We start from the raw sequence: 68,211 nt of genomic DNA, 5'->3' as shown, positions 1-68,211 counted from the left end.
AGGTAAGGGAATTACCTGTTATGAAGAGTAGTCCAGGTGCCAAGTTCGCGGACTGAAGTAGCCTGGCCTGTTCAAGGAACCTCAAGGCCACTGTGGCTGAAGTGGCGTGCGCCAAGGGGAGAGGAAGGGACGAGGTCAGAAAGACCACTGTGAAATCTGACCACATACATCTTTGCAGGCAACTGTAATAACTTTGACTTTTATTCTGAATAAAATGGAAGACCCTGGAGATTTCCTGGGAGGAGTGACCTGACCAACATTTTTAACAGAATCACTCTGGCTTCTGTGGAGAGAGAAATCAGTTAGGAGATTGTTGCAAATATCCAGGTGAGAGATGGTGATTTGGAACAGGGGAAATAGCGGTTGGGGATGGGGGCTGGGGGCTCATGGAAAGTGGTTGGATTCTGGATATATTTTGAAAATAGAGGTAAAAGAATGTGAGAGAAAGAAGAGAGTTGTGGTACATGGTTTTTTTATATGCTGCTAGATTCTATTTGCTAACATTTTATTTTAGGATTTTTGCAAATATACTAATGAGTTTGGGCTAAATTTTCTTTTTTCTCATGCTGGCATCCCAGATTGGTTTGGCATCAGTTAACAGGTCCACAGTATGCAAATTCCAAAACCAAAAAGTTCTGAAAACTAGCAGTAGCATTTTACTTTGGAGGGTGGGGTGGAGAGGTATGTTTTCAGCAAACTCATTTGGCAGCAAACCCTGATTGGAATCTATCTGAGTCTATTTATAATTTTCATTTAACCTACTCATGTTTTGCTGAAGAAATATTAATATATTTGATTGTGGAAGCTGGTCCAGTCTTTGCTGGGGAGTGTTACATACAACTTACACACTGCATTATCTTTCTAAATTACCAAACCCCAAAAAGTTTAAGATAAAGCACTGTGGACCTGGTCTAGCCTAAGAAAATGAACTGGTCAGCTTTCCCCCTCTCCTGGCCCCTCCCACTTTTTTATTTGAAGTAGTTTGTGCAAGAAAGGGGATAATTTGTTTCTTTGAAGTGTGGGAAACTTGTTTGTAAAGCTATCTGGGCTTCACACCTGGTGTGTGTGTGTGTGTGTGTGTGTGTGTGTGTGTGTGTGTCTGTGTTTAGGGATGGGGGTGCTGGTGGGGGTGGGGGTTGTCAATTCTCTGGTGCCATTCTGCCCCATCATACCCAAGGGCCAAGCCTTCCTGGCTCCCTCTGAGGAAGCCTGATTTTGCAGTTCAAAGAAAGCACACCAAAGACCAGTGGTTACTGGGCCATTTGATTTGCAGACACTACTGGCTTTTTGGCTGGAGTTGGGGAATAAAAGGCTTTTAGAATTATATTTAACAGTTACAGGGTCTGAATTTTAATTTTACCTCTAGGGGGCACTCATGGATCATAAATTACTATGCTGTTTTTTAAAATTACCTAGATTAATGACTAGATAAAACTGAGCGCCCTTTCAGTTAAGTTTTGTTTTCCCCACTTCATAGATGCGTAAACTGAGCCTTAGAAAAGCTAAGTAACTTGCTTGATTTGTAGAAGTTGTAAACTGCAGAAGGCAGATCTGGGATATTAACCTAGATCCATTTACAACTAAAGTCTATGCTCTTAACAGTATATTCTCAGTGCCTCTCTCTTTCCCGTAGACGTAGTATAGCAAAGTGGTTAAATGTGCCAACTCTGAGGTCAGTCTGCTTGACCAGGATGAGTACCACATAAGAACCTGCAGGGCAGAATGGCATCAGGAATTTGATTACCATGAAAAGTCAAGTTACCTATTATACTTACTTACCATCACTGACCAACTGTGTGGCTAAGGTTACCTAATTACTCTGTGGCTCAGGTTCCCTATCATAAAAATGTGACGTAAAAATGTAAAGGAAATTTTTTGTTGAGCCTTGAACATATGCAGATGGACTTATCTGCTCCATGACTCTGAGCCATGGCGCTAATAATAAATTAGCCATTTATTGCTAATAACGCGTAAGAAAGCAATCAGTCAGGGCCTCAAGAGAAGGAACCAAAGCAAAGGCTTCTTGGAGAAATAACCAGAACCAGTAAAAAGAAAAGCCCGATGATGAACTTGTTATATTTGTGATCTGTGCTTCAATTGTACTATTCGGATTCAACCTAATGGGATTGTTGGGTAAAGTTAAAAAAAACCCACAAATGAAATGGGGCCTCAGCTCCATTAAAACCAAACATCCTGTGTTGACAACCTAAAGACTTATTTAAACCAACCAGTCACCTCTCCTGCTGAAACTGTGGCTTCTGCCGTTAGAAACTCACCCTTGCCTTTGGACTGGGAGTCAGTCTTCATAGAGCCTGTTCATAATCGCTTTAATATTGCTAACCTAAAAGTAAACCTTCCATGCTTTAGTTAATCATCCCTAGTTGTTCGTTAACATTTAATTTATAGAGCCAATCCCACATGGTCTCACTTCTGATCAAGTTGCCAGCTAGCAAGGCAGAAATATGGGCCTCAAAGTCCCAGCTCCGGCCTCCCAAAGCAGGGAATAGAAGGGAGGGTTCCAAGCAGAGAGATGACAGCCTGAGCACGGGCCAGTGTCCCTGTCAGGTAAGGTCCTTTTATTAAGGAGCTTCTACTCCATAATGAAATGAACTGTGACAGTAGGAGACTGTGGATTTGAGACACGCCTCACTGGAGACCACCATACCAGCAGCAGAGGGGACCAGGAGTGCTAGGGCTTCCAGGAAGCTGTCATCCAGCAAGACCCGCAGGAGGTGAGGGAGCAGGCTTCTGGGTATCTAGGAGCCTGTGGCCCTGGGAGTTAAGCATTTGGGTAGAGAGAAGAGTAAGGGTAGAGGCCCTGACAGGGGACGTGCCTGCCCTCAAGGAATGGTACAGAGGCCATGAGATGCTAACTTTACATGCCGACTGGTCTGGGTCATGGTGCCCTGTTCTTTGTTCAGATACCTGTCTAGCTGTTGCTGTGAGGGTACTTTTTGGATGTGATCAATATTTAAATCAGTAGATTTGAGTAAAGCCCATTACCCTCTCTAATGCGGGTAGACCTCATCCAATCGGCTGAAGACCTGAGGAGCAGACTGAGCTCCCCTGAGGAAGCAGGAACTCCGCCCCAAGACGGCAGCATAGAAATTCTGCTGGAGTTTCCAGCCTGCAGACCAAGGCTACAATGTCTACTGTTGCTGAATTTCCAGCTTGCTGGTCTCCCCTGTAGATTTTGGATTTGCCCCCACAATTCTGTGAGCTAATTTCTTAAAATAAATCCCTCTCTCTCCATATATATAATATGCTTCCTATCGGTCTGTTTCTCTGAAATATTCTGACTAATACAGGCCAGGGCAGCAGAAGGGAATTGGCGGTGGGGCACATTCTGTGAAATGGGGCTGGAGGTGAGGCTTGTGGGTGGGAGCTGAGGGTGCAGGGCCTTGTAGCCCACGGGAGGGCTCTGGCCTTTCTGTGGGCTGGGGAGTCACTGGAAAGGGTGACGTCATCTGACTTCTGTGTTCACAGCTCCCTGTGGCTGCTGTGAGGAGAAGGGACTGTGGGGGCAAGGGCGGAGGCAGGGAGCCCAGTGAGGAGGCCACCGCAGGGAAGGACACATGCTGAAGGCTTCGGGGTGGAGGTCTACAGGAGTGGGGAGGTGGTGGGTTACAGTGCAGATGGTGAAAAGTGGACAGATGCCTCTTAAACATGTGACTGTTGGGCCTCCAAATCTGGACTTTGGGGCCTGAGCTGGAGATGTAAATTTGGCAGCTTTGAGCCGGCCTCATCCAGGGCCACACAGGGAGGCTGACAGAGCCCCGCCCAGGACTCAGGCCTGAGTTCTCTCCCCTCAGCTCCTCCCCACAGTGTGCTAGGGAGCCTGTTGCAGCCCCTGCACCTCCCCATTTGGGGTCCCTCAATAGGAGTGCCAACCTCTGTCTGGAGGCAGGGTGGGTACCGTTCACTGCACTGGGTCATCACCCCACAGGCTGCAGTTATTCACAAAAAACAGGAACGAGCCTAGAAGATGCCAAACCTGGTTACCCACTAACCCAGTCTTGAGTGAGGGGCAGGCAGACAGGCCTCATTTTCTCACCAGAGCTGGTTATGGTTAGTCCAGAGAACACAGCTGGGTTTCATCTCTTGTGCTAACCTTGATTAGTTAAGTTTGGCTCTGAGTGTAGGCGTTTTAATAAAGTGGAAGGGGAGCAGTAATCTCTCAGTAATGTCTCCGATAAGGATAGGGAAAAGGAGAAGCTTTAACTGCCTTGATGTGGGCCTAACATTTAGCTCTGTCCTTCTCTCAAAGCAGCCCAGGTAGGGCACTTGAGGCTTGGCAAGGGGGTGTTAGAGACAGCTGAAGCATTAGTGCCAGGAGCTTGGGTGGAGTCCACTCATTTATTCAGCAAATACTTTTCCTGCAGCTACTATGTGCCGATAGCTATGCTAACTGCAAGGGGTAAAAAAGTGCTAACCAGCGACTCTGTAAACCTGCTGTCTCAGTCGAGTCGGGTTACCATGACAAAAACGCCACAAACTGGGTGGCCTGAACAATAGAAATGCATTTCCTCACAGTTCTGGAGGCTGGGAATTCCAAGATCAAGGTGCCAGCCAGTTCAGCTCCTGGTGAGGCCCCTCTTCCTGACTCACCGAGGCCATGTCCTCACTGTGCCCTTACATGGCCTTTCTTCTGTGTGCTCCTTTTCAGGGAAAGGGGGAGATTGAGAGGAAGAAAACAAGATCCCTCTCTTCCTCTTCTAAGACCACCAGTCCTATTGGATTTGGGTCCCACCCTTATGACTTCATTTAATTTTTTAAATTGAAGTATAGTTGACGTATATAATTTCATTTAATCCTAATTACCTCCTACAGACCCTATCTCCAAATAAATTGCGGGTTAGGGCTTCAGCTTATAAATTTTGGGGGAGGGCCACAATTCACCCCCGAGCGCCCACCCTCATGGAGATCATAGTCTCACGAAGACTGACAGGTCAACAGTATAAACAAGTCAATAAAAATATAATCACAAGTCTTGTTGAAAAATAAACAGAGCACAGCAGAGAGGGAGAACCTCATCTACACAGGTGCAAGCTAACAAGTGCTCTCTGAGGACGTGACACTGAGATTTGGACCTGAAGGATAAGAAATAGCCATTCAGTGAACAGGGAAGAGGATGGTCCAGGGAAAGGGCCCCACGAGCACAAAGGCCCTGAGGTAGGGAAGAGCTTAGCATGTTTGCAGAACTGAAAGGACAGTTTTTGCTTTTGAAAAGATTACTCTGGTTTCTGTGTGGAGAAAAGATGATACAGGAACCAGAGTGGAGGAAAGCAAACGAATTCCACGCTGTTGCCATCATCAGGGCAAAAGACACTCGGTGGTCAGAACTAGAGTCGTAAAAGCAGAGATGGAGAGAGGTGGATTGATCTCAATACATATCATTTGAAGCTAGACATGACAGGATTTATTGATTGATGAGGGTTTGGGAGTATGAAAGGGAGCTGAAAAGAGTGGCTCCTAGGTGACTGGCCTGGCCGCCGGGTGGCTAGTGATGCTGAGGATTGATGTGTGGATGCCTGTGGGAGGCCTAGATTTGTAGGGGTCAATTAGAAGTTCTGGCTGGACTTGCTTGATTTGACTTACCTATTAGATATCTACCTGAAGAGCCTGTAAACGGGACCCAGAGGAAGCCAGTGAGTTACAGGAAAGGTGTGGCATAGAAGTCAAATGAAGAAAGTGTTTCAAGGAGGAGTTTGTTCACCTGCATTGATGGCTGTTGAGGGGATTAAGAGCAACAGAATATACAATTGCTATTGGATTTGGTAAAGGGGAGGACATGCCTTTAGATAGGAGATGGACACTTTTCCATTTTCATGGGGGCAGAAGAGACGGATCCAGAAATGAGTGGTTTGTAAACTTGGTGATAGAAAAGACAATGGAGTTCCTTTTTTCCCTAACAAAATGCCAAAAAGTGACCTTGTGAGTTGTGGCCATTAATCCAAAAAAGGCATATGAGATCATTAAAATTCCACCAAACACATTTTAGGTAATATGAGCTATAAGACCAACCTTTGACATAGTGACTATAAAAAGGGCTAATATTATAGTTGTAATATGAGAAGAATCACCATGGATGTTTGCAACTCACCAGGTCTCACTAGGCGAAGATCTCTGGTCATGACCAGAGAAGGTTATTAATTAGAGATAAGTCATCTCCAGCTACGCCTTGAACAAATACAATTGCATGAGTTCTAATCCCTTAATAAATTCCTTTTTCTACATTATTCATCATTCTGCTTATCTGTTCCAACCCTGCCTGATACAAACCATTTTGAACCTAATTGAGCCACATTGCCATTCTGAATGGTACAAGTGCCACACAAGTTCACTTTCAACTTTTAAGAAACACTGGGGACTTCTTTGATCCCACATTTACTTTAATTTTAATATCTTAACATTTTTTCTCCCTCAGATTCAGAAGGTTTTTATTTTTGCTATTTAAAAGAAACATTTAGCCATACACCATTGTCTCTTGATCCTGGGTGTTCATCTTTAAAATTTTTCTGTAAATTCTGGATATCAAGGAGAACAAAACCCTGCCACTCACTACTTAGACAAGTATCAAAATGCACCAACAATAAAACCGAAGTGGAGGGTAAACTATTTGGAGGTGAGTAATTCAAGGATAAAGATAAACTGATGATTCTTCCAAAGCAGGAAGAATGAGCAATGCCGTGCGCGCTGTCTGCAGAGACGTGGGCAAAGTAGCAGATAGAGCCGCCGGTGTTTCTCAGAAGAGGCTATTTTAGGAGGCCCATTTATCAATGTTCATGACGGTATCCACCGCACTAATGAGTTTATATTGTAACTTATATTTATAAAAAATTAATTTTGCTGTTTATCACAGTTACTATATGCCATTTGGCAACTAGCATAGCATGATAGTACTTTGCTATGTCATCAACTCTCCAATCCTAACAGGGCATACCTGTTTAGCAGCTCTCTTAGCGCAGAGCCTGCCATGGAACCTGGGTAGAGGGTGGGGCAGGACTGAGTTACTTGCTTAGAGGTCTCTCCCCGCCTGAAAATTCTTTCAGAATTCAAATTATAGAAATATTGTGTTTGCTCTTATTAAACAGATAAAAGCATTTCCCTTATGCTGTCAAACCCCATGTCCTCACCCTTTGCACATCTGGTTTATTCTAGGGACCCTTTCTCTCCCATTCAATGCTTCTCACCCAAGCACACCCACTGCCTTGCTTTTACTTCTCCTCGTTTGGCTTCTGTCTTCCCTGAACTTAAATGATGGACAAGTTGGTAGTTCTCAAACATCAATGTACACAAAATGCAGATTCCGAGGAGTCACACCAGAGTTTCCAATTCTGAGACGGTAGGGTATTGTCCAGGTTATTTTAAGCCCTGCACTCTGTGGATCCAGGCTACTTCTCCACCTTCCAGCCCCACTCAGTAGGCCTGGATGCCCCAAAGTAACCGGGCTCTGGCTGTAAATCAGGAGTGCGGGTGAGGCTGCAGACCCACCAGATCACATGGCCCCAGATGGCCCTCTAGTCTTGGCCAGAACCCAGAACTTTCTTTAGGCACTGGGAAACAGCTTCCTTCTGTTGAGCCCCTACTATGTGCCCAATGCTGAGCTATGTATATTTTCATGCATTACCTCAGTTCCTGACAACAAATTCTATGAGCCCAAGATCACCATTAGTTCTTCAGAGAGGTGGACACCAAGTATCAGTGAGTTCCACCAGGGAGCATAGAGCAGAATTGGGATTCTAATCAGGCCTGCTCTTTCCATTCCTACATGCTTGCCCAAGAGCAGGAGATAGAATTTGGATGCAGAATTAAGCCCCAAACTCAGTCTAGCTACCTGTTGTCTATCAGGAACAGGGGAATGAGCTTAGCACTTCCCTGTGTATGGGCTGGCTACTGCCTAGGGTTCACCTCCCCAATGCCCTAATGCATAGGAACCTTCCCACCCAGCACCCATATGGCCCCAGTACCAGAATGTGGCATCAGGCTCCCAGTCACCTTCCATGTTACGGGTGGAGGAGGCTTTAGGAGCAGGTCTGCAGACTCTCCTGCCAATGACTTTTACCAGCTCACCCCTCTTGTCGGCTGCCAGCACTCTAGTCCAGACTCCATCCCCTCAAGCACTCCAGCTCTCCTACCTCCATGTGTAGCCCCCTCCAGCCCACTCTCTTCCTGGAAGCCTGAGGAACACTTAGACATGTGATTCAGGCTTTCCCATTACCCACCCCCAGCTGCAAAACAGTTTGAAGGCATTTAGGATAAAATCCAACCCCTGGCCAGTCATCTCTCAGCAAATTCACTTCCCTCCAGCCACAAAGGTCATCTTTGAGCTTCTGTGATGAGCCCTCTTGCTCACCTCCGGACCTCTGCCCAGGTGGCCCCTTCGCCTAGAACACTCTTCCTCTTCTTTCACTTGCTGGCCACTGCCAGTCCTTTAGATGAAATTTTCTTGGAGGCACTCCCCACACCCCCAATCTGACATCGAATTCAGTGCCTCCTTATTTGGTCACAGCACCCTGTTCATTTCTCTCTCAGCATATTGTGACAATGATACATACATTACATACTCTAGGTTTACTTTTTGGGTCCCTTGCTCCTATTTGACTGTAAACTGTATGAGAAGAGCTGCCAAGTTTTTCTTTACGGTGGTTACTTTCTTGTGTCAAGTTGGGGTGCCCTGAGCAATATTCTGGGTGTGTCCATGAGGGTGTTTCTGGATGAGACTGACATTCAATTAGTGGGCTCATTGAAGCAGATTACCAGTGTGAGTGGGCCTCATCCAATCTGCGAAGGCCTAAATAGAACAAAAAGCTGAGGGAGAACTCATTCCTTCTGCCTGCCTGTCTCCGAGTGACCACATTGGTCTCCTGCCTTTGGACTTGGACTAAGACTGGAAGTTACACCATCAACTCTTCTGGGTCCTCAGCTTGCTGACTGCAGATATTGGGACTTCTCAGCCTCCATGATTGTGTGAGCGATTCCTGATAATAAATCTATCTATCTATCTATCATCTATCTATCATCTATCTAATCTCTTTTTGGTTCTGTTTCTCTCAAGAACCCAGACAAATACAGTCTCATTCACACTTGCATTCCCAGAGCTTAGTACTTAATATGCATCCAATAAATAAGTATTAAATGGATGAATAATGAAAGTTAAAAGAAGGCAGATGCAGGACTCACAGGAAAAAGGACACCCAGGGTTGTGAAGGTGGAGAGAGCTGAGCTTTCCCCATGGAGCCCCTCAATGAGTAGATGCCTGCTTCACAAAGACTAGAGGCCTATGTAAGAGGAGGAAGCATCCTGACTTCTTTGTCTGCCCCCAGTTATTCCTGTGTTTGCCCTAATTTCCTTTCCTATCACCTCAAAGGAGAAGGTGCCCCATTTCCCTTTTCCAGACTGTTCCACCAACCTTTGCCTTCAGAATCTTCCTTCCACCCTTTCCCCTCATCTCATCTGCACCAAGGGCCCCCTGATAATATCCCTGTTCTCTGGAAGCATCTGAACTCTGTCACCACTGTCCAGTGCCTCTTTTGTTTTCTGTCATTTTCTGACTCTATTTCTGGCTCTTTGATTATGTGCTCAGTGCTGAAATGTACTAACAGTTTATGTACCAGACAACATTCTAAACACTTAAGAAGCATTGTTGCATTTAATCCTCACAACAGCCTGTAAAGTAAGTTCTAGTCTCATCCTAGTTTTACAAATGAGGAAACCAGAGAGGTTAGGTGGCTTGTCTAAGATCACACAGGGAGTGAAGTGAATGATGTAGCTCTGATTGAAACAAAGGGCCTGACTTTCCATTTCATTCTCTCCTTGCATGTCCTCCCTGTCCTTGCCAGAATACTACAAGGAAAAGCCTTCTTCCCGCTGCCTGGTTCCTCCACTCATTTTCCCCTCAAAGGCCTCCAGAACCTTTGGGGACACTTAACGGCCCCTTCAAAGTGAGCCCACAGCGCTCTCTGCTGGCACCTGCCTCTCACGGCACCTCCTGTCTGACCTTAAATGGCCTTTATTAGTTGAGCCGTTTGGCTAACAGCCGCAGAAACCGCCTCTGGCTTACCTAAGGAAAAAAAGGGTGGGGAGTGGGAGGAGCAGGGGATAAACATTAGAAGGGTCATGGGGTGGCTCATGGATTCCAGGACAGGGCTGAACAGCCAAGACATTGAATAGGAGACCACAGGACTTTCTTCCTAGAGCTCTGCCATCCATGTGCTTCCCCTCCAGTGACACTGAGGTTTCTGCCTCACCGTTCAAAATTCCAAGTTCCCAGAAGACAACATCTGATCTGCTCAACTTGAGCCACGTAATTTCCACAAGTATATGTAGAGAGTGTGGGGCCTCCCAAGGTGGCCCACTTCCTCTAATGGCCAGGCTGGCCCCTACATGCTTTGATCTGCGCCTGTATTTCCAAAGGCCCTTGGAAGTCTTAGGAGCTCAGCCAGGCATGCAGGGTGTGTACGCATGTGTATGTGGCCAAAGGACAGGGCATGCCCTGGGCTCAGTGGCTGAGCATCCCAGGGCTAGGGAAAGGTGGAGCTGTGCCAGGGATTGGCAATGGCAGACAGAGGGGAGGAGGTGAGTACCTGGATCAAGGGAGTTGATTCCTTTCACCCTCTCCCCCACGCTGAATATTCCCAATCCTAAACCCATCATTTCAATCACTTTTTTTAATTAAGGTATTATTGATATACAATCTAATGAAGGTTTCACATGAGTAACATTGTGGTTACTACATTCACCCATATTACCGAGTCCCCCCCCAAAACCCCACCACAATCACTGTCCATCAGCGTAGTAAGATGCTATAGGGTCACTACTTGTCTTCTCTGTCTATACTGTCTTCCCCATGACCCCCCTACATCATGTGTGCTAAAAATAATGCCCTTTAATCCCCTTCTCCCTCCCTCCTTACCTGCCCTCCCCACCCTTTTCCCTCTGGTCACCACTAGTCCCTTCTTGGAGTCTGTGAGTCTGCTGCTGTTTTGTTCCTTCAGTTTTTGCTTTGTTCTTATATTCCACAGGTGAGTGAAATCATTGGTACTTGCCTCTCTCTGCCTGGCTTATTTCACTGAGCATAATACCCTCTAGCTCCATCCATGTTGTTGCAAATGGTAGGATTTGTTTTCTTCTTATGGCTGAATAATATTCCATTGTGTGTATGTACCACATCTTCTTTATCCATTCATCTACTGATGGACACTTAGGTTGCTTCCATTTCTTGGCTATTGTAAATAGTGCTGTGATAAACATATGGGTGCATGTATCTTTTTGAATCTGGGATCTTGTTTTCTTTGGGTAGATTTTCAGGAGTGGAATTCCTGGGTCAAATGGTATTTCTATTTTTAGTTTTTTGAGGAACCTACATATTGCTTTCCACAATGGTTGAACTAATTTACATTCCCACCAACAATGTAGGAAGGTTCCCCTTTTTCCGCATCCTTGCCAGCATTTGTTGTTACTTATCTTTTGGATGTTGGACATCCTAATTGGTGTGAGGTGATATCTTATTGTGGTTTTAATTTGCATTTCTCTGATAATTAGTGATGTGGGGCATCTTTTCATGTGCCTGTTGGCTATGTGAATTTCTTCTTTGAAGAAGTGTCTGTTTAGATTCTCTGCTGATTTTTTTTTTTTAGATAATTATTTTTTATTGAAGGGTAGTTGACGCACAGTATTACATTACATTAGTTTCAAGTGTACAACACAGTGATAAAACATTTATATACATAATTCTAGGTTCCAGCTATCACCCTACCAAGCTGTTACAATATCTTGACTATATTCCTTATGCTATACATTACATCCCGGTTACTTATTTATTTTACCATTGGAAGTCTGTCCTTTTTTTTTTTTTTTTTTTGTGAGGGCATCTCTCATATTTATTGATCAACTGGTTGTTAACAACAATAAAATTCTGTATAGGGGAGTCAATGCTCAATGCACAATCATTAATCCACCCCAAGCCTAATTTTCGTCAGTCTCCAATCTTCTGAGGCATAACAAACAAGTTCTTACATGGAGAACAAATTCTTACATAATGAATAAGTTACATAGTGAACAGTACAAGGGCAGTCATCACAGAAACTTTCGGTTTTGCTCATGCATTATGAACTATAAACAGTCAGTTCAAATATGAATTCTCATTTGGTTTTTATACTTGATTTATATGTGGATACCACATTTCTCTCTTTATTATTATTATTATTTTTAATAAAATGCTGAAGTGGTAGGTAGATATGAGATAAAGGTAGAAAACATAGTTTAGTGTTGTAAGAGAGCAAATGTAGATGATCAGGTGTGTGCCTGTAGACTATGTGTTAATCCAAGCTAGACAAGGGCAATAAAACATCCACGTATGCAGAAGATTTCTCTCAGAACAGGGGGGGTGAGGTTCTAAGCCTCACCTCTGTTGATCCCCAATTTCTCACCTGATGGCCCCCTGCGACTGTGCCTGTCTTAGGTTGTTCCTCCCTTGAGGAATCTTACCCGTCTCTGGCTAACCAGTCATCTTCCGGGGCCATACAGGGAAATGTAAAGTTGGTAAGTGAGAGAGAAGCCTTATTGTTTGAAAAGGTTAGCTTTTTATTTCTTTGCATATTTATGCCCTGTAGCTTCTATGCCCAGCATTTGTCTTGAGGTATCTTTACCACTTGGAAGAATTATGATACTCGGTAAATTTGATATGAGGCACGAATTCTATTTAAGGGTTGTAATTAGGAAGGAAGAAGAAAAGCTATAGAAGTAGCAGGCGGAAGAAAACATGGGAAGATTGATTATTTCTTTGACATATCTTCTTGTAGAGTAACTTCAGCATGTATAGGTTTTAAGCTACTACTTAAATTGCGCACACACATTAACATAATAGGAGTATAGTTACATAACCAAAGCATATCTGTAATTACCAGCCATCTCCAGTGAAACCAAGAAAACCAGTTAGGCACCTTAGGCATTTGTGAAAACTTATCTATGATATGGTGGATATTGTCCAACTGAACCTGAACAGTCTGAGAGAAATCAGACAAATTAAAACAACCCATTCCTGGGGAATGTTCACATCCCTTATGTTCTTTTAACAGTAAATAGTCTGTAGTTGTAAGATTTTGGAGCGCTACAATTTGCACTTCTCCTAATTCTTGGTTGAGTTCCAACAGTACAGATCCAGTCAAATTTGTTGTTTTACTGTATGCACAGGCCAGCTTAGATATCTCCTTCATTCCCATGGCAAGTCCAGGAGCTGGTGGGATGAGTGCATCTACAGCTGTAGCAGTGCGTGGATCTTTGTTGGGGTTTTTTGATGATCATCTTCTGGCATGAGTCTTCCAGAGAGTGCTGATGTTGGAAGTTCTCTTTCATATCGTATCTTAGTTCATTTTCGGGGTAGCCCAATTAGGCTTTGATCTTCTGTATAAATGCAAACCAACCCTTTGCCTACACTTTTATATGCCCTTTATACCCTTGTGTAGAACTCATTGGAGGTTACCACACAGGAACTACCCTTTTTTTTTGTTTTGTTTTGTTTTGTTTTGTTTTTGGTATCACTAATCTACACTTACATGACGAATATTATGTTTACTAGGCTCTCCCCTATACCAGGTCTCCCCTGTAAACCCCTTTATAGTCACTGTCCATCAGCATAGCAAAATGTTGTAGAATCACTTCTTGCCTTCTCTGTGTTGTACAGCCCTCCCTTTTCTCCTAACCCCCCATGCATGTTAATCTTAATACCCCCCTACTTCTCCACCCCCCTTATCCCTCCCTACCCTCCCATCCTCCCCAGTCCCTTTCCCTTTGGTACCTGTTAGTCCATTCTTGAGTTCTGTGATTCTGCTGCTGTTTTGTTCCTTCAGTTTTTCCTTTGTTCTTATATTCCACAGATAAGTGAAATCATTTGGTATTTCTCTTTCTCCACTTGGCTTGTTTCACTGAGCATAATACCCTCCAGCTCCATCCATGTTGCTGCAAATGATTGGATTTGCCCTTTTCTTATGGCTGAGTAGTATTCCATTGTGTATATGTACCACATCTTCTTTATCCATTCATCTATCGATGGACATTTAGGTTGCTTCCAATTCTTGGCTATTGTAAATAGTGCTGTGATAAACATAGGGGTGCACTGATCTTTCTCATACTTGATTGCTGCATTCTTAGGGTAAATTCCTAGGAGTGCAATTCCTGGGTCAAATGGTAAGTCTGTTTTGAGCATTTTGATGTACCTCCATACTGCTTTCCACAATGGTTGAACTAACTTACATTCCCACCAGCAGTGTAGGAGGGTTCCCCTTTCTCCACAGCCTTGCCAACATTTGTTGTTGTTTGTCTTTTGGATGGCAGCCATCCTTACTGGTGTGAGGTGATACCTCATTGTAGTTTTAATTTGCATTTCTCTGATAATTAGCGATGTGGAGCATCTTTTCATGTGTCTGTTGGCCATCTGTATTTCTTTTTTGGAGAACTGTCTGTTCAGTTCCTCTGCCCATTTTTTAATTGGATTATTTGTTTTTTGTTTGTTGAGGCGTGTGAGCTCTTTATATATTCTGGACGTCAAGCCTTTATCGGATGTGTCATTTTCAAATATATTCTCCCATACTGTAGGGATCCTTTTTGTTCTATTGATGGTGTCTTTTGCTGTACAGAAGCTTTTCAGCTTAATATAGTCCCACTTACTCATTTTTGCTGTTGTTTTCCTTGCCCAGGGAGATATGTTCAAGAAGAGGTCACTCATGTTTATGTCTAAGAGGTTTTTGCCTATGTTTTCTTCCAAGAGTTTAATGGTTTCATGACTTACATTCAGGTCTTTGATCCATTTTGAGTTTACTTTTGTATATGGGGTTAGACAATGGTCCAGTTTCATTCTCCTACATGTAGCTGTCCAGTTTTGCCAGCACCACCTGTTGAAGAGACTGTCATTTCGCCATTGTATGTCCATGGCTCCTTTATCAAATATTAATTGACCATATATGTCTGGGTTAATGTCTGGATTCTCTAGTCTGTTCCATTGGTCTGTGGCGCTGCTCTTGTGCCAGTACCAAATTGTCTTGATTACTATGGCTTTATAGTAGAGCTTGAAGTTGGGGAGTGAGATCCCCCCTACTTTATTCTTCTTTCTCAGGATTGCTTTGGCTATTCGGGGTCTTTGGTGTTTCCATATGAATTTTTGAATTATTTGTTCCAGTTCATTGAAGAATGTTGCTGGTAGTTTCATAGGGATTGCATCAAATCTGTATATTTCTTTGGGCAGGATGGCCATTTTGACGATATTAATTCTTCCTAGCCATGAGCATGAGATGCGTTTCCATCTGTTAGTGTCCCCTTTAATTTCTTTTAAGAGTGACTTGTAGTTTTCAGAGTATAAGTCTTTCACTTCTTTGGTTAGGTTTATTCCTAGGTATTTTATTTTTTTTGATGCAATTGTGAATGGAGTTGTTTTCCTGATTTCTCTTTCTGTTGGTTCATTGTTAGTATATAGGAAAGCCACAGATTTCTGTGTGTTGATTTTGTATCCTGCAACTTTGCTGTATTCCGATATCAGTTCTAGTAGTTTTGGGGTGGAGTCTTTAGGGTTTTTTATGTACAGTATCATGTCATCTGCAAATAGTGACAGTTTAACTTCTTCTTTACCAATCCGGATTCCTTGTATTTCTTTGTTTTGTCTGATTGCCGTGGCTAGGACCTCCAGTACTATGTTAAATAACAGTGGAGAGAGTGGGCATCCCTGTCTAGTTCCCGATCTCAGAGGAAATGCTTTCAGCTTCTCGCTGTTCAATATAATGTTGGCTGTGGGTTTATCATAGATGGCCTTTATTATGTTGAGGTACTTGCCCTCTATTCCCATTTTGCTGAGAGTTTTTATCATGAATGGATGTTGAACTTTGTCAAATGCTTTTTCAGCATCTATGGAGATGATCATGTGGTTTTTGTCTTTCTTTTTGTTGATGTGGTGGATGATGTTGATGTCTCTGCTGATTTTTTAATCAGGTTTTTTGCTTTATGATTGTTGAGGCATGTGAGCTTGTTTCAATCACTTTTAATTCTTGAAGTTCAATTGAAGTTTCAGTTTCACATTTGACCTAAGCTCTTTCCCAGCCCACACCGCATGAAGGGCTGGCTCTAGGCTCCAGGGGCTGGGGGCAGACAGAGAGCTCTCACGCACTCACCTCTTCCTTGTGATTGCTTCACTGGTGTGGGCTTAGGGAGGAGGGAGAAAGGAAAAAACAGGTTTCTTGTATGACTACCCATGGTGAGCTGGGGCAGGCCTCTTTCTGCGGACATAACCTCTGTTCCCCTGCTCGCATAGCCCCTTATCTGTTGCTGGGCTTTCAGTGTCCAGCTCTAGGGTGATGATCCAAATGGCTGGCAACCATACAGACACCAGCCCATCAGAACAGTTGCCAGCCAAGCCCTGGAGCAGGGCTCTGAAAGCCCTCTGCTGTACCAGGCCAGAGGTGGGGGGCAGTAGCACTTACACTTGGAGGTTCAAAAGCTCAGGGAATCCCAGAGATGAGGGCAGGGGTCTGGGTGGCATTCGGGGAAGTGACTGTTTGCTAACTGATACAGAAATGTTTCCATATTTTAACAATTGCCATGGTTGTTCTGGTTGAATTTCAGCCTTGCCACCACTATTCGGTTCATTGTCTGTAGACTAGAGGCAGCAGTGAGATCCCAAAAGGCTCTACTGGTGCCAGACTTAATCCCAAGCCATTCTCTTGGCTATCAGTGACTTCTGAAAACACAACTACACTTTTTTTGCGACCCCCAGTTCCTTTGCAGTGGTCCCAGCACACCTGCGGCTCCCAGTCTTATCCAGCCTCATTACCCTCAGTTTCAGGGCATCTAACTGTGCTGTCCAGTCTAATAAGCACAACTACATGTGATTTAAAAAAATAAAATTCATTAAAATTAAATTTTAAAAAATTCAGTTCCTCTCTCACACTAGCCACATTTCAAGGGCTCAATAGCCACAAGACTGGTAGCTACCTAGATATAGAACATTTCCATCATCACATAAAGTTCTATTGGTTGGCAATCTATTGGTCTATAGGATCTATCTTCTATAACGCAGGAACTGACCCCTCAAGGACACAAACTGTACCCTCTCTCTCACTGACATTGCCACCACGTCTCTCCCATGGCTTTTTCCTACCTTGTCCTACCCCTACCCCTGCAGCACCCAGCAGACTGATGTACCTTATGGGCCAGCTGAGATGGAACTGAGAAACAAGAGCCAGACTCCCCTTCCTGAAGACACCCCAAAACTTCATGAGCTAATTCTTTGGGATCCCCCTCCTGGAGCTTTGGGGAAGGGAACCATTTGATTACACCCACAAGGAATGGAGAGGATAGTGTATCTCCCTTTACAATCATAGTATTTCTCCTGCCTCAGTCCTCTTTCTAGAGATCTAGTGGAAGGGCAGAGAGATTCTTGGGCTACTTCTGAAGTTGCGTCTCTCTCGGCAACACGGCAGGGAGGTGGTTGAAGCTACACTCGTCAGTACTCTGAACTTATAGTACACTTTCTGCTTGCTCTCACCTCTGTCTTCACCCTACTATGCTCTCTCTCCTGTATAGCCAGGGGCTGGAAGCCTGTCAACTGCATTTCTCAGATTTTTTTATTGACTGGCTTCCCTCTAGGTTTTACCAATGAGAGTCACTGACAGGAGTTTGGAAGTCAGAGGAGAGAAGCCTTTTCCCCTTTTCCTAGCATGGTAGGAGCAGCATCTGCCAGAGCAGCAGAAACTGGGTGGGCACAGCCTCCTGGGTTCCTGCTCAAGCAGTACTCTTGCAGAGGAGGTGGTGGTGATGGCAGCATGGTGCCTGTGACCTCTAGCTCTGGCAGTGACAACACTAGCAGCAAGTGACCTCAGACTTCCCCACAGCAGCATAAGCGAGAGTGTGAGCTCCTGGCTTCCTGCGGGGCAGCAGGGTTGGCAGGTCTAAGGGGAGCAGCAGGGGCTCCAGCCCACCTAACCTGCAGTGGGTGGCATCGTTCTCCCTTCCGCCCCTCCAGCCTGGGGTTGGCAGTAGCGTCCTTCGATTACAAATGTCTGGGTAACCTCAACATCTGTGCTTTGTCCCTCCAGCCCTTCTAACATGTTTGTGTCCAATCTCTTGTATTAAATTCTTTCTTTGACCTACTAGAATGGTTTTTATAAGAGGAAGTGATGTGGGTCCCTCTGGAGCAAAGCCCCCAGAAGCAGGCATGCTTCCCCCACTCTCACTTTCCCTTTTTGCTGGCTGGAGGCTCTGAGCGATGGTAGAACCACAAGGTAGACAGAGCCTCAGTCCCAAATCCCTGTGAGAAGGAGAGCCACCCATCAACCTGACACCGACCCTAGACTGTATGTAAACAGGAAATAAACTTCTATGTGTTTGAGTCATTGTATGTTTGGGTCTGTTTGTTGTAGCAGCTTAGCCTTTGCACCAATTAATATGACAGCCATGATTTACATATTTATGCTAATACACTGCTTCCTCGTGCCAGGCACTCTGCAAAGCACCTTGTCTTCACTGAGTTCCCACACAGTGAGTAGCTCTTTTTTTTATTCCCATTTACATTCTAGGAAATGAATTGCAGAGAGGGTAAGTAACGTGTCCAAGGGCTGTCTTACTTGAAAACCTATGCATTTGGACAGACATAAATAATTTAAATACATATATACATAGTGTGTGTGTGTAAGTAGATAGCTACCTCTACCCTCTGTGTATGGCCCCAGGACTTTGATGTAGGAATTGTATCAACTGGGTTTCTTCGCCCTCTAGCTTCCAGTTGGTTTGGCCAATGGGACATAACAGTAGGAGAACGGAACATGGGAGTAGGAGGAGGTCCACCCACCCTCCATCTCTGTCTGCAAGCCACATGTTGGCAGTGGCTATGTTCCCTTACCAAAGGCCACATCTCCCAATGGAAGACTGTCTCCTACAACAGCTCTGCTGTCTTCCTTTGCCCCTTGAGGCCTGGAGGTGGTAATGGCTCTCCACTGGTGGTAGCCCAAGGGTGCTTGACAGCACCTCGGTGATTTTTCTCAACTCCACCCACGTGTGTGTAAAGAGTTCCTATACTGACCTGTCTTCATTAGTTACCATTCTAAGTGCCATCTGTGTCCTGTCAGTACCCTGAAGAGCATAGCTTATGTGTGTTTTTATAATTTAGGAACTTCTATTGTCTTTGGTAAGAACACCCTCCTTTCCTACTCTGGGAACACCTGCTTTGGGAGGAGTTGACCTTATCTAGGGGTAGGCAACTGACTCAGCCCTGGCCAAGCAGAGTACTGCATCCCTCTGTGTCCAGCTACTGATTCTGAGCTTAGCATGGATCCCAAAACCAGGCCAAGGAGAACCAGCCCAGGATGTTGACTGGCTCTAGTGGGGGAAGAGAAGCTCTGTTTTTCTGTGGGACTCCCACCTGAGACTATGTCAGCCTAGAGATGCTGGCAGGTGTGGATCCCTTTATGTGGATCCCAAGAATGAAGTCAACACCAGAGAGCCAAACCCCGAAAGTCCTCTGTACTGGGGTTTTCCCTTACTGGAGCTACTACCTTCTCTTTTTGCCTTACCCATTGTGTGCTGGATTTTCTGACACTGGTAACCGAGAATCACAACTGATAAAGAAATATGCCCAACTTGTATGTGTCTTCTGCAACAGAAATTACCTCTAGATAACTTAAGTAAACAAAACCAAAATCCAAAACAAAAGAAAATACACTGGAGGAGAGGGATGTGCTGTGAGCACAGAACCAAAGGAAGAGCAGAAGTAGGTCTTGGAGAGGCTGTGAACCAGAGTCATCGCTGGGGATTCAGAGAGCAGGAATGAAGACAACAGCGTCAGAAATCTGCCTGGAACAAACCAGTGCTGTCTACTACCCCTAAACCACAACTCAAGAGTCAAATTAGCCTGGGGAGAGAGAGAGAGAGTCCATTTAGCCTTACTTGAATCTCATGCCTGACCCTTGCCCACAGGAAGGCACCTGGGGTGATGACAGTCCCACCGAGATGCTACATAAACAGGGCTGGGTAATGACATAAACAGGGCTGGGTAACGTGACTCAAAGCAAAATCTTTTCTAAGCACTTTGCATAAGCACAGTTTTGATTAAGCTCATTTTGATCCTCAGAGTAGCCCTTCAAAATAGGTACTGTTATTAGTCCTATTATACAGATGAGGAAATTGAGATGCTGAGCGCTAAAGTAACTTGCCTGTGGTCACACAGCTGGTAGGTGATAGAGCTGGGGTGCAGACCCAGGCCTCTGGCTCCAGAGTGTGTGCATGCAACCCACGACACTGCAGGGCTTCTCCAGCAGAAGGGGAAATGAAGGCAGGGCAGGCAAGAAACACAAAGTCCCTTGAAGAATGCAGAGAATTTCCACTCTATCATTTTTAAAACCACTATGTACTAACAAGAAAAAAAAGATAATAAGAGAGATTTATAGTTTGGAAATTAGAAAGAAAAATTCCTATTTAGCTGATAGGGGAAAGAGGAGTCCAGAGCTGGTGACCTGACTCTCTCCCAGCCACAAAGACGACTATGAAATATCTAGGACACAAGGGAATTCCAGCTGTCACCAGGCTGTGCCAGCCGAGGCTGAGGAAACCCAGGGAGTGGGGAAGGCATTATCCATCATAAAGGCACTGTCTGGGACCAGCCAGGGGAGGAATGCTAGCACTTTGGCGAAGCAAACTGGAGTGGCTACTGCCTGCAGGCCTCTGCCCTCACCGAAATGCTGTTGGGGTTTCCCTCTGTGCCTTTCGCACAAACACACTGTTCTTTTCCCATGCAGCCTGCTCTGCCCTCCTCATTCTGCAGGGCCTGCTCCTTCAACGGTGCAGAACAGGCGTCACCAAGGCTCCAAGCTTGGGAACAGCAAGGCCACAACAAAGCCCCAGAATTTAAACCACATTTCTCTGGCTCAGCCTTTAGCCGCAGAACCCCAAGTACCCCTTCCCAAGAATACAGGTCAGTCAGTGGTTATGGAGTGCAGGCTCTGGTAAAGTCATGTAGCTTTTCTGTGTTTTGATTTCTTGATCTGTAACATGACATTAACACTGTAAAATAATTTAAATTTTTTCTTAAGTATAATAAAATTTGTTAGCCAAAAAAAAGAGTGTGGGCTCTGGAGTCATACCGGGGTTAGAATGCCAATTCTGTGGCTAATGAGCTGTGTTACAATGGGCAAGTTATGTAACTTCTCTGGGCCTCCATCCACTGTCATGAAATAATGATACCAGAGCTGAAAGTCAGTCCTCACACACAGTATAGCTGAACTGGTTTTTAAAATATCAAAATATTTCCAAATGGACTGGTTAACAGATAGCCATAGCCCTTGGGTTCTCATTCCTCTAGCTGCTCTTGCCTGCTCCCTGTGATCCAGTAACTAAAGTGTTAACTCTTGGTAAAACAGAGATCTGCTAAGGCCTTGATTTAGTGCTAAGGCCAGTGTCCGTTCTGACTAGTAATGCTCATGCCTGAACAGGTTGTTAGATAGTTTTAATATCACCCCTAGCAGTGCTCATATGTGGGATTAATTGAGATGATGCAGATAAAGGACTTGGCAGAGTCCGGTACATAATAAAACCACTCAGTCAATGTCAGCTGTTACTGCTTTAAACAGCAAACCTACAGGGCAGAGGCAGGATCAAGATGAGGGCTGCAAGTATTACAAACAGGTAAAGATGGGTTATGACTGCAGTTCAGGAACAGTCACAGGAGGCAGGATGATGCATGGTCAAGACTGTAGGGGTGGTCCTGCCTGGTTTAAAGAGCCAGAGCAAGATTAATATATCCCCACTGACCAAATGCCCCTTGCCTTCCTTCCTGTGCCACCTGGGATTCCTCAATCCTATCCTCGATGCTAGGACCAGGGATGGGGAAACCAGGAGAAGCCACACACTGGCCTTTTTGCAATCCAGGACTGCTTCTTGTTTTTACTACTCCCAGTTCTACTGACATTATTAGAATCCCATGTCTTGTTGGCCTCAGAGACAGACAAGCTGCTCCCAGGAGTCTGGGCTTTGCATTTTTAGTGTCTTGGGAAGCAGAAAAAAATATTCCAATTCCTCCCTTTAAGGACTTGAAGGGTCATAAAGAGAGGCAGTATTGTGTACTGTCTAGGGGTGTGGGCTCTGGAGCCAAACCACTTGGGTTTAGAGCCCACCTCTGCAGCTGTACCAGCTATGTGAAGTTGGGCTAGTCACCTAACTGCTCTGGGCCTCAATTTTCTCATGTGTTCAGTAGTGCCTGCCTCATAGAGTTCTTACAGGAAACAAATGAGGTAACATATCAAGGGTTGGGCCTGGCACAAAGTAAGCTCTCAGTATATGTCAGTTTTTGTTAAGGAGCTTACAAGTGTAGTGCAGCAGTTAGATTCGTGCCTGGGAGGTCCAAACCATGACGGATCTTGCCCAGGGTGGCATGTGGCACCATCAGCAAAGGTGGGACCCCATTTTAGAGTTTCAGATACACCCCCAGCACCCCACGCTTCCTCTCCCATGTCCTCGTGTCTGGGATTATGGTTACCTGTAAGCAGGGATGGATTCTTGCCCTTCTCTCCCGCAGGCCCAGAGCAAAGTTCCCAGGAGGTGTCAGGGCTTTCAAACCTGTCCCTTGTGAATCACCAACCAGAGGGGCTATGGATGTGCCCGATAACTGGGTCCCCAGGTAGTGCTCTCATGCTGCTAAGGCCCCAGAGAGAAGCCCGCAGGCAGCCTGGAGAATAGGACAGCAAAACAGATACAAGGGGGAATGGGACAGTTCCCCAAAAAGAGAGAGAGACGTCCACTGGTTCGTCCCCAGCGAGCCTGTCTGTCCAGGTAGTTTCTGGGACCAGGCGGAGAAGCAGTGCTTCCACTCTCCGCTAGAGGGTCCTGGTCCTCTACCGCCCCGCCCACCTCCACAGCTGCTCCTCCGGCAGAAGCCCCGCCTCTTCCCTCCGCGGCTCTACGGCATCCCGCTCCATTTGACCAATTGCCAGACACCCTGTCCCACTTTTGACAGATGCCCAGAAGTCCCTCCCCGCCACGTGGCCCACCCCGAGAGTATCTGCCCTCCTTTCTCCCACAGTATGCAGTTGAAGGGCCACTTCCCACTGCCTTGGGTCGGGAGCTCTCAGTTGCCAGTGCAGATGGGGAGGCCCAGCCGGGCTTTGGGGAGACTCCCAAATGCGGGGAGGAGATGTTGCCGGGGCCTGAAACCTTCCAGACCCTCTCAGTGTAAACCGCCTCAGGTTTGTATCAACATCCGAGGCCGGAGACTGGCGGCGGCTGGGACGGGTTCTGTCTAGGAGACGGGAAGACCGGAGGGTGGGGAATGGAAGTACGGATAGGCAGAGGGACCCTTCTGGGGGAGATCCCAAGGGGATCTTGGGGGTCCGTTGGAAATGAGGAAGGCCTGTTTGGGGAGAGATCTGACTTTGGGACTGTAGGAAGCCCACGGCTAGCATGGGGCTAGTAAATATTGGGTACCTCCCCACGCTTACTGTGCTCGCCACGTTCCCCCAACCTGCCTTTGGATTCCACGACGTGAGAGGAGCGGGTGTGCTGGGGGTGTGTGTGATGCGAAGGCGTGGGCTGCTGACCAACCCGTCGCTTCCCTCCCCCGTTAGCTACTCAGCAGCTCCTCCTCGCCCTTTTCCAATTAGGGGTGGAATACGGAGGGGGTTCACATCGTGTGACTCATCGCCTCCCCCAGTCCCACCCCCGCCCCCACCCCCTCTGGGGCCCAGGAAGGAAGGCTTAGAGGCTCCGCTGTGGCTCTCCTGTTTCCATAGCAACCGCGGGGTTGTTTTTGCGAATCCACTTCCATCTTCACTTTTCTCCCCAGACTGCGGCCCGGTGTCTGAGCCTCAGGGCCGGGTACGAATGGGGTACAGCTTCCCCCCTTTGCACAACTGCGGGAAGGTCAGCGCGAGCGGGCGGGGCGCGCTCCTGCAGCCGGGCCTCCCAGACCACCGGGTCCCACCTGAAACCCCGCCCGCCACTCCAGTGGAGCCAATCAACGCCCAATTTGCCCGGGATGAGGAGGGGCTTATGCAAATCGGATCGCCTCCGAGAGATACAGAGAGATACAAGAGCTGGGAGGTGGCTTCGGTGCGGACCTTGGAGAACCTGGCCGCCAGCCCGCGAGCCAGTCTCGGTCCCCGCGGCCCGCCGAGGCTCGGAGCCATCCTGCGACCCGGCGAGCGGCCTCAGGTAAAGCGGGTGGGGCCGGGCAGCGGCCTTGCCCCCTCCCGCTCCACTCTTCATTCCCATCCTCGTCGTCTGCTGTCTCCGGTTCATCTCTCTGAGCCCTGATACCTTCTTAGGCGGCAGCATCTGAGGGTCCGTCCTGGGCAGGGGCCCCTCGCCCCAGTCCAAGCCCACGGGTCCCAGGGAAGGAGGCAACGCGGCCTCCTTACGCCCAGCTCAGGTAAGAACAACCACTGCTCTGGCCCCCAACACACACAAACGCATCTGGGGGCGTGGTGTTGCTGGCGCCATCGGAGGAACCGAGCAACCTCCCTCCTTGGAGATGGGTAGTCTGCTCAGCCCCGTGGCCCCCCTCCACCCCTGCAGGTAGTCCTCACCCACACCAGCCAGCCCCACCAGCAGCTTCCTGTACTTCACAAGGTCCCTGCCCTGAAAGACAGTCTCTAACCTTCACAGAGCCCACTCCCACTTCACACTGCCCCCTCAACTGTCCCCATCTCCCACCCTTCCTGCTGACAGAGCTTACAGCATGCCTGGGGGAGGGAAGAAGCTCCCCTGGTCCCCAGTTCTCCTCACAAACATTGTCTCAACAGCCCCTCTCCCTGTGGGCCCTGTGGGCCCAGTGCTCGGCAGAGGCCCCATGTTTGATCTCTTGCATCCTGGCTGGAGGATGAACTTGGACACCACTCCCCAGCAGACCACCCACACCTGTCAGTCATTGCCGCCAAGGTCTCAGTCTCCTCCCTTCCGCTTGCCCCTTTCAGCCAAAACACCAAGTCCTCTCAGTGTACCTCTCAAATGTGTTTCTAATTCCTATCCTCTCTGGCCTTCTTGCACCCAGCCACTCCCTCCCTGCTATCTTCCTGCTGCTCCACAAAGACTGTGCCAAAGCTCCATGTGGACTGTGTCATTCCTTTCCCTAAGGTGTCCTGAATCTGGAGGGCAGAAGAACTGGGTTCAAATCTTACCTTTGCCTCAGTTGCTGTTTGACTTTGGCCAGGTTACTTCCCTCTCTGATTCTTTGTGAAATGAGGATAGGGGGCAGGACCGAGGGTGGACTGAATGGGATGATCTTGAACAGCCTTCCAATACTGACACGCTCTGGTTCTATGGCTGATTATGAGAAAACAGGAGCCTTTTACTCTTCCCCTAGACCATTAGGACATTTCAGAGAGGAGGCCTAAGGGGCTTTAGTTATCACTGAGAAGACGTTGCTTCTTACCCAGGCCACCCCCTCCCACACACTCTCCAGGCTCAGGCCCCTTCGCGGCTGTTAGGAGTCCCTCCTAGATCACCAGCACACGTGGCATGGACAGCTCCAAGATGGAGGTGGCCAATGGGGCCCACTCTGTGTTTATCATCCCTGCCTCTCATTAAGAAGGAGAGGGAGAAGACCTGGCTGCCGCTGCTTGGAGAAGAGAAAAAGGAGGAGAGGAAAGAGAAAAATCTCCTGACCAGGGAGCTGTTGTCACCATGGCAACCGTCTCAGCACCAGCTCTTCTGAAGCTGGGTGAGGGTGTGGGATTATTGCCTCCCTCAGTTCCTCCCGCCCTCACTGCCACCTCCCTATTTGAGGCCCACACCCCTGGGCTTGCCCTCTGGAAGAAACCTTTGAGCACAGAGGGGCAGTGCATGGGGCAGCGCCAGCTCCTTCACAGCTGGAGAGCAGCCCTTACTTTATTCAAGAGGGAAGCAGAGGAGCCTGCCTATGTTCAGAGGGGCCACAGCTCCAACAGAACATGCCCCCACCCCCAGTGGGTTCTGACCTTTGCCTTGTGGCTGATGGCCTCTAGCTGACCTTGGGTGAACCCTTCCTTTCCCCAGGTCTGGGTTCTGTTGGCTTGGAAGTGGGTGCAATGTCAGGAGAATGCAGATAAACAAAACAGCCTGATGCTGACTCAAGGAGGAACAAGGGGGTTCTGGCCCCACTCATGTATTCCTCCAAGGTACATTCATTGAACATCTTTGTCTTCCAGCATGGTGTTTAGGTTTTTGCAAGGTGGTTCTATTCAGCCACAGAGGGGGCAGCAGGAACCTGGGGAACAAGGTTTGCCCTACAAGAGGGCAAACTTAGAAATAATGGGATGGCACTTTTCTCGTCTGAGTGCTCCAAAGCCAAACAGGTGACATTGGGTGGGGATGAGCTCTTTGGCCTTAAGCAAAAGGTGTGGAGAACTTTTTGTGGCACAGGCCAGGTTTTAATAAAAAGTCCTCTCCCAAATCAAGCCCCATTTGGAATTCTAGAGCACCAGTGAGTGCCAGAGAGCTCTGGAGTCTACACACTCATGGGGCTCATCTCTGTGGCCCCAAAGTGCTGAGTCTGGGCTGCTGAGTGTCCACGATTCAAGCTAAGAGAGGCTGATCATCAGGGAGTGGGCTTCAGCTGGGCCCAAAGGCTGATAATAGCTGTGTCAGTTCCGAAGGGAAGAAAGGATGTTGGGAAGAGGAAAACAGGTAGGCGACAGGGGTGGGAGGTTTTGGCTGTGAGAAGACTAACTTGAAGTATGTCATTGTAAGGGGAGCAATGGGAGGTGAGCCTAGACAGGTGGGCACCTTCACACCAGATTCTAGAGGATTCTGGAGTTTGGGGGCCCAGGAGCCTGGCTACCTCTAGCCTATATCATACTTCTGGCAAAAACCAGAAACAATATCCCCTCAGAACAGAGGAATCAGAAGAGAGGTACTTCCTCTGAGGCAGCTGGGCCCACGGGCATGGCTTGGCAAGCAGGGCCCCAGCTAGATTTCAGCTCCCTCGGCTGTGCCGCTGGTCCTGACTCTGGGGAGAGAAGGACATAGTGAAGGCTCCAGGTGCATTTCAAAAGGAGGAACAATAAGACTTGGTGGCGAGTCGGACCTAGGGAAAAGGGGAGAGGAGATAAAAGGTAACTAAGATGGCATTTCCCCCATGGGATGAGGGAGGGAACGGGCCATGGAGAGAGGAGGGCCACCACAGGTTAAGGGTGAGCCTGGTTGTAGATGTACTGAGGCTGAGGTGCTGGTGGGCTGCCCAAGGTGTGGATATATCCTGGGTGTCAGACACTGTGGCCTGGAGCTCACTGAGGTCAAGAGGGAGATCAGAGATGTGGTTTTCCCAGAAGGCAGGTAGGAGTGGGAAGGTCTGTACTGGACAAGAGTAGCCATGATTTGGAGAGTGTGGTCCAGGCAGGCGGCATGGATTCAGCCTGGATGCTCATCTGGACCCTTCCACTGACCTGCTGTGTAACTCTGAGCCAGTTTTCTCCTCTCTCTGGGTTCCAGATTTCACTAAAATAAGGGAATGATCTTAAAGGGCACCACCAGCTTTGATCTGCTGATCTAAGAGCAGTAGAGGAATGAAGAGAAATGAAGGAGATGGTGTAGTCCTCAGTGGGTCTGGAACCAGTTTGGGGCCAGGAACAAGTATGGCCCCAGGAGACACAGAATTATGGGAAGGCAGCAAAGGGCAGGGAGGTGAAAAGGGGCAGAAGGTGAGAGGCACAAAGACACCATGACACACACACACAGATGTGTGTGCTCTGACAGACTGGCAGTCTCATACATTGACACGCTCCCACCTACACCCAGCCCCTTACGCAGACACGGGCACAGCCCACAGGAGACAGCAGGAGAGGCTCTGCCCTCATCAGACACCTTCCCCTTAGCAGTCTCTGACTTCCTCGACGGTACCCTGCGCCTTCAGTGTGCTTCGGACTTGGAGAGGAGGAAGCTGCGGATGGAGCCGCCTCCTGCCCATGGGTGTTCCAGAGGCATCCTTGACTGTGGGCCTGGTGCAGCTGTTTTGGACCCCACAGTTCAGGCTCCTGAGGATGGCATGCCGCCTCCATTCCTGGCTTCTCCTGGGAGCATATAGGCTTCCCCACCCTCTGGGGGTGGTAGGTGGGGGAGGATGTTGCTACCCCAGCTTCTCTTTGATTTCCCTCCTGGCCCAGTGGAGGAATCTGAACCCGAGATGTCCTGTAACTCACCTGAGGTCACACAGTCAAGTGAGGGGCATGGAAGAGACCAGTCTCACATATGGTTATGTAGGACACTCCTAGCAGTAAGGATGCATGCAGGGGACTGTGGAAGTGGAATTGTTTCTGCTAGCCTGAGGGCTTTCTTTTCTAGAGTATCTTCAGGATGGGCCACCCTGAGGTTGGAGTCTGGCGCCCTTCTGACGAGCCTCCAGGCAGGTCAAAGTTACCTCCCGGGCCATGTCCTGGGAAACGCAGGCTCTGGAGATACATTCCTTCCATGGAGGTCAGACCAGAATATCCACCCAGCCTTCAGGGCCTGGGGCCTTGGTCTGGCCAGGTTTCCTGGGAAGGACCTATACCTCCCTCTGCAAAAGCTTCCTTTGGCACATGCTACTCGAGGGGCTCCTATTCCAGCAGGGGACTGACTCTTCATCCTCCCCAAACTTGCTTCTCAGCACCACCACCCATCCATTCAGCATACACATCTGAGCATACACCTCAGCTCCCTCTGCTCGTCTCATCACCACATCCAGTCAGTCACCATATCCTGCCAGTGCCGCCTCCTAACATCTCTCAGTCCATCCACATTCTCCACACCCACTACCCTGGTGTCATCATCTCTCACCTGAACTATGCAGCAGGCACCTCTCTGTTCCCCCACCGTCTCCCCACCCAGGGCATCTTGTACACTGTAGACAAAAGAAAAATTCTGAAATTCTAAACAGATTCCTTCTCTCTGGGTCCTCTGCACCCAGTTCAAGACCTACCATATTGTAAGCATTCTGTAAGTGTTTGTGGACTCAATGTTATCTTCTTAGCCCTGACTGTAAAACCCCAGGAGCTTCTGTCCCTACAGGTAAAGGCTAAACTCCTTGGCATGGATTGAAGCCCTTTACAATCAGCCATCTACCTCTCTGTCCCAATTATGAGTCATTGATGGTTTGCGTCTACTTTATCCCCATCACTGGCACAGGGCCTTGCACACAGTCAGCCTCAATATATGCTCAGAGAATGAATGATTAATGAAAAGCAGGATGTAATCAGGGCCGTCAGTGCTGCCAGCGAGGACTTCTATTTGTACAGAGGAAGGGGGAAGAGAAGCTTCCCGCTGGGGTGGCCTGGAAGGCCTTAAGGAAGAACTTAGAAGATGGTGTCAGGTGGACAAATGAGGAACCAGCCTTGGATCCCTGGTAAGAGAGGAGCCGGAAGAGGCAGATAGGGGCTGAGTGTGAAAAGCTCTGAATAGCAAGGAGAGGATTACGACCCTATTCTATGAGTGGGGGAGCTATGGAAGGTGTAAGCAGGAAGGAGCAGTGTGGCATGCGGCACTGCTCGGTGAACAGAGACCTGGAAGGCTAGAGATCTTGGGTGCCGGGAGAGAATTCCTGCTGTGAGGAGAAGGGGAGAGACCTGCTGACAGAGGAGGCCTTGTTACATGGAGTGTAAGGACAGGAAGAGACATCCTTGTATGTGTGTGTGAAGAGAGGTAGGTACTCCTGTGCACAGGAAGCAGTGTGGTGGTGGAGGATCGAGCCCAGCTGTAGGAGGTGAGTGGGTCTTGCTGAGGTTGGTGCTGAGAATCGGGGACCCAGCCTGCTGTGGAAGGAGGGATTCTGGCTGTAGGAACGTGGGGTTTGTTATGGGAGATGGCTGTTGTGGAGAAAGGGAACCCTGTCCTACGGGGACTTGGGGGACCAGTGCCCAGGTGAGGGCCTGGCTCTGGACCAAGGTGAGGAAGCCCCTTGTCCCCCAGGCCCTGCCATGGGGAAAACCAACAGCAAGCTGGCCCCAGAGGTGCTGGAGGACCTGGTTCAGAACACCGAGTTCAGCGAGCAGGAGCTGAAGCAGTGGTACAAGGGCTTTCTGAAGGACTGTCCCAGCGGCATCCTCAACCTGGAGGAGTTCCAGCAGCTCTACATAAAGGTGGGCGGGCGGGCCGGACGGAAGGGGGAGGGGCCAGGAGGAGGGCCAGCTGGGTGGGGCGGGCGGGAAGGACAAGGCCGCTGCTGCACCCCAACCCCCCGCGTCCCCGCCTCAGTTCTTCCCCTACGGCGATGCCTCCAAGTTTGCGCAGCACGCTTTCCGCACCTTCGACAAGAACGGCGACGGCACCATCGATTTCCGGGAGTTCATCTGTGCCCTTTCGGTCACTTCCCGCGGCAGCTTTGAGCAGAAACTCAACTGGGCCTTTGAGATGTACGATCTGGATGGGGACGGGCGCATCACACGCCTCGAGATGCTGGAGATCATCGAGGTGCGCTGGGGGTACGGGCCCCTGTCTTCGCTGTCGGGCCCTTCTCTGGCACTGCCTTCTCCAGCCACCCTCTCAGGCCTCAGCACCCGCTTTGCTGCTCCCACCCAGGATCCAGTGGCTAACTAGCATTGATTCGGCGCTCAGTGTAGGACAGGCTTTGGGCTCAGTGCTGTACCCAACAACCCTGTGGAGTAGGTACTGCCAGAAACCCTATTTTACAGATGAGTCAAGGTAGCCCGCGGTAGTTCATGATTCAAATCCAGGGAGCCCGACTCTAGAGCCTGAGCTGTTAGCTCATTACTCCTCCAACAAATACATACGGAGTACCTGCCGAGTGCCTGGCACTGTCCCTGCTTTCATGGGACATTCCTTCTAGTGAGAAAAGTTAGAACAGCAACAAAACCATACTCTGTCAGGCAGAACGTATTATAAGGATAAACAAAGCAAAGTAAGGGGAGAGAGCAAGGGAGGAAAAGTGATTTTATGCAAGGTGAAAAGTGCAGCAACCTGAATAAGGTGAGGGAGCTAACCTTGTGGATGTCTGGGGGAGTGTTCTATGCAGACAGAACAATAGAAGCAAAGACCCTGACATTAGTGTTTGCAGTGTTCCTGGAGTGGCCGGGAGGCCAGGGTGGTAGGAGAGAGCTCAGGTAGTAGCCAGGAGCCCAGTCACTTAGCATCTCACCCTCTGGGGTAGAGACTTGACTTTATTCTGAGTGAGGTGGGAAGCCATTAAGGGCTCTCTCCATTCTCTGTGTGGAGAACAGATTAGGAGGGCGGCAGAAGCGGGGAGACCAGTTAGGAAACTTCCAGAGCAGTCCAGTTAGGAGCTGATGGAGGGGACAACTGTGGAGGAAGAGTGGAGGGGGTGGGGGTTGTTGAATAGGAGGACTACTGTGAAATTAGGGCTGATGAGGTTTGCTGAAGTATTGCGTCGGGCTGTAAGAGGAGAGTCAAGAATGGCATCAAGGTTTTTGACATGAACAAGAAGAATGAATTTACAATGAACTGAGACAGGGGATGCTGGGAGAGGGACAGGTTGGAGGTGAAGGGTTGAGTTTTAGGTATGTTTGGTGTGAGGTGCTCATTAAATATCCAGTCTTAATGACCATACATCACCTTCCAATATCTTCCCCATCTCCCAGTGCTCTCCCTGCCTGCCCCAGACCCCCCTCACTTGCCCCTGAGTCTCCCTGTCCCTCGTGAGTGTTCACACCCTCCTCCTCACCCTTCCAGGCTATCTACAAGATGGTGGGCACCGTGATCATGATGCGTATGAACCAGGATGGGCTCACACCCCAGCAGCGTGTGGACAAGATCTTTAAGAAGATGGACCAGGATAAGGATGACCAGATTACGCTGGAGGAGTTCAAGGAGGCGGCCAAGAGCGACCCATCCATTGTGTTGCTACTGCAGTGTGACATGCAGAAGTAGAGGCTGGTGCGGGGCGTGGCCAGGCGGGGTGCGGCCACTGCCCAAGCTGTTGACCTCGCAGCTGGCCCTTCCCCAGGGGGAGGGGTACTCTGGCCTCACTCTCTGGCCTATCCACCCCTCTGCCCAAGCCCTTGCTTCTCTCAGTCAAGATCCTTGAGGGACCACCTCATCCTGGAAAAGACAGATCCTCAGGTATCCTGTGGTCTAGCCCCACCCCCATTCACTGGGCCTGGCTTTTGCCCCAGGAGGCAGGGTTAAAGGGGGGACTGGGGTTCTGCTTTGAAATTCTGTTCTTCCTGAGATTATGCTTTATAGGATATGGTCTCACAGACCCCAGTTAAAGGGCCAAATTGGGTCTGTCCTTTGCTGATCACCCAGATTCCTTAAAGGTGGTCTCTGCCCTGCCCTCCTAACTCTCCCTGGCCCCTCTCTTCCCAACCTTTGGAGTGTTCCTTCAGTCCTTTCTTCAGCAAATGTTTATGGAGCACCTGTTCAGTGCCAGACACCTCTAAGTGCAAAGGCACAGTTTACAAGACACATTCCATGCCCTCCCGGGGCTCACAGGGTATCGAGGCAAACTTCCAGGGGTCAAGGTCTCTGACGGGAACATTGAACACAGCTGAGCAGAGGATATGGTGAGGTTGGTTAGTATGAGGGGAACTATTAAATTCATCAGCCCAGCTCCATACAGAGCTGCTGAAGGGTGAAATGAAAAGTGATTGGAAGTCTAGGAACCATGTGAGTGGAAATTTTCAGAAAAGGAAATTTATGTAATACTTATTTTTTTAGTGCCCTCTAAAAGAGCTAAAGTCATTTTATTAGTTTAGGATATTAAAACATACTTTGTATTACTTAGTTTCTTATAAAATGATTAAATGAATATAGAAAGTACTAATTTTCAGTGGGGGGAAAGAGCTGAGGAAAAAAGATGAAAAATATCACCAAACGTACCAGACAATACTTTTCTTAGCAGCCTAAGTCCTGAGCTGTCATCAGCCGCAGTTTCTGCTGCTTTCTTTTTAATGATCATTTTCAATTCAGAGAGCAACTCTCCATTGTGCACTTCCTTTAGTTGGGGGCTGATTTTGGAAAACAGAAAAAATAAGGTTTGCGGAGAGTGAGACAAGTATATGTCCTACATCTTGGAAGTTCCTTTCTGGAGGTGGTCTAGCGTCAAGGATGGGCTGTTCTTTCACTGCTACAGAAGCAGAAAGAGCTGGAAGAAGAAGACCACTGGCCACTGTTTAGGCTGCCAGGCTGCATTTCTGGACCGAATGCCTAAAAATGCACTGAGCACACTCCATTTGAAAGGGTTTTTCTAACCCTAAATCCTAAATCTGCCAGGTAATTCATCACCTTCCAAATGCACTGGCTTTTTTTCCAATGCTTGCTTTCCAGTTTTGAATCCATAAGCTATATAGCTGCATGCTTTGACTTCCAGAAAATTAGTCTTGCTTCTTCACCAAGTCTTTTACTTTACTTTCTCTTGTACTTGTGATTAGAAATTTTGATGTGCAGTGACAGTTGATTTCCTCTTGAACCACCGGTGGAATAGTCTAGTACACAGGTGCTGTCAGCCCAGGGTGGGAGCAGGGAATGATTGCTGAGTCAGGGGGTGTGGGATTGTATCTGCAGGAAAGAGGTGCAGCATGCCTCTTACTTCTGAGTGCTCATCTCTCCTCTCACTCTGCAGAGGGAAACTCTTGGGGATGCTGACTTTTGGTCCCACACTATCCTGGACCTTCCTTCTTGCTCCCCATGGAGGTAGCAAGGCCACTGAGTTGCCATCCTCTTTCTGTCCTTCTGTCTATGATGAGCTGCACATTATAAGGCTGGGGAATTCACATCCTCAGCAGAAACCAGCAGGTTTTTATCCAGGAATGCCTCAGGGGATGTTCCACTGCTCTCAGGAGCTGGCCATTAAGTGTGTCTCATGCTGTCAGCACCACAGATACATAGCTCAGTCTAGCTCAGCTGAGACTTCCAGTGACGACCTTTCTACTAGGTGGGGTTCCTATCCCCCACATGTTGAAACTAACCTAACACACAATCGCACAGAACTTCATGGCTTCCAAAGGCTTGTCAATTACCCCATCTCATTCTGTCCTCACAGCCTAGGGAAATAGGGATTTTCACTCCCTTTCTGCAGACTTGGAAACAGAGGCACAGAGAGGGGGAGTCCCTTGTGCAAGAGCACACAGTCAGGAGGTGGCACATTGCCAAGACTTGAACCCAGAGCTCTAAGAGGGTTTCTTCCCTTCGGAGTTTCTTCCATGCCCATTTCTCTGATAGAGTTGTACAGAGGTTGACTATGGGGCAAGCTATGTTAGTTTTTGTCTTTTACAAGCTTCCTGCTAAGAAGTTTCTGAGACTGTGGTCTTCCAAAAAGAAATAGGACTTGGCTGAAGTGCCCATATTTTCAAGCATCTTGTTTTCTGCTTTTGGGCAGCTCTGCCAACAGGTCAGCAATGTTCTAGGAGGCCTCTGATTCAGAACCCTGGAAGCATCCTGTACTATCTTTATCACCATCTTCGTCCCTAAGAGAACTGTTTTTGTTTTTTCCCAGCTGGTGGGCAGGTCCTACCCATGAGGGCATGTTTGATCACTCTAATCCTCTGGACACATACCCATGGGTGATATTTGCTGGCCAGGCCAAAGATTCTCAGAAAGCCAGCAATGTGAACACATAATGCTAGGCTGGGAACTAGGACAACCGTCTTCCTGATTGGAGGAGACACAGATGAGCCAGGCCTTGCTCCCACATGCTCCTGAATGTCCCAGGGACTTTGTGCTCAGGAGCTCCTATGGTAGAGCATCAACCCTGTCTTCAGCAGAGAGGCAGACCTCCCATTCCTGGTGCAGTCAAGAAGGACTTGCCATAGACTACAAGGTTAGCAGAAATTAAAGTATGACTTACATAGACACAAAAATATACAGACAGTTAAAACACTGATATATACAAATTCTCCTTTGAAGTTCTGTGTCTCCTTGTAGCAACTCTGTGAATTGCAAAGTCCCAGAATATGCCTTCTAACTGTATTCTGTTATCATTTATCCTTTTGGGCTGATTTAGATGAGCCCCTTATTTCTTATCTCTAAGAATCATCAGCAAGGGCTACTTCTGATGGTCACTTCAGTCCTTTGAACTGTAGTCGAGATTATATAACTCACCTTTCAATCAAAGGTTAAGAAAAAGAAAGCCCATAAACTAAAGCACTGAAACTTTTCCTGACAATGGCAAAGCCCTCAGAGTAGACATCATCCTGCTACAGAGCGAGAAAAGGAGGGGAGGGGAGAAAAAGGAGAGAGAATAAGAGAATAAGTTGGGGCTTCTAAGCAGGGTAGTAAGCTGACACTGTAAATATTTTACACAAAAATTTACCAAAGCAACAAATATTTCCTGAAGATCCACCCTGGGTGAGGCTTTGTGCTGACTTTAGAGATCATGTGGGGACAAGAATACATTTCTTACATATTTTATTCATCATTTTGAAAAAAATAATTCAAATCCCACAGTTGAAAAGTCTTAGAAAAATATGTGATTTTTCTTTTTGAAATTTTCGGAGTTTTCTTTTACCTTTGCCAGAGAATACGAGGACAGGAACAGGCCTCCCAGGATGTATGGCCCTTCCTGCTTGGTGGAGGCTTGGGGAGCCAGGGGTTGGATGGCAGAGGGGAGCCTCCCAAGCCATCCTCCAGCGTGGCCACCTGTGCTGTCCCTGGCTGCGCCCACAGTGACTGTCCTCACTGTCTGACCCTGTGCTGTGTGGTGTTTTTCTCACTGACAGTGAATAAAAGGTGTGACTGTGCTAAGAGTTCCTATTCTTCCCTACACTGAGGTGGGACTGGGTGAGGGGATGGGGAGTTGTGGGGGGAGGCCTGGGTAAGTTCACACAGTGGGGGGCCTCAGCATCCTTCTTGGGGCTGAGATTCTTGTTCTAGCAAGGACTTTGGTTACATGGAATAGAGAACCACTTGAGCTAGTTCACAGAAAGGGCTGAGCAGATTACAAGGGACCATAAAGATAGAAAATCAAGAAGGGCTGTGCCTTCAGAGAACTGGAACTGGTGACAGGGCCTGTCGCTTCTTTGGCCTCACAAGCACTCGTCTCTTTGGTAGTATTTGCATCTGTGGCCTTTCACTTGGCTTCTCTTCAGACTTCCTTGGTTCCCCTGCACAAAGTGGCAGCTGCATCCCCAGCCCTACATCAAGACTCACCAGGGACTGACAACCCCGCTCTGCGTCTGTAAGTTCTGCTTCTTAAGCAAAGGAATCTGATTGGTTCAGCTTAGCTTTCGGTGGGACCCTCGGCCCATTCATCAATGGGCCAGACCAGATGCTGGTATGTGGAGTCCATGCACAGAGCAGCTTCCCCAGAAGGGAGCTAACAACAGCAAACATTGGGCCTAGTTTCTCTCTCTGTCCAGTGGAAGGCATCTAAGAGCCCAGATGAATGGATGACCATGGGAAGAAAGGCCAAGGGCCAGGAATGCAATTAGTTCATATGGTGCCCTTTGTACAGAGTAGGAAAAGGTACTGCCTCTGAGTGGAAGCAGCCCCATAAGGATGCAGCTGGCCGATGGATGATGCCTTTGGGCCCATTAGGAAAATACACCCTTCTGAACAAATATAGCCTGCGGTGCCACAGTACCCAGCTTGACAAGTGGAGCACAGCCTGGATATCAGCCTCCACCTGCCCTGCCGGTCAAGGTGTTGTGTAGTACACACCTGTTGCACTATCCACTGAAGTCCAGCCCAGAGCCCTGAGACTCCCTACACTGACCCAGATACGGTGGGGGTGGGGATGGAACTTGGTAGTGAATTTTTTTGCTAGAACACTGCCCCCCACCCCTCAGTAGCCAGGAGAGGCACTGTTCCGTGCAGGGAGTTGGGGACAGTGGCAGCCGGAGGTGCTTACTTCCTCCTGAAACGCTCAATTGCTTTTACAAGGGTTTTCTCAAGGGCACTTGGAGGGGGCCAGCTCCCTTGGAGGGAAGCAATTAGGACAGAGGAAGGAGGCTGACCTGGCCTCAGGGCAGCCATAAACCTGTAAGGAGGTGACTCAGAAACCTGAGGACTGGGGACTGCTACTCCCAGCTGAAGACACAGGGGTGAGGAGTCTTGCTCCCTGCCTGCTTTTCCCATCTCCTAAAAACTCATCCCCCAGTCCCTCATCATCCCTAGCCCAGGCTAGCCACCTCCTGCTTTCAGGCTTGCCTTCTGTGCCATCCAGCTGCCCCTAAGAAACCAGAGTGATCTTCCTGAAGCATAAATCTGACCATTTCAACTCTTCAAAAGCTCCTCTCTTCCCTCAGTATGATAAACTCCTTCAGAGTCCCTCAAGGCCCTAAATGATCTGTCCCTGATCCCAGAAGCCTGTGCTTCCCTCCACATACCACCCCTGCACCCTGCACTTGAGCCACCACGAATTGCTCTCCATTTCCCTAAGGAATAGCTTATACATCTGTGCCATTGCCCCTCCCTGGGCTACCCATTGCCCTGTCTCAATGTCCTCTTCCTCTGTGAAGCCCTCCCAAGCCTCAAACAATTGACCCTTCCTGTGTATACCGTGCATCATAGTTACCAACAGCTTCCCACATGATTCTCTGTCAGGAGAGTCAAGCACATGTTTATGTCTCTATTTTTTAAAGAAAGACAAGGAAATGAAGGCTTAGAAATTGGCAAGGCTGGAACTTGAAATCAGGTCTCCTGACATCAAGGCCACTGCTTATTTCACTCTGTTACTTGTGGGGAGATCCAAACAGAATGAGAGAGGAAGATAATGAACCATGAGCTACAGGCTTCCAAGGACGAAGGGTCTTGCTTGATTGGTTGGAAGAGAAGGGGGACAGGTAAAGGGTGAAGGGAGGCCTCTGGAGGAGGTGGCATCTGCCCCAAGTCTTGCTAAAAACAAGCCAACAGAGCCAGGCGTGCTGGGTCAGTGCTGCCCAGGGAAGCAGTTCAGGTGTAGGGAACCTGGAGTCATGCTCAAGGGCATCTGTTACCAGCTTATCCATGTGGAGAATCCTGGACCCTGAGAAGAAGTGCTGGTTGAAGTGCAGGGGTGCAGAGGGCCAGAGACCCCTGCACCCTGCCATCCATCCGGATGTGACAGAGAAGACCAAGATGATGGCCAGGAGCCTAAGAGGGTGGAAAGAAGAGCCTAGGATCAAGTTCTAAGCCCTCCAAAGAGGGATCTAGGGAAAGTTCTTAAAGGGACCAAACCAGGAGTTTGGCAGGATCCTTTGACAGCAAGGAAGGGAGGCCCGCTCATGTCACAGTGAGTAAAGGGGTTTGGATTCGTCAAGAGATTTGGTTGCAAGTGAACAAAACCCAATTCAAACAAGCTCAGGCACAAAGGGAGGCTCGTTGGCACATGTAATTGGGAAATTCAGGCACTGCTGGATCCAAAGGCTCCAGGTGGCACCCTCTCTCCCTCCCTGCTCTGGCTTCTCTCTCTCTGTGCCTCACTGTCTTTCTACATTGGCTTCTCCTTTGTTCTCTCACCTGCCATGGGGAAAGACGGGTTTCCAGCTCTCATTGTCCCAAAGAAAAATGGCAGAGAAGGAAGAGCCAAATCCCTACATTAGAGTGCAAGACAGGGGCCCAGCTGGGGTCCCAGGCTCACCCCTGGCTCAGCCGCTGGGTCCAGGGGTCTATCACTGGTCAGGTGTAGGTCACATGCCTACTCCAGTGACCAGGGAGGCAGGGCCTGTTACTAGAAGAGGGTAGGAAAAGTTGCTAGTCAAGCAAAACTAATAGCCACCAACTTTTGGGGTGGGGGCATCGGTTGAAGCAATGAGGAGAGTCTCATGGAAATCTAGAGATGGGCACTATAGCTGGGCTCCATTGGGACTTGGGAAACTCAACCAGAGGCAGCTCCCTCTCAGCAAAGCATGGTTTCTCTTTCATGGGGTCTCTGCTGTCTTCAGCACATCTTTTCTCATCTTTATCTGCTGATCAGCTCATTCTGCTCAGTTTCTATCCCCGTTTTATGTTGCACACAGCTGCAGCTTGCTAAAGCTCATCCAGGTCTCTTGGAAGACAACTGCACTTCAAGCATGCTCAGCCTCTGTTCTGTGGTTGACTCTCTTGCCCCCGACTCCCAACCCAGGCCACACAAGTCAAAGGTCACTGGACAGCATGGGATGGTTCACCTTTGTGTCTGGTGCTCATTCCCATCCAAACAACCACTCCACATGTGCTTTCTAAAGGACTTCCTCCTCCCACATGAGGCACCTACAGTTTTTTTATTTATTACTGCATAACAAGCCACCCAAAACTTAGTGCTTAAAACAATAATTTATTATTTTTCATGATTCCGTGGATTGGCTGGGTTCAGCTGGGAAGTTTTACTGCTTCATGAGCTGTTGGCTGGGGTCACTCGCCCAGGTGTATTCCACAGGGACGTGGGCTGGGGCTGGAACGCAATGGCCTCACTCATATGTCTGGCAATTGGTGCTGACAGTCATCTGGGAAACCACTGTTCTCCACTGGCTTCTTATCTTCCAGGGCCTCTCTGCCTTACCATGTGGACTTTCTGGTAGGATTGTCCAGATTTCTTTACATAGTAGCTACCTCCCAAAAGGGCAAAAATGGAATCTGCAAGGCCTCTTAAGGCTTACACTTAGAAACCACAATAACAGCACTTCCACAGGTATCTATTGGTAAAAGTAAGTCAAAGCAAGACACTGGGTCAACTCAGATTCAACCCCACCTCTGGATGGAAGGAGTATCAAAGTCACATTTCCAAAGGGCAGGCAGGATGGGAGAGAGTTTGGGGCCATGTAGGGAAGCAAATCCGGGGAAGGGCAAGTCTAAACAGACTTCACCCAATCCTAAAGCTTTTTATTATTGTTATTTTCCTCTTCCTCCCACACAAAGTTTGGTCTATTCCTCCCAGGACATGGTGAAATCTGGGCAGATCCCTCCATTCTAGACTCCTTCCCAGTCATAGGCACTCCAGGCTAAGCCAGTATTTTCTCCTGCTGTTCCCACCCACCTGTGCACACTTCTAAGGTCACACAGATGCCCCTTGTCTGCTTTCTGGCCTGTGCCTTGAGATGGGTGGTATTAGTGTCTGCACCCCAGGCTCTGCACAAGGGAGACAATGCCCTGGAATTCCAGGATGGTGGTCCCAGATTTTTTGGTTTCAAGGGTCCTGGGTCGAGCCCTTCAGAGCCAGTAACAAACACCCCAAGCTCGGCCAGTGGGACCTAGGAGTGCGCGCCCCCTGCTGGCCATCTAGGGGCCAGCAAGAACCTGGGAGACCCAGGTCTGGGTGCCCCGACCGGCCAACCCGCGCCTGGCCTCGCCTCGGGCTTCAAGCCCCCTTCCTCCTTGAAGGACTGCCCCGCTGGACCCTCCGCTGTACCTGCCTGGCTAGGACTAGGCTCCTGCTTGTGGACGGAGCTGTCCGTCCACCACCTCCTCCCCCTCCGCGGGATGGACTAGGGTCTGAGGAAAGACGACGCCGCTCAAGTTCTCAGGGTCCTGACATCAGAGGGGAAAGACGCGAGGTTAGCTTTAGGGGCGGCTGTCTTTTCATTTCCTCTTAGGAGGATCATCATCCTGGGAAAAAAGTTGTCAGGCCTCCCCTTTCTCGGTGCCCTTGAGCGCCGGGTCCGCGCAATCCCGAATCCGCTGCAGCCCGCAAGCCCAGCTTCAGGCCCCCTCCTCTGCTCACTTCGGGCGTGGGGCAGTCGGGGACGGAGAGCTCAGCTGTCGCCCAGTACCCCTACAACGGCAGCAACGCAGGCGCGACCGCGAGGCGAGCTGGGCACCCCGCGCCGCACCCCGCCCGCCGGCGCGGCTCGCTCTCGCACACTCCGCGCCGCTGCCCGCCCCCTGCTCACGCCTGGGACGCGCCTCCCTCCCGCAGCCCAGCCCGCTAGCTTGCGTCCCGGCTGCCGCCTGCTCTGGCCGGGCCGGGGCAGAGCCCGAGCATGGATCCCGGGGAGCCGCGGGAGCCCCCCGAGGCCTGCGAGCGGGGGCCGGCGGCAGAGACCGCCGTGGCCCCACGCTGGAAGGAAGCCAAGACTTTCTACGACAACCTCGCTCCCAAGAAGAAACCCAAATCGGTAAAAGCAGGGCATCGGTATGGGAGGAGGGCAGGGGAAGGGTCACCGGGGGAGAGGTCGTATTCCTCCTGGAGAGAGACCTGCAGCTCCCCTCCGAGAGGGGACGCAGCTCCTCGGCACCAGAATGCGCTGGGCCATTGGCACTGGCTCGGGTTTATTTTGGGAGCTCTGCTCGGGTGTGAATTTTTTTGCCCGGGCTCGGGTTCCACGCCAGGCTCCCCCTCCCCCATGTTGTCATCAGGGCCCAGCTCGGGACCCGCGTCTCAGCCCCTCCCCGAGAGGGCAGCCTGTGGCGCGCGGACAGCACTTGGCAAAGCGGGTCAGAGGCGCCTGCGGAAGCGCCACAATTCCAGGTAACCCGACTCTGGAAACCCTGCCGCTTGCGGTACTCATAGGTCTCTGCCACTGCCACTGGCTCGGGAGCCGAGCCTCTGAGGGCTCTGGCTCCAGACCCTGTGCCCCGGACTCCTGGCGCAGCGCTCCCCGCGTCCTAAGGGAAGGCAGCTGCCCTGGGATCTGCGCTCTGCTCTGTCTGGGTTCCGGGCTCCGCGCCCCGGGTTCCCGGCTCTCAACGTTGGACTGCGCTCCAGCTCCTGGTTCTGCCCCTCTGGCACTGGAATGCTGACAGAAGAGCACTGGAATCAACAGCCCTGTGCCTCTGTGGTGGTCTCAGCCCTCCGGGACTCACACAGAAGAAGAGCTCCTCTCCCCATCGGACAAGTTCTGGATGCTCTCCTGGGCCTTGCTCACTCCTGCTTCCTGGATCTCAGAGCTTGGGAGGGGACTGACCAGGGCTTGGCCCAGAGGCATCCTCCAAAGAGCTCCAGCCTGACCTTAAAAAGGTCTGCTGCTGCTTCGCTCCAAAGACCCTTCCACTCACCCCCTCTGTAAACAGGCATCCCTGCGCCTCTAGGCCCTGCTCAGCAAAGGGGATTGAAAGATGAATTAGGCCAAGTCCCTGGCTCAGTAGCTCACAGTGCACTGGGGGAGACCTGGACACCACCAGTGCGCAGGTGAAAGACTCACCATGGTGCAGTGGGAGCACAGGGGAGGGAGTGACTGCCCACTAAGGAGGGCTTTGTAGTGGTGACGTCTGAGCTGATCTTAAAACCTGGGTAGTCAATTTCCCAGGAAGAGAGGGAAGCAGAGGGGATGGGCAAAAGGTTTGGATGTGTCTTCGAAACTGAGTGGGAGAATGCAGGATCTTTGGGAGAGGAGTTAGAAGGATGGCAAGACCCATGGCCTTGAGTGCCATGTTAAGGAGCCTGGGACTCAGTGGGACTAGGGGTTTTAAAATGAGTTTCCATAAAGCTCCATGTTTTGGGGTTCTACACACAGGAATCCAGTTTATTTATATTCTTCTTCAAGCTACATTTTAAACAATTAAGAATATGTAACAAAACTCAACTCACTCAAATGTGTTATGTGGATGTGTTTTAGCACTGTGGAGACCACCAACATATTCATTTACGCTGCAGGTTGATGACTTTTAGCAAACCTCAGACTAAAGCTTTTCCTGTGATCTGTTTAATAGATTATCTTGGGATTGCTGACAATTATTTTTGCTGAGTATCTTGAGTCTTGTAGTTTGAAACAACAAAAATCCTTTTGCCATTTGCAACCGCTTATTGGTGTGACTCAGGAGTTTCTCAATACTGTGAAAAACCAACACAGAAACAAATTAACTAGATGATGGAGCTGCAGTCTGCTCTAGCAGCCTAACCCCCAGTTTCAAATTTGTCATACTTCAAACAACTGTGTTTTCATTGGTTGATGTTATATTACATACATCATGTCCTTGTAATACATTTGAATTTGACAAATGAATTAATACGGTAACATCTAGTTTACATCCTGGGATTCTGCCCAAGAGTTCATTTGAATGAAAGGTCAACCTACTTTATAAAGAAGTATGAAAACCATTAGGGAGCTACTGCAGGATTTTTCAGCAGGGGATTAACTTGGTCCCATTTTCATTTTGGAAAGATCACTCTGGGGCTGTGTGGTCAGATGGATTGGAGAGGGTGTCTGGCAGCAGGCAGACAATGAGGAGGCTGGTCTCTGCCCGAGGAGGAAGCTGGTCTGATGGCATGGCCTGCATAGGGGAAGGAGCTAGGAGACTAGGGGTAGTAAGTGGAGCCCACCGATCCATTTCCTCCCCAAGAAGCAACCAGGGAGCTCAGCCCAGTTGAAAGTCATGAGCCCTTGGTCAGCCCCTGACCCTCACAGTTCTCTGGGAGGCAAGGAGCTGACAGCTTCCTGGCCCCTAGTCCTTCCTGCAATAGCCCCTCCTCCCACAGGCTATTTTGGGGGCTTTAGGCATCCTGGGCTCCATCAGGGCCAAGCTTGGGCTTGCTCTCATTCCCAGGAGCCTGACTGAAATATTTGAGCCCTGAAGACCCATAGGAGGCCCTCACCTCATGGGGTCAGAAGACTTCCTCAGTCCAGACCTATCCTGTCCCTCTCCCCCAGCAGCCTTTCTCTCTGTAAGTCCTTCTAGAAATAACAGCTTTTGGCTATGCTCCTATCTTGGACCCAACAGGCAGAATCATGTTGGCCTAAATGAGAGCTCCTTAGCCCCTGGGTGGGGCTGGCCATCCTCCATCACCCTTCCTCTCCACTGTCCGGTTCCCCAGCCCCAGGAGAGGCAGAGAAAGCTGGCAGGACCCTGGCTCCCTGAAGCCCACTGTTCCCAGGCTGAGTCCTGAGAAGGCCTTTCTGACCTGATTCCCAGTCCTGAATCTGGACTTCTGATTTCTGGAGGCACTGTCCCCAGGTGTGCCTGGTAACGCCTGCAGAGTGGTCTTCCCCAGCACCTAGGTCCAGGGGGTCTCCAAGCGCTTGGCCTCTCCCCAGCTCTGGCCAGCCCCTTTGACCCGGCTCTTCAGCTCTGCCTGGAGAATGGCCAGGACACTTGTCTCTCCCAGCTGGGTCTGTATTTCCCACAGGAGCTGATGCCCCCTAGGCCCTTCAACTCTACCTCCCTTGTACAGTGTCAGAGCAGGCTGAGTGGAGAGGCAGGGTCCTGCCTGGGGACCTCCATTCTCAGGGAAAAGAGAGCCCTGCCTTTAGAAACTGCCATTTGAGGGCATGGGGGTCCCCTCACCATTTCTCCTGAATCTGGAAAGGGAGGAATTCATAAGGGAAATGCCCTAGGGAAGTAGCTGAGATATCAGGGGATGGGGTCTTCTGGGAGCTATTGAGGAGGGGCTGCTGTGTGGACAGAAGCCAGGCTAGAAGCCAGAGACTTGAGATCTTCTCCTCCTCCGCCTTGACTTTGCTGTGTGACCTAGAGTAGTTCTCTTCCCCTCTCTGGGCCTATTTCCCCATCTGTAAAAGAAGGAAGTGGAGTCTCATGGGGCCAAGGCAGCTGGAATATTTTCCTTGTGCTGGCCAGAGGTGTAATAGGATGGGATCTGGGTGCTCAGCCTGAGGGGACCAGAACACGGCAGTCTGGCAGGGACTGTGGGACAGAAAGTAAGGAGCAAGACCTTGGCTGGCTGCCTGGGCTGGGGCTGCCGGCTTGAGAACCTGCCTGTAGGGGCTGAGAGGGCAGCTGGCTCTCTGTCCTGAAGGGGTGGTCGTTCCGTCTCTGGGGCAGTCAGCCCCTGTCCTGAGGCCAAACAGGCTCCCTGGGTTTATGAGAGTGGGTCTCCACATTCCCCAGCCCTCTCTCACCATCCCCCACCAGCCCTCTATAACCTCTTTTCTTTAGGTCTTTTAACTTTACGTTTTTTCCTTGAAGGCTCACAGCTAGGGAAGGGTTTGGGAGGCACACAGCCCAAGGACACCCAGACGCATGGAGTGGTTGGCACTTGGGAGAGGGACTGGGGTTGTGCTCCGGAAAAGAGGCACCTGTCCTGTCAGAGCCTCACCCTAACCCTGCTGGCAGCATACATGTTCTCAGTTGGGGTAAAAGTGAAATGCGAACTGAGGTTTACCACATGAGCTTGGGGAACTCTTTGGTCTTCCATTACTACTTTGAGGTTTAAAGCTTCACCAGCCTCTAGCCATTTATAGCTACTTAATTTTAATTGATTAAAATTAAATACAATTAAAAAGTCAGTTCCCCAGTTTCATTGACCACATCTCAAGTTGCTCCATAGCCGCATGTAGCCATGCAGAGAGCACTGGACATTTCCATTATCACAGAAGCTTCTATTGGACAGGGCTCTTCAAAGGATGGCACAAATCTCTGCCTTAAGGATAGATTACAAGCTCCATGGGGCTAGGATCATGCCTGTATTTTTTCCTGCCATGTACCTGGCACAGTGCCTGTCCCTTGGTAATCACTCAGTGTTGTCAACTGCTGATGGTCTGACTCCAGAGAACAGCCGTAGGATTGAGTACATGGCCCATAGCACTGTCAAGAGCTGGCCAGAATGCTAGGGCTATTTATGAGTCTTGCCCCCAACTTGAGCCTCTGCTTCCTCATCTGTAAAGTGAGAATCATAGTCCCAGGATAGCTCAGGTCTCATAGATGAGGTGGGACTGTGCATGTCTGTGAGTTCCTCGGGCACCCACATTCCGATCCTCCCCAGGGACTACACAGGGTCCAGTTCTGTCTGCGGTGGAATACTTCTACCCCATCCCAGTCCTGAGGCCAGATGCAGATGGTGAAGAAGTTTTGAGGCCCCCCTGGGTCCCTAAGAGAAGACTATCTGCAATCTAGTGCCTGCCTACTTTTCTGAGTTCATCTGCAACCATGCCCCCATGCCCTGGGCTGCTTACCTTTGTGAATGCATCACATATATGCTCAGCTCCTCATGCCTCCTTTCACCCTGTTCCTCCTCCAAGGCTCTGCTTCAATGCCACCTCTCCCAATTTACTCTGAATGCTGCCATCAAGACTGCTTTTGAAAATTTTTTTTATTAAGGTATTATTGATATACACTCTTATGAAGGTTTCACATGAATAAACAATGTGGTTACTACATTTACCCATATTATCAAGTCCCCAACCACACTCCAATGCAGTCACTGTCCATCTGTGTAGTAAGATGCCACAGATTTACTATTTGCCTTCTCTGTGCTACACTGTTTTCCCCGTGATGCCCCACACCGTGTGTACTAAACATAATACCCCTCGATCCCCTTCTCCCTCCCCCCCACACCCATCCTCCCACACCCCTCCCCTTTGGTAACCACTAGTTCCTTCTTGGAGTCTCTGAGTCTGCTGCTATTTCATTCCTTCAGTTTTTGCTTTGTTCTTATACTCCACAGATGAGTGAAATCATTTGATACTTGTCTTTCTCTGCCTGGCTTATTTCACTGAGCACAATACCCTCTAGCTCCATCCATGTTGTTGCAAATGGTAGGATTTGTTTTCTTTTTATGGCTGAATAATATTTCCTTGTGTATATGTACCACATCTTTATCCATTCATCTACTGATGGGCACTTAGGTTTCTTCCATTTCTTGGCTATTGTAAATAGTGCTGCGATAAACATAGGGGTGCATATGTCTTTTTCAAACTGGGCTGCTGCATTCTTAGGGTAAATTCTTAAGAGTGGAATTCCTGGGTCAAATGGTATTTCTATTCTGAGTTTTTTGAGGAACCTCCATACCGTTTTCCACAATGGTTGAACTAGTTTACATTCCCACCAGCAATGTAGGAGGGTTCCCCTTTCTCCACATCCTCGCCAACATTTGTTGTTGTTTGTATTTTGGATGTTGGCCATTCTAACTGGTGTGAGGTGATATCTCATTGTGGTTTTAATTTGCATTTCCCTGATGTTTAGTGATGTGAAGCATCTTTTCATGTGTCTGTTGGCCATCTGAATTTCTTCTTTGGAGAAGTGTCTGTTCAGCTCCTGTGCCCATTTTTTTAATTGGATTATTTGCTTTTTGTTTGTTGAGGTGTGTGAACTCTTTATATATTTTGGATGTCAATTCTTTATTGGATCTGTCATTTATATATATATTCTCCCATACAGTAGGATGTCTTTTTGTTCTACTGATGGTATCCTTTGCTGTAGATTGCTTTAGGCAGGATGGCCATTTTGACAATATTAATTCTTCCTAGTCAAGAGCATGGGATGAATTTCCATTTATTAGTGTTCTCTTTAATTTCTTTTAAGGGTGTCTTGTAGTTTTCAGGGTATAGGTCTTTTACTGTTCTCTTTAATTTCTTTTAAGGGTGTCTTGTAGTTTTCAGGGTATAGGTCTTTTACTGTTCTCTTTAATTTCTTTTAAGGGTGTCTTGTAGTTTTCAGGGTATAGGTCTTTTACTTCTTTGGTTAAGTTTATTCCTAAGTATTTTATTCTTTTTGATGCAATTGTGAATGGAATTGTTTTCCTAATTTCTCTTTCTGCTAGCTCATTGTTAGTGTACAGGAATGCAACAGATTTCTGTGTATTCATTTTGTATCCTGCAACTTTGCTGAATTCAGATATTAGATCTAGTAGTTTTGGAGTGGATTCTTTAGGGTTTTTTATGTACAATATCATGTCATCCACAAACAGGGACAGTTTGACTTCTTCCTTGCCAATTTGGATGCCTTTTATTTCTTTGTTTTGTCTGACTGCTGTGGCCAGGACCTCCAGTACTATGTTGAATAACAGTGGGGAGAGTGGGCATCCTTGTCTTGTTCCCAATCTTAAAGGAAAAGCTTTCAGCTTCTCGCTGTGAAGTATAATGTTGGCTGTGGGTTTGTCATATATGGCCTTTATTATGTTGAGGTACTTGCCCTCTATACCCATTTTATTGAGAGTTTTTATCATGAATGGATGTTGAATTTTGTCAGATGCTTTTTCAGCATCTGTGGATATGATCATGTGGTTTTTGTCCTTCTTTTTCTTGATGTGATGGATGATGCTGATGGATTTTCAAGTGTTATACCATTCCTGTATCCCTGGAATAAATCCTACTTGATCATGATGGATGATCTTTTTGAGGTATTTTGGAATTCAGTTCGCTAATATTTTGTTGAGTATTTTTGCATCTATGTTCATCAGGGATAGTGGTCTGCAATTTTCTTTTACTGTGGTATTTATTTAGTAGTCTTTGCCTGGTTTTGGTATTAGAGTGATGCTGGACTCATAGATTGAGTTTGGAAGTATTCCCTCTTCTTTCCTGAGGTAGGCCTGTATTGCAATATACTTTCCTCTTAGCATGGCCTTCACTGCGTCCCACAGATTTTGCGGTGTTGAATTATTGTTGTCATTTGTCTCCATATATTGCTTGATCTCTGTTTTTATTTGGTCACTGATCCATTGGTTATTTAGGAGCATGTTGTGAAGCCTCCATGTGTTTGTGGGATTTTTCATTTTCTTTGTAGAATTTATTTCTAGTTTCATACCTTTGTGGTCTGAGAAACTGGTTGGTACAATTTCAATCTTTTTTAATTTACCAAGGCTCTTTTTGTGGCCTAGTATATGATCTATTCCTGAAAATGTTCCATGTGCACCTGAGAAGAATGTGTATTCTGCTGCTTTTGGGTGTAGAGTTCTGTAGATGTCTGTTAGGTCCATCTGTTCTAATGTGCTCTTCAGTGCTTCTGTCTCCTTACTTATTATCTGTCTGGTTGATCTGTCCTTCAAAGTGAGTGAAGTGTTGAAATCTCCTAGAATGAATGTATTGCATTCTATTTCCCCTTTTAATTCTGTTAGTATTTGTTTCACATATGTAGGTGTTCCTGTGTTGGGCACATAGATATTTATAATGGTTATATCATCTTGTTGGATTGACCCCTTTATCATTATGTAATGTCCTTCTTTGTCTCTTGTGACTTTCTTTGTTTTGAAGTCTATTTTGTCTCATACAAGTACTGCAACTCCTGCTTTTTTCTCCCTATTAGTTGCATGAAATATCTTTTTCCATCCCTTCACTTTTAGTCTGTTTATGACTTTGGGTTTAAAGTGAGTCTCTTGTAGACAGCATATAGATGGGTCTTGTTTTTTTATCCATTCAGTGACTCTATGTCTTTTGATTGGTGCATTCAGTCCATTTACCTTTAGGGTGATTATCAATAGGTATGTATTTATTGCCACTGCAGGCTTTAGATTCGTGGTTATTAAAGGTTCAAGGTTAACTTCTTTACTATCTAAGAGTCTAACTTAACTCACTTAATATGCTATTATAAACACAATCTAAAGGTTCTTTTTTTTTCTCCTCCTTTTTCTTCCTCCTCCATTCTTTATATATTAGGTATCATATTCTGTACTCTTTATCTATCCCTTGATTGACTTTGGGGATAGTTAATCTAATTTTGCTTTTGCTTAGTAATTAGCTGTTCTACTTTCTTTACTGTGGTTTTATTTAGTAGTAAAGAAAGTACTGCTTTCTTTACTCTGGTGACAGCTATTAAACCTTAGGAACACTTCCATCTATAGCAGTCCCTCCAAAATACACTGTAGAGATGGTTTGTGGGAGGTAAATTCTCTCAGTTTTTGCTTATCTGGAAATTGTTTAATCCCTCCTTCAAATTGAAATGATAATCTTCCCAGATAAAGTAATCTTGGTTTGAGACCTTTCTGCTTCATTGCATTAAATACATCATGCCACTCCCTTCTGGCCTGTCAGGTTTCTGCTGAGAAGTCTGATGATAGCCTGATGGGCTTTCCTTTGTATGTGTTCTTATTTCTCTCTCTGGCTGCTTTTAGTAGTCTGTCCTTATTCTTGATCTTTGCTATTTTAATTACTATATGTCTTTGTGTTATCTTCCTTGGGTCTCTTGTGTTGGGAGATCTGTGCATCTCCCTGGCCTGAGAGACTATCTCCTTCCCCAAATTGGGGAACTTTTCAGCAATTACCTCCTCAAAGACACTTTCTATCCCTTTTTATCTCTCTTCTTCTTCTGGTACCCCTATAATGCGAATATTATTCTGTTTGGATTGGTCACACAATTCTCTCAATATTCTTTCATTCTTAGAGATCCTTTTTTCTCTCTGTGCCTTGGCTTCTTTGTGTTCCTCTTCTCTAGTTTCTATTTCATTTATTGTCTCCTCCACTGTATCTAATCTGCTTTTAATACCCTCCATTGTGCTCTCCAACGATTGGATCTCCGATCGGAATTCATTCCTGAGTTTTTGAATATCTTTCAGTACTTCCGTGAGCATGTTAATGATTTTTATTTTTAACTCCCTTTCAGGAAGATTCATGAGGTTGATATCATTTAAATCTTTCTCAGGAGTTGTATTAATAATTTTATTTTGAACCAGGTTCCTTTGGCATTTCATATTTGTATATGGCGCCCTCTAGTGCCCAGAAGCTTTTCTCTCTGGAGCTGCTCAGCCCCTGAAGCAATGTTGGGGGTTGCAGGGGAGCAGTGTTGATGCATGGGGGGAGGAAAGAGCTGTTTCCTGCTTCCCTGCTGTTATGCCTGTCGCCACTGCCTGAAACAGTGGGCTGAACAGACCAGTATAAGCCTCTATGCTTTGCATTTGTAGTTGCTGTAGACAGATCTTCCCTCTGGCTGGCCTAATGCCAGGGTAGGGTTTGCTGGTTTGCGAGCCACGTGGGGCTGGCTGGGAGAAAGGTGCAGTAGGCTATGTGTCACTGAGGGGCTCCTTGGAGCTGTGTAGCCAGCCAGGGAGCTGGAGCACCTGAAGATCATGAAAGCTCCCAACTTGCTGGGTAGAGTGCCTCTGGAAAATTTTGTCTACCTGTCCTTTCTCCTGAGCTGTCAGCTCTGTGCAATCCTTGCTCCTTTAGCAGCCCTCTTGCTAAGGGCTTCCTTGTTAGGCAGTTTCTCAGGCTGCCCGCCTTTCTTTTGTCCCAGAGCAGCTGGATATGGATCCCTGATTTCCACAAGTGGCTGGAATCTCAATCTCTCCAGGAATTCTGCCTGTCTTAGCTTTCCAACCCCCTAATCCTGAGAGTACCATGCAAGCACCATGAAATGTAGGTTTGTGCTCCCAGAGCAGATTTCCAGAGTTAGGTATTCAGCAGTCCCAGGCCTCCACTCCCTCCCTGCTCCATTTCTCTTCCTCCAGCTGGTGAGCTGGGGTAGGGAAAGGGCTTGGGTCCTGCCGAGCCACAGATTTGGCATGTTACCCTGTTCCATGATGTCTGCCCTTTTCTCCAGGTGTATGCAAGCTGGCGTAGCCCTCTTTCCTGTTGCTCTTTCAGGATTAGTTGTATTAATTATATTTTTGTATTATATGCAGTTTTAGGAGGAAGCCTCTGTCTCACCTCTCACACTGCCATCTTTAATCCTCTGTCTGAACAGGATTATTCTGTATAGGGGTTTTATAGGGAGCTGAGAATATTTGGGAATGTGAAAAAAGGCTTAGGGGTGTACACTTGTTAAGTGGTCCCTGAATATTTAGAATTAACTTAACATAAGGAATTTCCTGCTTTGATTTCTCCCTGGGATACTGGTGTCTTGCTCTGAGATCATATCAAACAAGGCCACCTGCCCAGCCCCCAAGGTGGCCTGAAGTATTGTCTGTTTGCTAAAAAGTAAGTTAAGAATCTTACTTCTTAACTTCCTGGGTGTTAAAATGCAATCTTATCTTTAAGGTGGAATCCTTCCTGCCTTTTACTATATTGTTTACAGCTGGGCCTGCATGTTAAATTAGTTGCCCAGTTTGTAAAATCACCTCATCAGATCTGATGGAGGAAAGACAGCACATAGATGTGGGCCTTTAGCATGCTAAGGAGAATCTTACACATGATTACAAATGATTAGCATAGTAAAAACATGTGCTACTCCTCTTTATCTGGGGAATATTAACTGATCTCACTGAAGAATGACTTTAGAGCTTAATGCTTAACACAGAGTTTTGGTAGGGGGATTTCCTTGCATGTAGTTACATTGCTCTGACTGTAAATATCTTACCTGGCTTTTTCCAGAGGCCCTCATCTATTCTGTCTAAGCTCATGGTCCCTGTCTCAAAGGTAAGGTGAAAGTGGGGAGAGGTAGGAGTCTGTTGTGAAGGGCTTCCTACTCTATAGTCAAGGCTGCCCAACAGAGTTTGAGAAGAGTGGGCACCACTGAAGGAGGGGCCGTGATCAGGTCTGAACTTGAGAAGCGTCCCCTGACAACAATATGAATGACAGACTGGACAGAAGGAAGTGGATGGATTCGAGTAGTGCTGACAGGTGTTGGCAATTTGTTGATGGGGAAGGGAGTTGAGGAAGAGAGAAGACTTGAGGTTGACTTCCGGACTTCCGCCTGGTGATGAGTGCACTGTGGTGCTGAGCATGAGGAGAGGACATGGGGGAGGGGACCAGGATGGGGAGTGGAGAATGTGGTGGGAATTCAGCCTTCAGAATTCAGTGGTTGAGTTTGTCAACTAGGGCAGTTAGATATAGGAGTCTGGAGCTCAGAAGAAAGATCTAGGCTGGTGATGTTTTCTTATATGACTCACTTTTTTGGACACCATTTTTTCCTAAGGGCATGTAGCTCTCATTTTATAATGGAAACCATCTGGAGATCATTTGACCATCAGTCATACTCTGGCTACATCCTCTGCATTCATTTTTCTGTTGGGTCCAGATGGCCAACTAGATTGCAAACTCCCTGAGGGCATGTCCCTGCCATCAGATTGTACCCCTGGCAGGGTGGGTGCCATCATCTTCCTGCCTCAGTCCCCAGCTGGGTCCCACACAGAGGGGGTCCTGACCCAGGTCCACCCCTGACCAAGGCTTCTCCCTGTCCCCAGTACCCAGAGGGGCTGGCACAGGAGAGTTGAGTGACAGTCCCTCCTCCTGCACCTCTGTAGCCCAAGCCTCAGAATGCAGTCACCATTGCTGTGTCTTCTCGAGCCTTGTTCCGCATGGATGAGGAACAGCGAATCTACACGGATCAGGGTGTGGAGGAGTATGTGCGCTACCAGCTGGAACACGAGAACGAGCCCTTCAGCCCTGGGCCAGCCTTCCCCTTTGTGAAGGTGAGGGGCGGTTACCACCATTAGCCAGACGGTGACTTTGTGGGGATTAGAAGAAACCACTCCCATGTGTGCCTGAGTCAGGAAAAGAGGCCTCCTCTGGGCAGGTGCCACCCCAAAGGAGCATGTCTTGGCAAGGGGACAGAGTCATGGGAAGAAGAGGTAGCCCCGTCCTCTAGACTAATGTATGTAGCCCTAGGGCAGGTAACCGCCTGGTGAGTAGAATCTGGGCTGGATTTCTGCCCACACACACCCTTCTAGTGAGATGCCCCTGAGCAATAATCAACCCACACAATGGCAGAGATTGGGAGGAGATGGTTCATGTCCACTGATCTCACCCCAAGCCTGGCCCCTGACATTCCCTTTCCTCCCTCTGTCGGACCCCAGCTCACCCCTCCTCTCCAACCTTGGCTACCAACCTCCAGGTATCAGTCCCTGGGGTCTGAGCTGGAGGTCCCCTCTCCCATCCAGGCCCTGGAGGCTGTGAACAAGCGGCTGCGGGAGCTGTACCCCGATAGTGAGGATGTCTTCGACATCGTGCTTGTGACCAACAACCATGCTCAAGTGGGTGTTCGCCTCATCAATAGTATCAACCACTATGGTGAGCATGAGGGGTTTGGCCATGGGGCCGCCTACTAGATGCCTGGGGATGGGGCTACACCTCTGCAGGGTGAGGGTCTATCTACTGGAAGCTCAAGCCCAGTGGTATGCTGGCAACCCATTCTTTAAAAACCAAAATAAACTAAGAAAACCCTGATTGTAAGTAACATTGCCATTTTCAGGGTGTAAATATTCCCACCATGGCTCATTTCAAGCTACCGACCGTTGAACAATTTAAATGGTTCAAAAAATCCCTGAATGTTTAACTTTTGGCTCTTGCAAGCTGGGACAGGCTGGACCCAGCTCACCACTGCATGGGCACCACTCCCTCTGTGGTTGCGTAGGACACTCAATGCACCAGTGCCTCAGTTTCTCTAATGGCAATGAGCTAACAGACCTTCCAAGGCTGCTGGGAGAAGCAGGGGCAGTTGTCAGAGAGAAGGGACTTTGTGATTTAGTTCACTCTTGTTTGAGAGTAATAGACCTTCCAGAGCTAGCTTAAGTTGAAGAGAATACAGTCATTTCTTCTCAGGTTACAGGGGCTTGCGTCTCTTAGACCCATGGGGCAGGAAGTAGAACTGGACCCTCACCAGCCTGGATCCAAGTGCTGGAAATGCTTCCTGGGCTCTTTTGCCTCTGGCACATGTGCCCTGATTTCTGCTTCTCTCAGCAAGTGGGTATCTTCTTTTTTCCTGTCTCTCTCTCTCTCCCCTAACAAGGTTTCTCTGCTTTTCCTGACTATAGCCAAAATTTATAAGTACAAGTCCTTGTTTTAAGCAACCAAGAGAGTCCAGTGGCATTTTAAAAATTCTACCTTCAAATTGCTGGGAACCAGGATGATATTCAAAATGTTTAACCACCTCATGACATGGGCACTGGATGGGTACCACCTATAGGACTGGAGCAGGGTCCTGGAAGGCCCCCGCTGTGCCAGATCTTACCCCTTCCACTGTGAAGTGTCCTGAGGAAGAGGCTGGGTTATGATGGCATAACTCAGTTTGCTCAGAGCAGTAGCCATTTACCAACCAGCAAGTATTTCTCAACCTGCGCAGATATGGGTACTAGGGGACTATCAGCACAGGCTGGGAGAGAATCTGATTGGCCCAGCTGTGTCAGGTACCTACCCTTATCCAATCAGGAGGGATATTCATGGCTGGGGACCCACATTTTATAGTATGGTGACTCCCTGACAAGAGCATATTAGTGTGAGCCAGGCAATTGCTCCAGAGATGTGATCATCCCCATTTCAGGGATGAAGGATGGAAGGGCTCAGAGTGGGGGACCCGTGGCCTAAAATCACTCAGAATCACTCTGCTGTGCCCCCGCCACTCAGAACCAAGGTGGTGTCCATTGGACCTGGAAGGACCACTCTGAGGCCCTGGGTCAGCCCAGGCGTCACCCCGGTGCTCTCTTCCTCCTCCCCAGACCTGTTCATTGAGAGGTTCTGCATGACAGGTGGGAACAGCCCCATCTGCTACCTCAAGGCCTATCACACCAACCTCTACTTGTCGGCTGATGCAGAAAAAGTGCGGGAAGCCATTGATGAAGGTGAGTCATACTGAGGAGGGAGAATATGAGGAGTCCAGAAAAGGGGTTCCGGAGGTGGGACGCTCTGGTCCTAGAGCTCTGAGCAGGTGCTAGGAGTTGCCCTGGTAACTGGAAATGCCTGTGTGCAGACAGAAATCTTCCTTAATCATCTATTCTACTTATTGCTCATCTATTCTATTCTGCCACTTCCTGCTCTACCATGTTAAAGATGCTTTTACTCATCACTCAGCCTTCTGTCTCCATGGAAACCCTCCTGACAAGCCGGAAAGCTACTCCCTTCTAAGAATCTTCTGGGTCAGTAGGAGTTCTGATTCCTGTGTGTCTATGGGCAGCCTCTGCCCCTCTCTGGGCCAAGTGGGGGAGGGACATGAGCTCTAGTCCAGTCTGAGCAATGAGGTCTGGGAAGTACGCTCCCATCTGGGCTGGTCAGCGCTGAGGGCGGGGTCAGGAGACCCAGCTACAGGTACTGATGCGGAGAATTTCCCTCTATGTGTCTCTTTCAAGGGGCAGTTTTGGGTGGTAGCCTCAGTGTCTGTCCTTCCAAAAGGGTGCATAGCCCTATTGCATGTGGGAGAAAATAGGCCCACAGGGGAGGAAGGGTTGTCCTGCTGCCTGAGAGGGCTCCTGAGGCTGAGCATTACTGGCAGGATGCTTTTTCAACCAACAGTGTATTCACTTGTCTCTTCCTCATTCGTGCTGTCTCCTGCCTGGAAGCCTGGCCTTTCTCCCATGGATGCCTCACCCCTCTGAGCTTCTTGGGACTCCATGAGGGCTTCTTTAACCAGGACCCAGAAGCCCTTTCCCCAGAGAGATGCCATACCCTCTGGTTGGGGCCTTACCACTGTCCTGCATGTGTGCCTCTGTATGTCTGTAATCTGAGCCCAGACTCGGGATCAGGCGATGGCCAGGAGGGAGGACCCGCCCAGGGTTGGGGTGGGTCTGGTTCATCTTGGCTCCGGCATTGGCAGGGCTGAGGAGGTGCTGGCCTGATGCCTAGGACCTGGTCCTACTTACAGCATCCTCTGGCTAGGGAAGTTGCTGTGGGTCTAGCATTGCTCACACCTCCCAAAGCTCTACCTAGCCCAGACCTTGCGATCTTAGACTCCCAAAGAGCAGGGCCTGTGGAGAGGTGAAGAATAGGGAATAGACTGAGCCGGCCGCCCAGGTCTCCAGCCTCCTAGTGCCGGCTCTCTGCGGTCCAGCGCGGCTCTGTCAGGACCCCTGGAGACGCCTGGAGTTACAGAGGGTCTGTGTACACAGTCACATGTAATTAGTACTACCTCCCCTGGCCACCCCCATTGCCTCAAGGAGCCCTGAGAAGGGCATGCCTTGGTGCCTTTACAGCAGTAGGTAGACTGGGGGTGCCCACACCCACCCCGCCCCAGACTGCAGCCTGGATCTCAGCCCCAGACAGAACTAAAACACCTAATTTTACCTTGGTCCAGAGAAGGGGAGGCACTTGCCAGAATCAACACAAAGAGAGTCACTGAGACCAAGACAGGGTCAGGACTCTGTAGGTCTATGTCAGAGGCCTGGGAGTTGCTCCTGGAGGACAGCAGTGGCCTGGGGCACCCTTCCTTCCAGCCGGGACTGACATCCTGCTGGTCCATGCCAGCACGACTTTACTAGATATTAGAGTATTGAGATCCCTCCATTCTGACTGATAAATAGGTCCTGCCTGCCCGGAGTCCTCTGGATGGCCCCCTGTTCTCTGGGGCTCCCCAAACCTTCCCACAAAACAGCAACTAAATCTTGGCATAGGCTAGGGCCCTCAGAACCCTATTCAGAGCAAAAGCCACTGTCCATTCTTATTGGTCAGGTTTTTCTTTTCACATTGATCATGACTTTATTTAAAAATTAGCAAACAATATTGTAGAAACATTGATATGTATGTATGTTTCTAAAATGCTGCATTTTAAATTTAGTTAACAAAGACCTATCTGCCAGTTTTTAAATATTCTGAATATCAGTGCTCACTGGCTTTCCCTGAGTCCTGCGTGAGGCAGGTGGGCAGGGATAGCCTGAGATAGCCCTTGTCCGGCCCCAGATAGCTGAGGTGTTGCCTGGATGAAAGCAGACATTGCTCCCCTCTCTCTCCCAGGGATCGCAGCTGCCACCATCTTCAGCCCGAGCAGGGACGTGGTTGTATCGCAGAGTCAGCTGCGCGTGGCCTTCGATGGGGACGCTGTGCTCTTCTCAGATGAGTCGGAGCGCATCGTCAAGGCCCATGGGCTGGACAGGTTCTTCGAGCATGAGAAGGCTCATGAGAACAAACCTTTGGCTCAGGTGCTCCACACTCTCCCTAGAACCCCTGGGTGGAGCAAGGCGGCTCCCCAGGACTTCCAGCCCAGAACCACACCCCAAGCTCAGCCCTGAACCCAGCCAGGTCCCCCTGCAAACTTCCAGCCCTCATCCCTCCCACCTACCCAGTGGCTCCCCTCAGTGAGCTCCCACCCCTTCATTGAGCCCCCACCTCCCTCACTGCTGTCCCGTCCCCCCTTTGAAGCTCCCATCCTCTCTCTAAGCTCCCACACCTTCTCTGAAGCTTCCATCCCTTTTCAGAGGTCCCCACCCTCCTCTGAGGCCACCACCCTCTTTCCAGAGCCTGTTCCCCTCCCCTCACTTCCTGTCCCCTCCCTGAGATTGCCCACCCCATTTCCCCCAGCCCTGTGAGTAGGCACCCATCCCCTCAAGAAGCCCCTGTTTCCCTCCCTGGAGGAAGAAAAGCTGGACTCCTGGCCCTCCCTCGGGCCAGGAAAGGCAGCTGGCTGTGGGGTCTGGAGGAGCCCATTTGTTTTAGGCCACACCAGCCCTTCCCACCCCCTGCCTTCCTTCCCTTGGCCCTGGGGTCCCAGGGACCTTCACGCACCTTCAAACTGCTTGGAGTCACCCTGAGAACAGACTGCACCCTGGGACCCCGTGGAAATTCCCTGGGTTGGAGCTGTTGGGGTCCAGCCCCCCAGGAGCTCCTATCTGTGCTTTTAACAATAATCTCAGAGGCCTCTCTCCAAGAGCTCAGCAGGCTTCCATTGTGGCCCCTGAAAATTCATTTCTGTTGTTGGTTCTCTCTGCAATCCTTGGGAATCCAGGGCAAGACAAGTTTGCCACTAAGTGGCAGGCAGAGGCCCGGGACAGCACTGCTTACTCCAGGCTACCCAGCAAGGAGGGTGCTCGTCTCCAAGATTAGGAGCTGCCTTCCCCTATTTCCAGCTGCTGTTGCAGATTTCTTCCTCATCAGCTGGCCTTAATTCACATGTCCACATTAAGCTTCACGGTTCAGGAACTCTAGAGAGTAAATCGCTTCTCTGACCCTCAAAAGCTGGAGCACGGCACCCTGAGCCACCACTGTGCTGATGGAGAGGGTCACTATTTGGCAGTTACATGTTGTCTGTCTGTCTGCCCCAGCTGTTTGCAGCTGGAGTCCATTTTGATTGGAGAGTGCCCATATCACAGTTACTAAATATTTTAAATATCCTGCAGGACAGACACCCTTGCACTGGTGGGCAATGGATGGATGTACGTGGTAACAGTTGCCCTAGTATGGTTATTCTGACACAGACATCCCCAATCATAGAGTATGGACACCCATACTGACATAGGTCTCAACAGTCCCACTGAGGCACACAGTGGCCCAAGCAGGCATAGCAGAACTGAGAGATTTAGAAATCTGAAATGCTTTCCCACCCCAAACATCAAAACCCTAGTGTGCTAGGGAGGAGCCCGCTGGCGAGGGGGCACATGTTTGGGAGAGAGATGAGCTCACAATGTTCCCTTGGCTTCTCATAGGGTCCCTTAAAGGGCTTTCTGGAGGCTCTGGGTAGGCTGCAGAAGAAGTTCTACTCCAAGGGCCTGCGGCTGGAGTGCCCAATCCGCACCTACTTGGTGACAGCCCGCAGTGCAGCCAGCTCTGGGGCTCGGGCTCTCAAGACCCTGCGCAGCTGGGGCCTGGAGACAGATGAGGCCCTGTTTCTTGCAGGAGCGCCCAAGGGTCCCCTCTTGGAGAAGATCCGCCCACACATCTTCTTTGATGACCAGATGTTCCATGTGGCTGGGGCTCAGGAGATGGGCACAGTGGCCGCCCATGTGCCTTACGGTGTGGCTCAGACACCTCGGCAGACTGCACCTGTGAAGCAGGCCCCACCTGCACAGTAGCTGAGCCACCAGCCCACTGGCCTGCATTGCTCCAGGCACAGCTCCCTGTCCTTACTCCAGTGGGCCCTTCCAACTCCTCACTGCTCTGCCCCTGTGTATATCTGCCCTCTTCCCTGTGTGTGAGGTGCCTGTCAGAAATTATGCAGATGGGCCAGCATTCTCAGCAGCCCTCCTTTTGGGCAAATACTGTGCCATCAACTGGCCAGGGAGTAAGATGATGCAGAGTGGCTGGATTTCAGGGGAAGGTGATGGGACAGAGGGTGGGAGGGTCAGAGGAGCCAGGAGCTTGGGTTAGGAACTAGCTCAGTATAATCCAGAGAACCCTGCTTAGAGAGAGAAGGGACTGGCTTCTGAGCACTGTCCTGGCATGAACTGCTTGTCTTTGAGTAAGCCCCTCCCATTCCTGGGCCTCAGTTTCCCCATCCTTTAGGTGGTTTTCAAACTCTCCTTTAGCTAAAGAAGCTTGGTTTGATAAGATTGCCCTCTCTGAAAGAAGCATCCTTTGCCCGGCTGCTGCTGGTATATATGGCACCCTTGTGATAACTATAGGAGGACGCTGACTCTACAGTGAATCACGTAAAGATGGTCCTTCCTGTGGGCTGACCCAGACCCACACTGGAGTACACAGCTTGGTTAGGATATAGGCTGCATTTCAGCCCCCACAGGCTCCTCAGCCCAGAGGCGTTTGTCAAATGGGCAAACTTACAACCACCTGCAGCAGCCCTACCTATAATTTTACACGTTTGGAAACCACTGGACAAGATGACCTCTCTGCTTGCTGTGATCCTCTAATCTGAGTCATCAGAGGTCAGCAGCCAGGCGCAGGCTGAGTTTAACCTGCCCACAAAGCCTCCTTCAGCCAGCAGGGGGCGCTGTAGACTCTTGTGAGAACGCTCTTCAGCGGCTGTGGGCCAGGGGCTCCCTTTGCTTTTGCTTTTAGCCCAAATTTCTGCCCGCCAACCCCCTCACTCCCTCGATGACTGCATCCCCAGAGCTGCCAACCTGCTCTGCCCGTGGGGAAAGAGGCGAGTATGGAGGTTTACAGATTGAGGCCCAAATACATACAGGAGAAGAAATCTTAATGCTGCAGTGGGAGACCACCCAGGCTTGGCTGAGGGAAGGCTTGCCTGGGTGAGGGTGAGGCAGGGAGGTCTGGTCTGAGGCTGTGACCATTTCCAAAGGAAGATGTTGAAATGGGCACTAGCAAGATTCTCCAGCTATGGGATTGTGAGTGGAGGTAGCAGGCTCTCCGTCACTGGGATGCTGTGCAAGGGGCTCCAGCATGAGCGGATCTCCCCCTGCAGTGCACTGGTGAATCCTCCTCCCTTGCAGGAGCTCCTGCAGCCCCTCTGTCACCACTTTCAGGGGAGAACTCTCACTATTGGTGAGTCAGCCTCCTCCTTTGCTGACCAGCCTGGCTCTCAGGTAGGAGGGTGGGAGCACCGACGGCTGGTCCCTTAGGAAGACCCAGAGGGGTGAGCAAGCATCTGTGTTGGGCACCGATTGCCTGGCTCCTCGGGGGGAATTCTAGCTGTGAACAAGCACTTTGAAGAAAGCCAAAGATATCATCGGAGGGGCAGGAGCCTGTAGGTGTGTGCAGGAGAGCTGGACTGTTTGTGAGGGCAGGGAAAGGAGGTGAAGGGCCACCTGGCGGTGACCTTTGTCCTTCTGAGGACTCAGTCCAGGGTCTGAATGGGCACAGGCTCTGGGCAGTGTGGGGCAGGATAGTAGTTGCAGAAAGATAATCCAGGAAGAAGAAAAAAGTGAGGAGACTGAGGCGGTTCTCAAAATGAGCAACAGTTAGGGCTGGAAGAAAAGTGCTGGGCTGGGCTTTCCCTGTCGGTGTGGGAGGCTGGCCAGTGGGCTGGTCCTGGGCTGGAAGGACAAGGCTGTACTGACTGCCTGGGACAGATGCCCACCGCTGCCTGCCTTATCGGGGGGAGGGCAGGCGATGAAGGTGTCTGCACAAGGTCATTTCCATCCACAGCCAGGATCCTGGCCAACAGAGGCCTCAGAGCATAGGGACTGGTTTGGCTCCTTCCTCCACCCCAAGCCCAGCCAGAAGAAAACTGAGACCTAAGAACAGCCTTAAGAAACAGAAAGGAAGTGAGAGAGGGAGTACCTTTGATCTTGGCTGAACCTCAGAAAGGCCCTCTGCCCTCCCCCAAACCCAGTCCAAATCACCCCCGTGAAGGACCATGTAGAGCTCACGGAGCCAGCCAGTGCCCATAAAAAGCCTACAAAGCTGGGCACAGCCGAGATTCATAGAATGGCATTAGGGTGCCAACCAGGATGGATACCAGATGTTGCCTCATTAAGATAAACCCCAGGGATTCTGGGAACCAAGACGTCCTGCCCCAGGGCCTAGTGATAAACAGCTGCTGATTCTTTCAGGTCTCTTAGGAAGCAGGAAAAGATGATGCTGGAAGCAGAAAGATAAGATGCAGTAAAAGCTGTGGATTTCACTGGAACCACCATTAATAGACCTAGTTAGCCCTGGGCAGTGAGATACAGATAAGGTCCAAATTTTATTACTGAAACCTGAAATGAGCATCTCAGTCCTGGAAAAAGGCCTTCAGGGGAATAAAAGGCCAGAAGTCCTGGGGGCAAGCTTAGGCAGCAGCCAGATGTACCTTCTGATTGTTTCAAGTGGGGAGGAGGAGGCCTGGGGGAGGAGTGTTTATTTTGTCACAGGCAAATTAAAAAGCCAGATGAGCACCAAGCTCCAGGCCCAACTGGACAGCAGGATGGGGCAGAGCAGCCACAGCTCCTGCAATGCTGGGCACCTGTAGCCAAGAGCAGCGCTCCCCAGCAAGTTCTGCAGAACACCTCCCGGGAAATGCTTGCCAGCAGAGACCCAGACCAGTGGAAACTGCCACGTACCAGAAAAACAAGCCTGCTTACTAGGCACTGAGACTGCTAAGAGCGTTGCAAGTCAGCCCCCTCCCCTTCCTGAAAGGCCAATCCAAACAGTGGGGGTGCAGCAGAAAACACCCAAAGAAATAAAAACCAGCAAGAAGTTCAAATCCAAGATGCACTGGGCTTTATAATGATATTCACCTGGTGTGCCTCACTACAGCAACTGGTGAGTAAAATGTCGAAGTATTTCCACCAACAATTGGTGAATAGTGCTGGCCTGAGCCCCTGGGTGCCCCTCCACGGCCTCAGCTGCCCTAGTCCCTCTGCTGTGGCTGCTCCGTCTTCCCATGACCCCGCAGGAAGGGCATCCAGGAGACTCACCGGCATGAAGGTCAGTGTCCCCTCTCTTTGGTTGCCCAACCATGCTGGTTTAGAGGGTGACTTGCCCAAAGTCACACAGTTTGCAAGAGGCAGCCCTGGGACAAGCTCATGCCTGCCTGATGCTGGGACCCAGGCTCATTTTGCCATACAGCCCATACATGTGCACAGAGGTGGCAAGAGAAGGTTCGTGGCATGGGAGTGTGCCCAACAGTGAACGTGTTGTTACCGCCTGCTTGCCAAAAGGTGATAGAACACTTGAGTGAGTATATTTTTCTTACATCTTCCTAAATAGCTAAGAATTTAAATTAGAGGCGAACATTTGTAGAGCTCCTGAAGCACCCCAAGTTCTCTGGAACCCAATTTGAAGACCCCTGTATTGGGCTAACACAGGATTTGGCAAATTATGACTCCTGTGGTCAAATCTCGCTCACCACCTGCTGTTATGAAGAAACTTCTATTGGAACACAGCCATGCCCACTTGTTTACATACGTCTACGGCTGCTTTTGCACTACAACAGCAGAGTTGAATTGTTTCAACAGAGACTGTGGAGTTGGAAATATTTATCTGGCCCTGTACAAAAAGAGTTAGGTGACCCCTGGGCTAAGGCAAACATCCCCGGGCTGCGCCTCAGTGGGAGAGGGCTGCTCACATCCATCTAAGCATTCGAAGGCAGAGGCTGGTTCCACTGCAGAGGAGACACCACGTGGGGGCTTGGGGCCCATCTGCAGGACTCATTAGGGCTGCAGTGAATTGCAGGCGCTAAGTTTCTTGACATCAAACACAACAGACTCTTGGCATCTGAGAATTTAAGATCTCAAGGTTTGACTATTTTCAAGTGACCCATGGCCTGTTGTAATTTGAAGTGCTGTTGATGCACAAGTATGACTTAGGTGTGCCCTGATAAGCTGATGGATGAGGGCAGGGAGCAGGACCCCCAGCTCGGGCTGAGCCCAGCTGACTGTCCAGCACCTGCTCAGAGTGGGGCTCTGTTGTTCTTGACTTCTGATTGCCCTCATGGAGCCTCTAGGGAAGTGGCAAGTGCCTGTAGATGGATGGGCCTTAGCTAAATATTAGTTTTGGATAAGCTGACTTTAGCACTCAGATCTAACAAGTCATCCATAAGCTCTCCATGGAAGCAAGAGCAAGCTCTTCATGAGGATGGTCCCAGCGAGGGCTTTAACTGGCTCAGAAGTTACTGATCAAGTGAAGAGAAAACTTCAGTGAAAGTTGGAATGGCCGTTTTCTCGTGCTGTGAGGGTGTGAGCAATAAAGGCACATATCCTCATGATGGAATTGTGGATCAGGAGAAATCCAGGACCTGCTTCTGTAGGGATCTACCAAGGACCCAGGATCCTCTGCAGGAATGGCCCGTGTGGAAGCGGTCTCACGTACAGCCATCGCTGTTCCATCATCATACTCTTTTCTGACAAGCCCAGCCTTGGCTTCAGAATCCTGCTCCAGGTGGCCACTGCCAGAGGGCTGGAGCTGTCCTGGAAGATGGAATCTATTTTGCCAGCCTGCTGGTGTTGGGTGTTGCTTTGCAGAGGGCATGCAAGGCCCTGATCTTCATTCTCTGGTGCTGGGCACAACCCTGAGGATTCTGGGATCTCATGCCAGCAGAACAAATGAGGAGGGAGAATGGCATCCTGTGGTTGGCAGCTTCGCTGGACCGGGTGCCGGAGAAGCGACAACCCGAGTTTCACCCAGTCTTGAGGCCAAGTACAAAAACCCCTTCTGCCAGTAGGTGGCACTGCCGGCCAGCAGTCAGCTGCAGGTAGTCGTCAGTGGGTTTAATCCCTGGTTACTTTCCTCTCCTTCCCTGTCCCTTGGGGCTGTGCAGGATTCCTGCAGCAGCTTAGACAGAAAGGACTTTAGGTGATCTGAAAATGCTTGCTAATCGTGCCTGTGTGACGAGCTGATTGCTCTTACCAACAACCACTGTGATTGTGTGCATGGACGCACTCATGAGTGTGCAACAGGATAAAGACTATGTATGCATGTTTACGTGGGTGTGTATAATGGGTCAGATAGCTGTGCTGACAACTGTGTGTGTGTGTGTGTGTGTGTGTGTGTGTGTGTGTGTGTGTGTGTGTGCGTGTGTGTGTGTGTGTGTGTACATGGCTATCTCTGTTAACTAAGCGTCCTGGGCCCTCATACTAACGGCCAGCCCTGTTTCCTGGGACTAGTTCTGATTGTTCCTATTATCTCATGGGCATTTGCACATGTGCAGTGTGGGAGCCACTGAAGCCAGGCTTTCTATCTTTCCCTCCGGCTTCCTCTGCCTCCCACCCCTACACAGCATCTTGGGAAAGAAGTGGAATCTGTGCTAGGACACTTCTTTTGACTGTACCTGCCTCACCATCTCTCCTTGTTTCTTCCCTCCCCCCAAAAGTCCCAGGGCCACTGTGTACAGCTGGGCAGATAGTACACTGCATGGATCCAGACGGAGTCATTCACACTGACTGTGACATGAGTGGTGCCTCCTAGGCACCTGTAAAACATGCCAGCTGTCCAGAGCTGCCCTGGTCATCTCATGGCCATGGCTAGGAAAGCTGCCTTCTTCCCTACTCCCTAGCCCAGCCCAGCCCAGCCGGGATTCCTTCCTCTGCTTGGGTGTTCTAGTCTGGCCCAGAAGTGACTTACCCTTGGCTTGATCAGAATGTATCTCCCTGCTGGGCCATCCCCCAGAGGCCTTTGGATTCCATTAATGAAAGTGAAATATGGCTAGCAACTTTTCATTCACTCGTCTTTGCAAAGTGAGAGGCCCCTGTGAGACAAACCTCAGGTCTGCAGAAGGGGTCACTGACTCCCACACTCCCGGCCTGCGGAGGAGTATGCTTCACGGGCAGATTGTTGTATAAGATGGGTATGCCGCAGAATTAGGGTTAAGACCTCAAGCCTGGGTTTGAGGCTGCCACCAAGCAGAAAATCATGAGGCTATGGCAGACTGGAGGCCTGGGCCAGGTCACAAACCCTCAAGTCTCCAGGGGCCTGGCAGGAAGCATAAGTGAGGGAAGAGGATTAGGCAGGGTCTGTAGTGAAATGGAGGACATATACTCTGCTGTCTGACATGGTTGCTGCCATGCGGGAATGTGTGCTGGCGTTGCCAGATATTCCACCCCATTTTTCAAGAGAAGCTAGAAATCTGGACTTTTGGCAACTATTTTGAGTTCGGAAAACACTGTGCAGGCCAAATGAAACACATCTTGCAGGCTAATTCTGGCCCTCAAGTTTCCAATTTGCATCCTCTGGCCCAGACCCATGAACTGGGTTTTCCAGAAAGGACTGAGTAACCGAGAGTGTAAGGATATTACACTCCGATTCACAGACTCCGGGATTTTTAAGAAACCTTAGAGATAACCCAGTTCATCCCTTGTGTGTTTTAAACTGTGTACATCTAAACATTAGCTTAATAGCACACATATCCTTAACTTAACGGTTTCTACTTAAGAGCATCTCAGTACTCCCAATTTAGAACAAGTTTTTAAATGAAGCCTTACAAGTAGCATGTTTCTACCTACCTGTCAGAAGTCCTATTTTTTACCATTTGCTTTATGATAGCTTTACTTCTATTTTCTGCAAACACGGGCTGCCCTGATCTCCCTTGTAACTTAACCTCCTTGGATTGTTTTTTATGACAAACTTCCTAAGTGCCTCCTTAAACAGTTGGAGCATATAAACAGTTGCTTCATCTATGTGAATTCCCTTGCCTGGGGAAGGGATAAGACCGCATCCTTTCCTTGGTCTGCTGTCAGTCCTGCCCAGGCCCCTGTTCTGTCTGGCTCTGCAGCATTTACCTAGTCATGTAATAAAGGGTGCTATGTGCATCTCAGTGTAGATCCCTCTCATTCCCCATGCTTATCCCAAACCTGCATTTTACAGCATGGGCTCCTGCCTCTTAAAAGCCATTCAAATAAATACAAGACTTTTAAAATTAACTTATATTGTCTTCATTTCCTCCATCTCAACCGTATTCACAAGCTGACTTATGGGCCCTTCAAGAAATGCCAACAGGGCTGAATATAGTGAGCAGGCCGGGGATCAGTTCTACCCGTGGGCTCCAGCGTCTCTCTGTAGACCACCCTCCTCTGTGAAGACCACCCTGAGGGGAGCTTCTGTGACGGAGAGCAGCCTGAGCTCATCAGAAGGCAAGCTTCCCCCAGCAGTCCCTCGGCATGGACTCAGTGTTCCATCTGGAAGTACTGGGTGGGGGTGGAGTGGGAGGAAGAAGAGGAGATAAGAGAGGGTGTGAGGAGGAAGGGGGTGACTCAGACTCTAGCCTCAACTCTTCGTCCTGCAATAATACTTCCTCCTTGCAACTTGGCTGCCTCCACAACTCACCAGCCTGGGCTGATGCATCTCCACCACTCTGTCCAACACACACGTTTCTCCTGCTACACCCTCCCACCTCCATCTGCTGAGGCCCTGTCAAGACTCATCTCCAACACAATTTTCTCAATCAGCCTCCCTCAAAATTTGATATATCATGAGAGATAGATCACTTCCTCCCTTGCACAATCTTTAGGTCCATGGCTTTCTTTCATAATCCAAAGGAGTATCTCCAGCCCTAAATGGGTGTCAATAAATGTACCTATAATTGAATGGCTGCATTCAGAGTGGATAGAACTGGGCCAGCTGTTTGAGGCCAATGTTATTTCTGAACTGGTCAGAAAATATTTTGATTATCTCTCCTAAAAAGATCACCAAAGGATCACACGTGGCCTATTTGGATAGGAAACCAAAGGCATGGGAGTCTTTTAATTCATCAGTTACCTATTGCTGTGTAACAAATTACTCTAACACTTAGGAGCTTGAAACAACAAACATTTATTATCTCATAGCCTCTGTGAGGGAGGAGCCCAGGAGCAGTTTAGCTGGGGGTTCTTGCTCACAGTGTCTCACAGGTTGAAGTCAAGCTGTCAGCTGGGGCTGCAGTCATCTGAAGGCTTGACTGTGGCCGGAGGATCTGCTTCCAAGATGGTGCCCTCACATGGCTGTTGGCAGGAGGACACGGTTCCTTGCCGTAGGTTGCTGGAGTGTCCTCATGGTATAGCTGTTGGCTTCCCCGCTGAATAATCCAAGGGAGAACAAGGCAAACTTACTTTAAAAAACTGTCTTTTAAGACCCAGCCTCAGAATTGACATATCACCATTTTTAAAAAAATTAAATTATCATTGATATACAATCTTATGAAGGTTTCACATGAACAACATTGTGGTTTCAACATTCACCCATATTATCAAGTCTTCACCCCACCTTATTGCAGTCACTGTCTACCAGTGTAGTAAGATGCTACAGAGTCATTACTATGACATATCACCACTTTTATCATGTTTTATTGATCACACAGACCAACCTGATACAATGTTGGGAGAGACTACACCGGGGTGTTAACACAAGAAGCACAGATAATCAGGGGCCACTGTGGAGGCTGGCTCTCACATATCAACCTAGCATAACTAGGGGCCTCTAAGTTTATCTTAACCATTCCCCTGCTTCTCAGCAAGTCTAGACCCAAATGGGCCTCCTTAATTTTCCAACCTTGAGTTCCCAACCTTCTTACCCAGTCTCCAGGGATGAGGAAAAATGTGACTCCTCATCCACTTTTTTCCTCACACCTCCCATCCAGCAGATTCCTCAGGGACTTCGGGGTCACCTACTTGGGAACATCATGGAAATCTTGTGTTCTGAGATGTCTTGGTCTCACTGTGAAGTTTTTTTTAATGTCTATAAGGCCAGTGGCACCAGAGCTGCTCCCAATGGTTGCAGCCAGTGGACCATGTCTAAGGTGAGGGAAGAGGTAGGGGTGGAAGGACAGGTGGAGGGAGAGGTGGTGGCCCTCCCTTTCCCAGGCCTTCAATGGACAGACCCAACCCTCTGGTGCCGTAACTGAATCCTGTACTTTCTGACACGACCTTGGACTGGATTTGGGAAC

General features: G+C 49.0%; 2 protein-coding genes across 4 annotated transcripts; both read left to right on the top strand.

Moving 5' to 3' along the window:
- The first annotated feature begins 23,852 nt into the window (after positions 1-23,852).
- Positions 23,853-35,630, top strand: HPCAL4 (hippocalcin like 4). Of its 3 annotated transcripts, none has more exons than XM_036876601.2 (4): positions 23,906-24,180; positions 29,887-30,056; positions 30,172-30,387; positions 31,624-35,630. In XM_036876601.2, exons 2-4 carry the CDS (start codon positions 29,895-29,897, stop codon positions 31,819-31,821), a joined length of 576 nt encoding a protein of 191 aa, XP_036732496.1. In that variant the 5' UTR covers positions 23,906-24,180; positions 29,887-29,894; the 3' UTR covers positions 31,822-35,630. The 3 variants fall into 3 exon arrangements, with proteins under 3 accessions (XP_036732498.1, XP_036732496.1, XP_036732497.1); XM_036876602.2 differs by lacking the exon at positions 23,906-24,180 and adding an exon at positions 24,309-24,397; XM_036876603.2 differs by lacking the exon at positions 30,172-30,387 and having other exon boundaries at positions 23,853-24,180.
- Positions 35,631-40,537: 4,907 nt separating this feature from the next.
- NT5C1A (5'-nucleotidase, cytosolic IA) lies at positions 40,538-66,237 on the top strand. Its single transcript, XM_036876570.2, has 6 exons — positions 40,538-40,901; positions 52,571-52,738; positions 53,207-53,336; positions 54,761-54,883; positions 56,985-57,169; positions 58,670-66,237. Exons 1-6 carry the CDS (start codon positions 40,767-40,769, stop codon positions 59,033-59,035), a joined length of 1,107 nt encoding a protein of 368 aa, XP_036732465.2. The 5' UTR covers positions 40,538-40,766; the 3' UTR covers positions 59,036-66,237.
- Positions 66,238-68,211: the final 1,974 nt, after the last annotated feature.

The sequence above is a fragment of the Manis pentadactyla genome, chromosome 4 (assembly GCF_030020395.1).
Source record: "Manis pentadactyla isolate mManPen7 chromosome 4, mManPen7.hap1, whole genome shotgun sequence".
Lineage (NCBI taxonomy): Eukaryota > Metazoa > Chordata > Mammalia > Pholidota > Manidae > Manis > Manis pentadactyla.
This window is presented reverse-complemented; position numbering and strand designations above follow the sequence as displayed.

What these genes read in the sequence shown, in the direction of transcription:
- HPCAL4 (XM_036876601.2), top strand. Translation starts at nt 29,895, where the DNA reads ATGGGGAAAACCAACAGCAAGCTGGCCCCAGAGGTGCTGGAGGACCTG. An exon ending in TCCAGCAGCTCTACATAAAG is followed by an intron (nt 30,057 to 30,171) that starts GTGGGCGGGCGG and finishes TCCCCGCCTCAG; the next exon opens with TTCTTCCCCTACGGCGATGC. An exon ending in AGATGCTGGAGATCATCGAG is followed by an intron (nt 30,388 to 31,623) that starts GTGCGCTGGGGG and finishes TCACCCTTCCAG; the next exon opens with GCTATCTACAAGATGGTGGG.
- NT5C1A (XM_036876570.2), top strand. Translation starts at nt 40,767, where the DNA reads ATGGATCCCGGGGAGCCGCGGGAGCCCCCCGAGGCCTGCGAGCGGGGG. An exon ending in CCAAGAAGAAACCCAAATCG is followed by an intron (nt 40,902 to 52,570) that starts GTAAAAGCAGGG and finishes GCACCTCTGTAG; the next exon opens with CCCAAGCCTCAGAATGCAGT. An exon ending in CAGCCTTCCCCTTTGTGAAG is followed by an intron (nt 52,739 to 53,206) that starts GTGAGGGGCGGT and finishes TCTCCCATCCAG; the next exon opens with GCCCTGGAGGCTGTGAACAA.